Source organism: Rhagoletis zephyria, unplaced genomic scaffold, assembly GCF_001687245.7.
Source record: "Rhagoletis zephyria isolate East Lansing unplaced genomic scaffold, Rhagoletis_zephyria_1.1 Rzeph_scaffold_02552, whole genome shotgun sequence".
NCBI classification, from domain to species: domain Eukaryota; kingdom Metazoa; phylum Arthropoda; class Insecta; order Diptera; family Tephritidae; genus Rhagoletis; species Rhagoletis zephyria.
In genome coordinates this window covers 1-72,089 of record NW_016159636.1, presented here as the reverse complement: position 1 = coordinate 72,089, position 72,089 = coordinate 1, and the positions used below count along the sequence as shown (strand labels likewise).

Here is a 72,089-nt window from a genome sequence, read left to right as displayed (position 1 = left end):
CCACCCTGCAAATGTATGGGACGTCTTAAGTGCAGGAGCGCACTTCTCTAAGCCTTGACTAGACAAAGCCATCAGAAATAAGGAATTTGAATACCATGGCGGATTCTTTAGGGAAGCCGGGGGTGTCTTGGTCATATTGGGTTGTGCACATTCTTTAGAGATACAAAATACCTTTCAGGTCGAAGTGTCTCTTGTTCTGACATATCCGTGCATTTAGCCATCTACAAATCTATCTCTAAGCCTAGACTTCGCTTCCTAGGATGACCGTATTTAGAAGCACCTGACCTAAATAGCGTTTAAATAGCCAAAGGACCACGCGAGGTTCCTTAATGATACGTGGTTTGAATAAGACCTATCCAAATAGAGGTCTTTTAGAAGAGATCTACCGATCCCTACTCTTAATATTAAACTAATGTAATCTAGGGAGCGCATGCCTTCGCTCATCAGAATGCATAGAGTCGGGCGTCTATTCAGGTTAGTTGTGAGTCTGTCAGTCAGTCATATTCCATGCTGAGATCCCTCAAAATAATTTTTAATACTCTGTTTGCCGCGCGAATATCTGAAATAGACGTTGGATTTTATTTCAAAACAACTGCGCTTATGGCTTAAGATCCTTCATGTACTTGATTAAAAGCAGATATTTTTCCGAATTTAAACCGCGTCTGAAGTGAAATTGTAATTGAGCAGTACAAGTTTTCGTAAAAATGGTTATCCACAAATCTGAACTTTATTTTTTTCGAGTGCGTACGAATAACGTACGGAGAGTTATTATTAGATCCTCCCTTATCTTAAGAGCTGCCAAAGAAATTTGTACCAGGGTCTTTGAACCTCGGTTCGTCAATAGCCGCGGCAGATTCCATGTTGCACGCTTCACTCTACATGTATCCAGGTTATTTAACCTGCTATTTGCAGCTTTTGTTCCTCTATTTACAATTTATAAGGGCAGGAAACTTAGTGGAGTTCCTATGCTTTTATTTAAGACTTGTCTTACAAACACATTCAGTTTCTCACTTTCCGAAACAGCAGCCGGAAAAGACTGACGGTGCAATGCTAACGAAACTTGAGGGATTAAGTTTGTCATCGCCGGCATAAGGGTCTGGTTCGATACTTTACTGTCTACCAAGAAGCTAAGTGTTATGGTAGGAAATACAGCAGTCTGGAAGCTTTCTACAATGGAAGTTGCTGGAAGAAGAGGAAACGCGCAGAATCTGTTGCGATGTTCATTTCGGAATCATCCATAAATAGGGGAATCTCTTATCCATTATCCATCTGTCGGGGATGTGAACTTCGAAATTGTGCCAAATGTTGATCTTCGGGATTTGACAGTCACAGCGCCTTTCAATGGCTCTGTCTAAAATGGAGGTATTACCCTTACTTGTCATTCGCAGCCTTTTAGATGCCTTAAGCCTGGGGGCGGGTGCTGTAGCGGACTGCTTTGAGGCGTGTACTTCTACTCCGTAGGACCCGGGTTCGATCACTATATCAAGAAAAGTTTTTACTGCCAGCGGTCGTCCTTCGGCTGGGAATGGGAAACCTCCGAGTGTGTGTGTTTCTGCCTTGAAAAAGCTTATTTTTAAAACCACCTTGCCGTTTGGCGTAAAACGATAGGTCCCTGCCCTTTATGTGACAACATCGAGGCGCACGGCACAGATCGGAAAAGAAGCTCGACCAAACATCTAGCAAAAGTCTAGGCACTAAAATATTATTATTAAAAGAACTTAGTGATAAAAGTATTGCATTTTGTTTACTCTATTTTTTACTTTTCCTCCCCAGAAATCTTCCACGTGCCATTTGGATCGCCATGCCTTTGGTCACCGGCATTTATGTACTTGTGAATTTGGCCTACTTTGTAGTGGTATCAAAAACCGAAATGCTCAGCTCGCTAGCAGTCGCAGTCACATTCGGTAATCGCGTTTTCGGACCACTCGCCTTCATGGTGCCCATATTTGTAGCGCTAAGCACTTTTGGCGGCGTCAATGGTGTACTCTTCACTTCGGCGCGTCTGTTTGCGACCGGCGCACAAGAAGGACATTTACCAAAATTTTTCACGCTATTCCACATTAAACAGCAAACGCCCATACCATCGCTGATATTTTCGGTAAGTTGTACAGGGGACATTTGGAAAACTTGTATCTAATATTCATGAAATTTTTTAACTAAATGAAGACTCTATCTTACTATTTCTAGTGCATCACATCACTGCTGACATTACTCACTGCCGATGTTTACATTCTGATCAACTACTTTAGCGCCATGTTGTGGCTATCAGTGGTGGCCAGCATTGCTGGCATGCTTTGGTTGCGACACTCCAAGTAAAGATTTCCATAATTACTTTTTCTTATATAACTAAAATCAAGTATTCAACTTTTCTATTACCTCTACTTTTCTATAGACCCAACATTCCGCGGCCCATCAAAGTGCACCTGGCACTGCCTCTAATTTTCATAGTATGCTGTCTGACTCTGGTGCTTTTGCCCAGCTTTACAAATCCCATGAATCTCATTGTCGGTATCGGCATAACGGTAGCTGGCATACCCTTCTATTACTTGTGTATAGCGCGAAGAAACAAACCAGCTTGCTATGGTAAACTCTCACGTGGTATGGTGAATTTCTGTAGGGCTATGTTCAATACAGAGATCATTGAGAGTAGTGAAAAAGTTGATAAGTGAAAGGCTCGAAAGCAAAATGTAATCGTAGTTAATGAAACCTAGCGACAAAACCGATATTTTTAAAGGCAATGTATTAAATTTAAGCGCAGGAATAGTATTGTATTTATATCATACGAATATATATATTTTTTTAATTTTTAAGTTTACTTCATGCACTAAATACTTACTTACATAACTCATTAAAACTTAACACAAACATATTTTGAATAGATATATGTACAGTAATGGGCAAAAATGGTCGAATGATGTTTACATTTAAATATTTATTCAAAATGTTTTAAATTTTATTTTTTAATATTTTTTGTCCATACTGTAACCAAAACCACATAAGTGAAAGCTTTAGACTTTATCTAAAATTAAGACAAACCTAGAAAATGTTAAACGAAATTCCATTGTGATTTTTGCTTAAAAATGTCTTGTTAAGAAATGCACTTGTTATACATATACACACATATAAATGTATAAAAAAATCCGCAAAAGCAGTAAAAAGACTTGCTGTTTATTAGATCAAAATTTGATGGATTAGGCATACCCCGAAAACGTCTAAAGATTCAGGTTAAAAAGTTTGAAATTTCGATAAAAATTTGTTGAATTTTCTAAATTTTGTGTAAAGTTTGAAACTTTGATTTACATAGTTATGGTTAAACAGGGACCGTAATCATCAGTTCTATAAAAAATTGATTTTTAATCATTATTTTAAAGTTTTTAAGTTATCGATCAATTCTTATAACAAATTTTTGAGTTTTACTATATTGCCCAGAAAAAAATTACATAACTAATTTGGTCTAAAATAAAACCCATTTTTCAATCTAAAATAATGATTACCTTGTGAATTATTTTTTGATAAATATAAGCATTATTTTATGTCAAGAGTTTAATTTTTTTATCAAAAGTAATGATTATTGCTTAAGTTTTATTTTTTTTTATCGATAATTAGACTCACTTGAGCGTTATTTTATCTTTAAGAAATAAAAATTAATTCTACAGTTTTATTTTTTTTTTGCAGATCGAAAAACTCAAAATGCCACAGAACTTTTGTAAAAAGTGTTTTTTGCTGCACTCTTCAATATATGCACTAAAAAATTTACAACAAATTTATCAACATTATTATTTACTAATAAATACATATATACATATGGATATGTTATGCCTATATATTTCTTGTAATATTTGAGTGCATAGCAGAAAATATTTACTGCTAAGCAGTTATTAGAAAAGCGGGGTGGTGTTTTGAAATGTTCCATCTGCAATAAAGCACAAAAATTATTTATTTAATATTATTTTATAATGCTCAAGAAAACAGTTTTTTTCTCAATCAAAATATTAAGACATAAGAAATATTCATTACTTTTGATGAAAAAATAAAACTTAAAAATAATTGCTTTTTTTTTAAATCAAAAAACCAAAAAAAAAAAAAAATATTAAATAATGCTTACCTACTTTTGATCAAAAATTAACAATTCACAAAATAATTATTATTACAGAGCGAAAAAATAACACTGGAAAATGAGCTTTATATTGGATATAACTCAATATATAATTTTAGTTTCCGATAGTTTAATTGTAAGTATTATTTATAATTTTTATAGATATCGCTCAGAAATTTTTAAATCCTAGCGGATTCATAGAGGAACTAAATAAACATACACATACATATGTATTTATATATACTCGAAACTGTTCTGCGATATTTAGGAGCGTTTAATTTTTTAAATACTTGAAAATAATCATTATTTTCGGTCCCTGTTTTTAATATTCACAACGTTTATTAGGTAAAATTTTAGAAAATTTTTGGAAGTTTTTTAAAATTTTGCATAAAGTTTGAAGCTTTAATTCATATGGTTTTGGTTAGAGCATGAACAATCGTTTTATAGAAAAATAATAAAAAAAAAAATTACTTGAAAAACATTGTGAATATGTACTATTTTTGCCCGTTACTGTATATAAGTGCATAATTATTTATTTAAATGTACCAAATTTAAAAATAATCGTTTAAGTTAAACATAAAACTATATACAGTTGTGTTCATTTAATTGGCAGCGCTGTACATGAAGTCTGAACTCAAACGCTTTTTTCGGCCGTTTTTTTTTTGTTGTTTTGGTTGCGCTGTGCTGGCTGGATACAAAACAAAAACTTGAGAGAATAGTGAATGATCTATGACTCTTCTAGATTAGAGTTTGACGATCGTCGCTTCAATTCTACCAACAAAGAAAATTAAAACTTATTTTGTTGTACATATTTCGATTACCAATGAGCTAATTAGTTACTTAAGTGAATAAATGTAGCATAACAAGAGGCATTGCGGCCTGAAGGATCTTTTGAATGCACAAAGCGAGTTCCTAGCCCAGTGTGCCAAAGATAACTTCGGCTTCCGTGACGAATCTTGAAAGGGCTCTGGAAAGCGAATTCTTTATTGCAAAGAGTTCGCAAATAGGAGCTTTAATCTTTGTCTAGCGCAGGGCGGTCAACCTCAAAGAATTTGCTTCATAGTTTCATCGTCTTCAAGGCAGAGTCGGCATTCTGAATTTGCGATCATATGTACTAGCTACATACTTGTGCGCCAGCATTCGGCAGGGCCTGGGTTCAAGCCCGGTTCCACTCCAACATAAAAAAAAAAATAAAAACACAAACTTTATTTTTCTAATAGCGGTCGCCCCTCGGCAGGCAATGGCAAACCTCTAAGTTTATTTCTGCCATAAAAATGAGCATAAAAATACAATAGCCGTTCGGAGTCGGCGTAAAACAGAGGCTAAAGCCTAATATTAATAAGTTCCTAGACTAGCTTATTTTTTTTTCATTGTTGAACAGATAGAGATATGCCTTACATGCTTTTCTGCTTTTAAGTCAATTGCTAGTATGTAATTTTCTTTAAAGCACTTGAAATAGGTCGTATATAACAGTTATCGTGTTCAGTTAACAGCTATTTAAGTTTTATTTATGAACACAACTGTATTTCTAGTATATATTAGATATATTTTAAGCTAAGTTTTATTTTAAGCTATTTTCATATTTCTTTTTAGACAAAATTTTAGTTATAGAATTCAAATAAAAGTCGAGATTTCGTCGATCTTAAAGTCGGAATAATGCCGTAACTTGCTATATCGAAAATAATACGTTCAGTAGAAAGTATGAAAGTATGTACCAACTACGAGTATTTTGAAAAGCTATGAACGAAATGATTGTGACATTTTAGGGAATAATGCCTTAAATGATATTATTGCAAAAATATATTTTAAGTAAACGTACATGTCTTCATGTGTACATGCTTCAAATTTGTTGCAGACTACATAAATATACATACATAAATTCATTGTGAGCTTTACATGCTAAACTAAATGTTTTATATATGTAAGTAAGCAGAAAAAGTTAAAAAAATAAATGTAAGTTGAAATTTAAATACGTGGAGAAATATCTACTTATTAAATGCCTCATTTTGGATTTTAGATTTTACAGGAGCTGGCACTGGTCTGGAAACCTTCCGTAAGTCGCCTAACTCTCTGAAAAAAATTTCGATCGTCTTCCTGTATCTCTTCTTATTGCTGCAAATACGTCTCACTTCCCTCTTCAGTTCCCTATAACGGTCTCACATGGCTTGCGTTGCGCCCGATCACAGCGTGGCCCTGTAGGCGACATCGTTTTTCTCTGCAGCTACTTGACACTACTCATCGTACCAGTTGTTTTTTCGGGCTCGCTGTAATCCTACTACTTCTTCGGCGTCGGTACTTAATGAGCGAGAAATTTGGTTCCACTGCTCGCGTATGTCGGATTGTTGAAGAGTTGCTCTTATAGAGCAGGTGTGAAAGTCGAGTGGCGAATAAATTGGCCGTCTGTTGTGACTGCAGCTTTTCGACGTTAAGCTTTCCATGCATTGTTGGGCGCACATTTTTCGCTACACAGAGGCGGGTGCATATCTTGGCTGCAACAAAATAATAGTCCGATTGGCTCCAGTAAATCTGGTAGGAAAATCTGTTGAAGGATCGGCGATTTAGCCGCGCCAACCATAAGACTATAACCAAAAGATCGACTACTCTGCGTCTAAACTGCTCAGCGCCTCAAGAGAGGACAGAGAGTCACACTACGAGATTAGGAATATTCCCCCATGAACGTTGCGGAAGTTGCAGAGATGAAGAAAAAACAGTTGAGCACTTCTGCAGCTATCCAGCAGCAAGAAATGGTCAAGAAAATTTTATTGATCAAATGAAAATGAAAAAGCGAGACAGCCGGCTCCAAAAAATAGAAATTTATAGCTTGACCGTTTTCTCAAAAATTCCGTACTTAGCTTTACATATTGAATAAGTACAAAAGACATGATCATTAAAATTAACCTACGAAACCCCGAATAAGCGCGAAATAAGCAATTCCAAAGAAAAGCTTAAAACTTCGGCCCTGGTGATAACCCTTTTGAAATTTTTTTGTATAAAAGAGTTTTTGAATAATTCGTTGTATAATAAGTTGCAAATTTCCTTCTAATAAACCTTTCATTTCAGCCCCTTTTGTCTGGTACTTAATTTAATTTAGTTTTTCGAATACTGAGTTAAAACTGTATTTTTACAATCGAATAAACCGGGGTTCCACCTAATTTTCTTATATACCTGAATATAAAAATTTTATTGAAAATAGAACTACATAGAACATTTGGAATACATTTTTATCTGGATACTGAACAGTTTTCCACTGCAGAAAATTAGTTAAAAAAATTCAAGAAAAACCGGACTAAAATCGTTCACTGTTTTTTTTTTTTTTGTTGTTATAGAGCTTCTTCAAAAGTCTTTTCCATTAAGGTTTCATAAGCCACTTTATTTTGACATCCATATTGTATCATTTTATTTACGTTATCAAATTATTTGAATTAAATTTTTAAACAGTCCTAAAAAATGTCAAATGAATAAATCATTATGAAAAGATAAATAATCAAATTATTTTAATTAAATTTTTTGAACAGGTGGCAGCACTCCTAAACAATATTTTTGGGTAATAGTTTGGTTTTTCAACATCTTTAGTTTGATACCCGTACGGTAATCAAGTGTTATTTATTTTATCAATTTAATTGAAAACAATTTTTGAAACATGTTGAAACCCTATTATTTTTACTTTTATATCCAAATTGTAATAGATTTTTCATTTAACTAATCGGAATTTTTCAAGCAGGTGGCAACTTTCTATTTTTTATAATTGAAATCGTTCGAAGTTTATAGCGAGAAAAATTATTCTTTTTGTTGAGGACATTTAGTTAGAATTTTGTTAGCGTTACAGGGTGATTCAAATTTCAAAAACCTACACCGTGCGAAACCTCTCTCTCCACTCAGAAACATTTGGAATATTTTTTACGTTTTGACGTTTTAGCACCAAGAGGGTTAACTAGTTATTATTAGAGTGGCACTGCCCACTTATGACTTATGTATATCTCAGTAACCGCTCTATCGATTTCTTCAAGACTTAGTTCAATTATTTCGTTAAAATCTCTAATAATGTGCGGGTAGAACTTTACAGAAAAGTAAAAAAAAAATATATATTTAAAAAGTTGCGTTGGGTTATGACTAATGTGACTAACCGTACTTCTTTCGGAAGTACAGGGGTGTTACTCTGTAATGCGATGCGATGCGATAGGCAAATATACCGTAAGTAATACCCTGTGTACTTCCTTTTTCGCTCTTGTACTTCGTACTTCGAAGTACAGTCAAATGTACTACTTTGCGACATTTTGTACTTCAGGTCATGTACTTCTCCGATCCTCTAGACGATCATCATACGGCCTGGGCGATAAATTCGTTAAAACACTTCACGCTGCCGGGGACCAATGGAATCATAGCTGCGCACCATCAAAGGCTCTAGAGGTGTCGTGCAATTGGTTCGCTCCTATTTATGCGAACTGCGTGAGCACTGGGTACATACCCAAGGATTGCAGGGTAGTCAGTGTTGCGCTCATCCCGAAGGCCATGTTTCCCCTAGAGATTTTAGGCCTATCAGTCTGTCTTCGTTTTAGTCAAAAACGCCAGAGAGACTGATAGAACTGTACATAAGAAACGCGGCGATTCCTGGTGACTGCCTTTCAAGAGCTCAACATGCTTATTGCAAGGAAAGGTCTGCCGCCTTGCATACGTTGGTAAAGTGGTTAGACGAATTCTTCACGCATAAAGATTATGCAGTAGGGGCCTTCCTCGATATCGAGGGGCCTTCAGCAAAGTCATTCCACAGGCAATAGTCAAGTATATTCATAATCCGGGGGGTGAAACCAATCTAATAGGGCTTATCTACAGCTTACTTCGTGACAGAACTGTCGCGGCGGAGTGGGGGAACGTCTGCACTCAATGCAGAGTCAAAGAGGAGCACTCCACAAGGTGGTGTTCTTCCTCCCCTGCTCTGGATTGCGGCTGTAAATGACCAGCTAGAGGAACTGGAAAAAGTGCGCTGTCGGGTGATCGCCTATATAGGTGATGAGGAACTTTTGGTTAAGGGACGATTTCTAGACACCCGTTTTGATCTGGCTCAAGGCTATCTGCACCAGGTAACTAGTTGGGCGATTAAGAACTGGTCTTGTTTGGCAGGAAGTACAAGATACCCGTTGTGGCATTTCCCACGAGTGGCATTGTTCGTCTGCGGCTCTCAGACGGAATCAAGTTGTTAGGCTTGATCCTGGATAGTAAGCTGTCGTAGAATCCTAACATTGAGGGAAGGGTCAGAGAGTTCTCGGTTGCCTTTTACTGCTGTAGGAGAGTTATCTGTAAAAGGTGACGTCTCTCGCCTATAATAATTCATTAGCTCTAAGAATCCAGATTCAAACCTATCTTGTCGCAGAATTGCCGCAGCACGAACTGCTAGTAGGTTCAGTGAAAGCGAGTGGTAACAGTCTAGAGTCCTCAAGGGGTTCGACTTCACCCCACACACATAGATAGATTAATGCGGCTCTGAAACAGCTCCCAAAAGCTCCTTCTCTACCTATATTCTCTCAAGAGAGGACAAGGTAGGGTAGGGTTACTCGAAGAAGGAAGCGGACAACTTCTTGACGGATGGATCAAAACTTGGAGAAAGGGTTGGTTGAGGTTTCTTCTGTTGGAAACTCTCCACGTAAACTAGTATATCCAGGCTTCCGGACCTCTGCAGTGTCTTTCAGGTGGAAATAGCTGTCATCAAGGAAGTGGGAGACTCACTGTTAAAGGGTGTGATGGCTCGAAATCGGTAAAGGAATATCTGACCTCTCTATCAATCGCTTCGGAGTTCTCTTAGTAAGGCTAGTTTAGGAGTCGAATCACAGGGAAATCGCGGACAACTGCATGGCTGATGACCTGGCATCGGAAAGGCACCCTAAAAACGTTATCCGCAGATAAGAAGCAAGTAGGAACGCCTCTGTCCTCCTGCGGTACACTCTTGGATGGTCTAGTGTTAGCTCGGCAGGCGCTAGAATAACACGCGATAATGAAATTGCATACTCTACTAAATACCTAATAAAATGGACGAAAGGAAGCGATGCTCTTTTTGTGACATAAGTAAGAAAAAAAAAGACGTTTCTCTGCTGCAGAAAATGTTTTTATAGCGCACTTTAAAATCCTCTTTGCAGCTCAAGACACGAGCGGGGCATCGTTACCTCTTAAGGTGCCGAAAAATACGTTACTTCTCAAGGGCTAGTGATGGGGGTTCCAACAGGCCATTGTGCATGGTATTCACGCGGTAAGACTAGGAATTTCAACTGATGCTTTTGGTATCAGCCGTCAAGTGAAAGGTGAGGTGGAATCCTCTCCACACTTTCTTTTCGACTATCCAACCTTCTTAACTAACACTGTGCTCTCATGGATGGAAATTAGTCGCATTCGAAACTATGTAATCGGCTCGCGGCGTTTCGCCGACTAAATTTAGGGTACCCGTTCAGGTTTTTCTTGGTATCACAAAGGACAATCTCTCAATTGTCTAAGTGTGTCCCTTGCCTGGGGTAACCACTTTAACCTAACTCAACCTAACCTATACTTCTTTGAGCTATGAAAAAGTTGGTCACATTAGTTATGACGTTCTGTTTCGCCCAAACTACGACTTATTTACTTGTTTTATCTTCTCTTCAGAACCAAAAAACGTGGAACTTTTGAACCGGAGGTTGAGACCTAATAGCTCCACATGCGAAACCATTTTTTTGATCCGTTCCGAAATGCTATTATTTTGCCTAATCATGCTGACGCAAAAACGCTAAGATAATAACTTCGTCAAAACGCAGAATTTATTATCATAATTTATTAATACATATATATAATCACATTAAATAATTAATTGCTAAATATTTTTTACGAAAAATTTTATAAAGGTCACACGAATGAACCATAGAGATTAACACAAATTTCGTGTGTGCAAAAATTCTGTTGTCATAAACTAGCACACGCGTAAAAAATTGGGCGCAATGAGCTACATACTTATAAGTAGAGCGTAGCTAGAAAGTGGTTCAATGAATGCAGTTTACTCGAAATCGGTGCTTTTATTGGCATTGTTGGTATTTTCGTAAGCATAGAAGTATTCGAACTAAAAAAAGTAGAACTACACACTAATCTTTTGGGCCTCATGGCTTACAGCTGACTGAAAGCTTGCAAAGTAGTGGACGCCTAAAACGCGATTTGTGGAGTTCTTTCATCTTCGAAAACCATTAACGGAGATCGGTCTATATAATGATGTTGTAGACCACTTTTCGAGGCAAGATGAAAGTATTTAAGTCGATGCTCGGTATTTTCCATTTAAATTCGTTGTGATCACGTGGATTTTTACATAATTGAATAGTTTACTGTCTCACTTTCTTGGCGCCAAGATTAGTCAGTATTGTTTTGCAATAAAAATTGCTAAATATATGTACATATGTACATGCATACATTTTGCAGATTATAAATAGCTACACAGTGAAACAAAATGATGCGAATGAGGTATGGCAATTATGAAAGAGGGAAGAGCTCTAGAATATATATTGTACCACCTGGCGTTTTGTCCTTAAAGTCACGATTTTTTTTTACAGCGTTTTGAAGTTTTCAAAATTTGATCGCAAGTTGATCAAAATTATTTGAAAAATCTCGTATAAAACTGTTTACCATTAGTCTGAAAAGCATGAAATCCGCCATTTTGCGGTAGCGGCCATCTTGGATTTGGAAGTTGTTCACAGTGTATTGTACTAGTCAAGCTCTTTCATTTGATACCCAGAGGGTTGTGAAAAAAATATGTAGTTGGGCATTTTGTGGCGGCGGCCATCTTGGATTTGCAATAATACTGAACCAATCGGGCAGGTTTTGCAATTCACTTCCGAGTGAATTTCAATAAAATTTGCTTTGAATTCAAATTGGCAGGGGTTGAAATTTGTTTTATCTCGTATTTGAAACTAAACTTTATTATAAAGATAAATGTAATAATGAAGAAATAAATCATAAAAACGATTAGGACAAAAAAGTGAATGCAAAATTGAAGATAAGGACGAAAATTAAAACAATGAGCAATACATACATACATAAGAATAAGGGTAATTGAAAGCGTAAGAAAATTTTTTGAAATTTTTCGATACGAATCTACATAAATTCAGTCATAAAAAATTTAGTTATCGAAAGTTATCAAGTTACCGAAATGTAAAGAATGATCGAAAATTATAGTTATCGAATTATTCAAATTGATCAATGTTTATTGAGTTGCCGAAATTTATAGATACAGGAAATTAGTTATTGAAATATACGGATAAATATCGAGCTATAAAAATTTATGGAAACTTTTCATGTAAATGAAATTTTTCAAGCTATCGAAATTTATTGAATTATCATTATTTATAGAGTTAAGGAAATTTATCGAGTTATTGTAATGTATCAAGTCTTTGAACTAATCAATTTATCGATAATTTTGATTTTCTGAAATTTGTCGATTTATCGAATCTAAGTTTTTGGAATTTTATATGGAGTTATCGAAATTTCAAGGTTATATAAGTTTATCAAGTTATCACAGCTTATCAAATTTTATCGTGTTACCGGAGTGTAACGAGTTATCGAAATTTGTCGATAGCTGTAGCAAAATATGGAGCTATCAAAATTAACCGAGTTATCAATATTTATAGAGGTATCCAAAGTTGATCGAGTTATCGATTTATGTCGACATATATATCAATTTTTTAGTTATCGAAATTTATCAAGTCCGTGAAACGCACAGTTATCGAAATTTATCAAAATTTATCAAAATTAGTCGAGTTATCGAATTTTGTTGAGTTATCGGTTTTTTTTTAATTACTTCAATTACCGCTATGCGTCAAATTGTCGACAAACTGGAATGTATCGGGTCAATTACAAGTCCTGCCAAAGTCCTAACCAGAACTTCAAAGATATAAAAATTCGTAGTGACGATTTCGTACCGAAGCAGGAGATTTTCCGATGAGGAATTTTTTACTTTATAAGTTAAACGACGTGCACGTGAACCTTTCCAGGGGTCTTAAAAACTAGAAAAGCGATCGAGTTTTGACAGAAGCGGACACTCTTAGTATACATAATTGCATTGTCATCAGAACTAAAAGTATATAGCAAATTTCAGATGAATAGCTCAACCGGAAAGGTGAACTTTCAACTAGTACTAGACCTGACTTAAACAAAGGCTAAAAGGACCCACACGTTTAAGACATAATGGGTTAAAATGTTCTACACAAATATGAGCCATTAAATTTTACTATACACTCTCAATGACCAGATTAATGATAAATGTATTTTTTTATGACATTTATCAAATAATTTAGAACAACTTGAGACCAAATAAGGAAAACTTCAGTACACTGTGAAAACGAAAATCATGAAAAACCAACAGGATGTTTGAGTACCTTCAAATTTCCACTTATAAATTTTAACATTGAATGGGCCATAAAACTGCCATACTCGATTTTTTGTAAAAAATCTGTTTAAAATGTTTGAAATCTGCTGAGTTTTCCATAATTTTTTATAAAAAATTTACCATCGAAAACCTTCTGAATATCGTAAAAAGAATCAAAGCAAAGCAACACACTTCTGGTAAACACTGTATGTACACGTTGATGAAAAAAAAAATGATCCGTAAAAGTCCTCAATAGGAATACTTAAAAGATTTAAATTTTAGTTAGTTCATTTAAAAAGATAGTGGGAAATTTAGTCAAAGGAATTGTCGATAAGGCACGCACGCTAAACCATACTCGCCTACGATGGCACTTAGCAATTACTACAAAAATTCAACGTGTTTGTGTAATCTATTCATTATCTTGAGCGCATAGGCGCTAGCTCAATTAAATTTGTTTTTAATTATTTATTCACTTAAAATGCAATACAAACATTTATAAAGCATAGATTTCATATTACATATGTACGTATGTACGTATGTATGTATATACAAACATATTAGGAATTTTAAACATCTTAGAATTTGCTTGCCTTATCAATATTTTGTTAGGAAATGAAAAAAATCATTGGCTTTTTTTTATTTTGTTTCATAATAAAATATTTCTAAAATTCTCGTGGCTCACACGAATGCCTCCAGTCAGATGAGATTATGAAATGAGTGTAGAAAGGTTAACACAGCATCGGCAGACAGCTATAAAACCCAGGGACTCTAAGTTTTTCACTGAACTGCAAGCTTTATGTATGTAAATATAGAAAGTTTATTTTTTAAAAAAACAAAATTAAAAGTAATATAAGTAGTTTAAAAAGTAAAATAAGAAAAATAAATACTTAAATACTTATACAATTTTTAATTCTAACCAGAGACCTTATTAAAAGTTATTTTTAAACCACTTCAAAAAAATTAAAAGGCTATCAATTCGACAGAATATATATATTTTTGTATATAACTTTGGAGAACGATAACCGATTTTAATAATCATTTTTTAAGTGAAAGGTGGTACCTCAGAAGTGGTCCCTTATTAATTTGATTTAGATCCGATCATTGGATCTTGAAGAAATTAATGATAATCTTAAATTTTTATAAGGGAATTGAAGTCGCTTTTGTTTTTTGCTTAAAAATTACTTGTAGAATTTTTAAATCAAAAGACCGAGTGAAAAAATTGTTCCACAACTTTTTTAAACATATCATTAGTTTCGTCTCTGATTGTAGTTCCAAGCATCTCGAAAGAGTATCAAAAATTCCCAGAGTGATCCCGATTTGCTCTTAAATCTCGACATCCTCCCAAGAATACCGAAATAATCCCTAGAAATTCGAAACATTCCCGAAAATTTTGAAATAGTTCTAAGAATCAAGAAATTGTCTCAAAAATCCCGAATTAGTCTCGAAAATCCTTAAAATCTTGATGTAGTCTCGAAAATTCGGAAATAGTCCCAAGAATATCGAAATATTCCCAGAAGGCCAATTAGTTCCGAAAATCCATAAAATATCGAATTACTCCCGAAAATCCCGTAATATTCATAAAAATTCTGAGATTGCCGAAATAGTTCCGAAAATTCCGTAATAGGCTCGAAAGTCACAAGGCGTCCCGAAAATCTTGAAGGAGTCCCCGGTATCTCAATACTGTCCCGAGAATCTCGAAGTAGTCCTGAAAATCCCTTAAAAACCCGCTTACATAAAAAAAAAAACTTAACACGAAGTATAATAAAAATTACTAAAAAATTCCAAAAACTAAAACAAGTAGAATACCGAAAAACTTCAAGTCCGAAAAAATATGTTGTTTTTGTCTTAAAAAAATAAAAGGCAGAAATAATTGGTATATATTGCCCAAAATAATTAAAGTCAAAAGTTAACAAAATGTTTTTTTTTTTTGCTTTTATAGTAAAAAAAAAAATAATGGCAACCAGACTTTGCTGAGCGACACGACATTTTAACAAATTTTGCCAATTTTTACTTTTTTATAAAACTATAGCTCATTATCTAACAAAAGCCATATATGTAAATTAATATTTCAAACTTTGTGCAAAAATTATTAAAATTCTGCAAAATTTTATCTAAGTTTTCAACCTTTTAGTCAGGTTTTGCAGAATTTTTTTGAGTATGCAGTTTTATAGCCTATTAAATTTTAGTATAATAAAGTGCAAGTTTGAAGTTCTTAAAAAAATTATATATTTTTTTTATGTATTACGCACTTTTTTCCATACAAAAAAAAAAATTATCGAACATACTTTGTATGAAAGATAATGCATGAAAAAAATTGCCAATAATCAAAGTATGCATGTATACAAGGCGAATTTATATAAGGTGGTGTTACTAGCTCAGCTGATTTTGTGTATGTGTTTCGCCGCACGGCTTCTGATATCAAACTGAAAAATTTTGTTTGAATTTCTACACACACTCTTACAGATTTTGACAGTTTATGCCGCCAAAGCAAAAACAAAATACATGTAAATTTTTGTTTTTGTACTACTGCTATCACCTTATATTAATTCGCCTTGCATGTATATTTTAACTCATCTGGTAAAATTTGAGTATTTCGGAAAAATATTAAGATTTACGTGAGCTATTGAAAATACCTCAAAAAATCTCAATATTGTGTTGATAAAAATTTTAAACATTTTTATGTAGAGCTTTTAAGTTTTAACTCTTCTAAGTATCATCTGAGATGATTTTAAAGAAACGTATTTTCAAATATAAATATTTTTCCGAAATATTTTTATAATATTATAAATTTTGTGCATACATAAAAACTGGTTATTCATAAAAGTAAAATAGATAATGATTGATATATGTAACTTACAAAAGTTTCGCCATAAAAAAATTAGTGGTGACCCCGAATCGTTATAACATGACGGAATCGACGCGCCCTTTTGTCGGATGAAGAGAATATTTCATAGAACCAAATACCAGCTCAAAACCGATATATTAACCTCGAAACTCAACTACTGTCACGTTTTACTGATTAAGCCGATCCACATAGGGGTATTTAGCCGGCCCAAATTATTTTATTATTTTACAACGCTTTTATCAACTTGCAGGAGACTTTCGGAAGCTGAACTCGCAATCGATACGAGATGGCTATCCCGATCCGAAGATATCTTCCAACGGTTTCACGGCAAAACATTGTTGTTGAGAACAATTGATTTGGTGCGTACATACCACCAACTCCCTGTAGCGAAATACGACATAATTAAGACAGCAGTCACGACTCCCTTTGGGTTGTTCGAATTTCTGGGAATCCTTTGGGAAAAACACAAAACCGATGTTTTTTGCCGCATTAATGCTTAAAATTACTAATTTAATTTTCCGCTGTCAACGAATAAGAAAAAAGTAAATGTCAAAGAACTGTTCAGTGATTGCAAATCTTCAGTTTTGGAATAGCGAATGAGGAAGTTTAGTACAGTAAAGTAGTAAAGGCGGTAAAATGTAGTTTTTTCAAGAGGGAAACATCGATTCATGTATCTAAGGGAGCCAAGATGGCGGATTAGAGCGAGAACGCTGTCAATATCCAACACCTTGTATTATTCCACCATGGTTAAAATATTAAGTTGAGCACATTGTTTACTAACAGTTTCTTTGATGTATGTATGTACGTCAAAGTATAACTCTTTATTTATACAATAAGAACCTGCTCATATGAATGGGATAATAAATCTAGAAGTTATGAGGGCTTATTACAAATCTTTGATTTACAATTTTTATAAAGGTTTGAACTACAAAGTAGCAAATATTAATGAAGTCATAAACTTGTGTAATTGTAAATAAATCCTTAGTGGCGTGATGCACAACGTTGCGCTGCAGAAAAAGATTATCAATAGATAAAAAATAATCAGTTTGTAGTTAGTTTCCTTTTTGCGGGATTTCGATAAATACCCTACTTTTAATGAGCTAAGACAAACTAACTTAAAGTGGTTGGTAAACTCGCGCAGACGCAATCGAGATTTTGTTTACTTTAAACAAGTTCCTATTTAAATATCCTCATACAAAAATTACTTTGAATACACTTTTTTCTGAACTTTATAGATGGCTTTTTGAATTTAGGACAAATAAAATTAAGAACGAAATTTTAGAGTAAATATCATGTTGATGCTATGTATGTATGTCTGAGCGAATTCAAATATGGGCCATCTCCAGCGGAATATATAAACAAATATGTTATATAATGATTTTATATAATATAATATTTATTTATATTAAATTATAAACAAAGAAACATATAAAAAAAATATTTGTTGTTAATTTCATTCGATTTTTAGAATAGTATTATTTTTTCTTTTCTTAATAATACTTTCTTTTAATTCTCAGAGTGTATTGTTAAGGCAGTAAAATATTTTTTTTTCTTCAATCTTAGAAACGTATTTTATTTTTTCGTTTATTTCAATTGAGATTGTTTCTTATTGAGTTTAAATTTCTTTCTATTTATATGCTTTATTATATTAAAAAACATTTTTTTTTAATTTCATTGTATTTTTAGGAACATACGTAGGTAGATATTAATTTTTTACTCTAACATAATCTTTTTAATTCAATTTTATTTAAGATTTTGTATTAAAAAAAAAGATATTTTTTAATTTCACTTATGTAATTGATGAGATCTTATTTACCTTTTTTATTTAATTTTTTAATTTAATTTTGTTTTAATTTTCAGATTTTGTATAAAAATAATGTTTTTTTGATTCATTTTTCTTTTAGTTTTTAGATTATAGGTATTGTTATAAAAAGTAAAAATCTTTTCTTTTTTATTTAATTAAATTTTGGAATTTATATTTTTTAATTTCATTTATGTAAGTCTTAAGAAGTTAATTTCCTTATTTGATTTTTTAATTTTCGGATTTTATTGTTTTACACCCATTTTCACGAAAGCAATTTAAGTGAAAAATTAATTAAATTTTTTAATTTTATATGGAAATTGACAGAGAATAAAAAAATCATTTTCCGTTTAAACTGCTGGTGAAATCGACTGTTAAAAACAACCATTTTTAATTTAACTTTCTTTTATTTTATAGATTATATTGAACAAATTTTTTTAAATTTTACGTTTTTATTGTTTTAAAACGAGAAATATATATATTTTTAATTTAATTTAATTTTTAAAAACTTGTTACTTTACTAAAAGACAAACAAACTAAGACCTTCTCGTTAAAAATATTTTTCGAAAAATAGTAAAGAGCAATCAAGATAGTTGCCAGAGTTAACAATTGTATTACGAATGACTTTTGTGTCTCAAAAGACTTTGCTGAGTTGGAAGACGATTGCTAGAATTACCCTGATAGTTGGCTTTCCACAAAGAAAATATAAAGATAACAGTGACCTTTAGTTCCCTAATAATCAACTTCAAGTTGTATTTATTTCCAGCAGGAGGGTAGAGCGCAATATTTTTGTCTTCATATGCGTGCACTAGCAGAGCATTGAAAAAAATACTTTCCCAAAGTAAAATAATTTGTTCGTAGGACTCACACGAACTACTAAATATCTTCCTAAAGCCCAAAATACAATAACGCAGTGACAGTGGCAGCGGTAGTTTTTCGAAATCAGCTGTTTTTTTTTTTTAAAGTGTGGTGTTAAATGAAGCGGCTCACAATACAGCAGTGGCAGCTAGCAGTACTGCTCAGTTTAGCCCAAATTCTAAATTCACTGCCACTGCCTTCATCGCAGCAAACTTCGCATGCTAAATTTGACATAAATGAAACGCAGCCAACATCTTTTGATGTCGCTGAAGCCTAAAATGCAACAACAAAAATGTAAATAAACAAAAGGGAATGTCAAAAAAAAGCAGTCACTGACAACGCCGTATTGTGTTTGCTGCGGCAGTGACTGCCAATATTAGCAGTAACAGCTGATTTTATAAACCGTCACTGTCACTGCCACTGCCACTGCGCTATTGTATTTTGGGCTTAAGGGTTTTTAGTTTTTCCCTTCTTTAATTTTTTAGTGTAGCCAATTTGTACTTACGCTCATCGCTTTTATAAAGTTCATAGTTGAGTTGATTCGCCTCGTACCTAATGCCATTTGATGGTGCTTTGTTTAATAGATTTATATATTTTAAAGCGAATCAAACACTGAGGCTCATAAAAAGGGTTTAAGTAAAAAGTTATATTTCGCACTCTGTGCGAAACGTCCAAATTTGTAAAGTGTATTTTCCTCCGTTTCTAATCAAAAATCATCTGTTCTTTATAGCCGCGTAAATGGTGTTTACACAAGTCTATTTTGCGGAGACAAAAGTAATACATTCAAACTTCTCTCACTGTCTTTGATTTTTCGAAGAAATTTTACTGTTTTATATTTGCCTGGACGCCTACTTTACACAAAATAATTTGACAACTAATACATAATCTCAACTGTTATACAGCTGTCATCATTGCCGGACTTACATGCGTCAAAAGTTGAGAACTGACCAACGTTCGTTGGTTCCGTCAACGTAAGGGTTGCCAATCTGGCGCTCTCCTTGAAAATACACACCTTCTACTCAACTGTCAGTTTCATTCGTGTCCCTTTTACGACGTAGGTTCCAATTCTGATGGCGTGGCACCAAAACTGGTTCACGGCCTGCGTCGCGCCAGTTTATTAGCTGCGCACACACGATTTGTAGATGAGAGCCAAGCAACGGTGCGCATCACCGCCTTATAGCCCGAACACAATGAAAACGACGAGATACGGACCACAGCTGTGAAATTATTTATCCACGGATTCTTATGTAGATAATTATTTTGGCGAGGACAGGGCTAGGCGACGACTGTGGTTGTGGCCAGATTAGATCTATTTCGATTTTTCCAGCGACAGATAAGGTTCTTCCTCTTTTTTTATATCAAACTCATTTAAATTCATAGTGTCGCAGCCGCAATTCGCCATCGACAAAGCGTTTAGATAATGAAGATAACAAATTGGAAGCTGTGACCCGTAGCTCGTCGTTTTCAATGTGTTCAGTCAATTTCTATAGCCATGGCTGTAGCCGTAAAGAAAAATCGCCGACAGCTAGTCCATCAACAATTTCGTGATAATTAGTTTCCGTCCGAGTTGGAAAAACCGCAAAAATTACCAATTAATTTAACGGAATTACTCAATGAAATCGATTGCTAATATACACAAATAAATATTTTGATTTTATTAGTCTTATTCAGAAGATTTTATTGAAAATTTCGTCTTTACTATCTCCATTCATGACTTCACACGTATCCTTATGCAGATTATTACCCTGTAGGAAAACTAGACCACTACCATACTGGAGCGGCTCTAGTGCATTTAGAGCCATAACTGGTTGGCGGTAGTTCGTTTTTTCAGCATTCAGCTCGACATTATACATATTTTCGATTGTGACGTTCACCACTTGACTGTTAAGATCGCAAGGTAAAGAGCCTAGCATTGCTTAAAAATTCTTATCCCAAAACAGGAGAAGGGAACATTTTTTTTTTTTTAATTTGTTTAGATCTAAATAGTTTTTAATGAATTTCTCACAATAACTAAATTCTAAGCACATCACCTCCAAGCCGCAAGCTAAAAGCGTTATTTCGAAGAAAGATGCCACTTATTGCGTGTGGATTGAAATTGTCAAAGTTTTACCAGTTTTGAACCAGAAATTTGTTCCGCTAATTGACCATTTGTATGCATAGTTAAAACTGCTTTCTTTCTTACTAAGTACATGCGTACAAATATTTGAATGGTCACATTTAAGTGCAAGCGTACTTATTTGTGTTTGTAAAATTTGTATGTCCGTCTTCTTATCGGCAAATTTTAATTTTTCCTCTGGTCATCTGTCTCGCCAAGATTATGTATGTATATACATATGTATGTATGTTTGCTGATTCTATCCTCTCTTTGTTGACCAATTGCAATTGCATAAATAATATATTGTATGTTTGTTTGTACCCAGCACGGAAAGAAACTAGAAACGACTAATTGAAGATCTTATTTTCTTCCTTGTAACGGACTGTTTATTTTAGCATGGCGATGTCTTAGGAAGCAGTCAATTATCCGACTCTGCATTTGATTTCAACTACTTTAAAATGCATTTCGCCTAAAGCACTTCAGAGTCAGTATGTTTCGTTTGTATACGCTTTCGTTCTGCACTTCACAGATGCTTTTTCATATTTTCAAAACACAAACAGAATTTTGTATGACTCGAACCCACACCTTCTGAAGGAGGCTGCTAGGTGAATATGTACACATCAATTTTAAGTCAGTTGCTACATAAGCAGAAATAAATAAATTTTTCTTCGGAAATTGGTTGAGCTATGCCGTACTGGGTACATACACACATACATGGATACACATACATATAAGTGAAAGTAATAAATTAATTTTTTAATATTCAGAAAAGTTTAACTTAAATTTATTACGTACAGAGTGTTATAGTCTTGGCAACGTGATTTTTGTCATGCAGACATTCGGACCATCTATTTCCTTTGAACTCACTACAACGTTACTTTTCCGTATCCAGCAAAAAAAAAAAAAAACGACTACCTCAGAAATGAATCGAAAGAAAATAACTTCAACTAGTGAACCCGCATGGCATTAAAACGCCCAAAATTGAATTTCCAAGGCCTACAAAATATTCCAAATGTAAGTCAAAGCTATAAGCGATCCGATTGTAATATTTCATCTAAATCCATCCCGCCGTTTATGAGTGAAAAGGTCTCGCATAGTGTCGGTTTTTGATATCGTCAAATTTCAAATCACCCTGAACTGATATAAAGTCCTAGCTTCGAAAAATAAAACGTTATCGCGCATCTACAGGCAAAGTCTTTACTGGAAAAACGACGCGAATCTAATGACCTCACATATATAACAACATATGTATGTATGTATATAAGTACATAAGTACCTATTAATTCCAATTTTCATACAGGTGGAAATTTTCTTCAAAAGTATTTTTAAACTAAAATCTTCTTAAATCTCTTTCGTCCAACATCTTTATACATATTTCAATTTACTGATGAATTAGGTTGAATTGTATTTTTCAAACACGTGGCAAGCCTCCTGAATAAATTTCAGAAATAAAGCCTTTTCAAACCCATTTCGATTGATAACCATCTTTTCATAATTCATCCAACCTACTAAATAATTTGAAGGTACTTTTTTAAACGCGTGGCAACCATCCTAAATATACAACAGAAATAAAAAATTTACTGCGCTTTTGACGAAAAATATGTAAAAGAAGCAATGCTGCAATAGAAATAAAAAAAAATTCACAATAGCAATCTTTAACTTTATTCGCATAAAATTCTAACTAAAGGAAAATCTTTTGGATAAATATTCCCGAATTCAAAATAAACTATGGTTTCAGGAAAATTCCAATGAAATGTCGCCAGTAGAAATTAAGCAAATTAATAAAATTTAAACAAATCCTTCTAGTCAAAGGAACAACAAAAATTACTAATTTTATAACCGGTTATTCGGTTGAAGATGTTGAACTCGTAATTTTTTAATGTAAAAAATTAAATAATTCATGTAAAATATATCTAAATTAATTCCTCGCTAATTGAACTTTATGGAAATGTTAGTTTTTGAAAGTATAGGGATATAACTGTCATAAGAGAAATTATATCAAGTAAGAAAGTCTAAGTTCGGGTGGAGCCGAACATTAAATACCCGGCGCAAGTATTAAATATATGTTTTTTCACCTTTCCGAAAGCTACCGCTACATGGTAATCCGGGGTGTATCAATTTTGAGTAAATTAGCGTCCCTAAATTTCGAAATATTGCAGTTTCAAGCATTTCTGAAATTTACCGTTATATGAAAAGCGGCCGTAATTTCAGTCCGATTTCAATAATTTTCAANCATCAATTTTGAATAAATTAGCTTCAATATTTACTGATTTATCGAAGATTTTGTATTTCTCTACATTACCGTTATATGGGATGTGGGCGTGGTTACTGTCCGATTGTAAGATTTATAACATTCTTATTTTTCGTCAAAAAATTGTTGTAAGTATCAATTTTGAGTGAATAATCTTCAGTAGTTACTAAAATATCGCAGTTTTCGTATTTCCGAAAATTACCGTTATATGGGAAATGGGCGTGGTTACAGTCCGATTTCGCCCATTTTCAATACCAACCTACCTTGGATTAACGGAAACCTACATACCAAATTTCGTTGAGATATCTCAATTTTTGCTCGAGTTATCGTGTACACGGACGGACGGACAGACGGACAGACGGACGGACAGACAGACATGGCTTAATCGATTTCTTTTTTCATCCTGATCATTTATGTATACATTTGTCTATATCTATCTCGATTCGTTTTGGCTGTTACAAACAACCGTTATGTGAACAAAATTAATATACCCTTGTGCACAAGTGCGCTCGGGTATAAAAAGGTGTTATTTAGCCATTAATACTAAATAATGTATTCAAATATTGGTCATAACTAGGGCTCGGAATTAGAGATGGGCACGGGACTTTTAGTCCCGATCCCGCCTATCCTAAAATTAAATTTTTAGGTCCCGAACCCGCCCATCCCGACGTTTTTCAGAATTGTACCGCGGATCCCGTGGGTCCCGAAATCTATCAGCAAGAAAAATTCACATGTCTTTCAAAGTAATGTTAAATAACAAAAAAACAATGAAAGATCTGGCATTTTCCGATTATTTTGTTTTGTTTTGCTGTTCGTTTTCGTCCCTATAAAACATAAAAAAGTGTATATTTCACACATCGTTTCTGAGGAAGATTTTCCGAATTTGCTGAGGTTGCGGTTTTATCGGGAGTGTCGGGAAAGTATTTTGGTCGCGTCCCGCCCGCAAAATTTCATAGACCTTCCTGATACCGCCCATCCCGGCCAATTTGAAATCAGTACCATGAGTCCTGCTGGCCCCGATATCCCGCGCCCATCTCTACTCGGTATTCCATGCGCATATAATATGCATTCAAAATTCAAAAATATGCGCTATAATAATAATAATCATAATGCGCTATAAACAAATAAAATATGGAATTAAAAATATTTTCCTAATATTCTACTGCCGATACACAAATAAATAACAAATGGATTATTCCAACGAAAACGACACCTCAGGTAAAAAAATAAATTACATAAATTGCGTTTGAATCTACAAAAACTGTAAAGCAGTTAGAACAATTCTTTAGAAATAGATTTTTATCGATTTACTTTTCACTATTTTCCCTGTTTTATTGTTATAAATGCATGTACTAAAAGTGACAATACAAAGAATAATTATTCAAAAAGAAAGAACAATTCATGAACTTTAAAACGGTGGTAAGTTATAAGAAAAATACGTTTATTGAGAGAAGTTATAAGAGTTCAAAGAAATGCTTATTGGATTCCACACCCGCCAGAGCAAAATATATATTTTTTTAACGTAACACACAAATCTTTAAGTTGTCCATTGTTTAAATGAGGTGTTCTTATTAAAATTATAATAAATATTCACATCAAACCAGCAGTGCTCATTTTACTCACGAACTAGTATGTGTCCTCAAAGACGACTCATCCCACCCGTCACAAAATGATGTCCCAACCGTCACAAGCTAAAATAGATTTTTTTTTTATTTTAAAATATAATAATGCCATTAAAGGATAACATGGTACTTAACATTCTACTAACTACACTCGATAAAGCCGCTTTGAATGAAATATTTATAGTTTGTCTAAAATTGGAAAACGAATCCAACAACTCAGAGAAGCGGGTGTCATCGTTGTTGTCCCATCCGTCACGCTTGGAAAATAGACAGTTTACTAAAAGTTTAAGAAACAAAGAGTTAAAATGTCTCACCCGTCACTTTGGAATGTGCACAGCAAGTGTTCGACTGTAAGTTCGTCCGCTGCTTGGTTGCCGTATATGTCTCAATGTCCCGCCACCCATATTTGGGTAATTTCGTATTGATCAGATATACAGGCCATCTCTCTCCTACAGTCCTCCACTAGTTGAAATCTAACAGAGGTATAAGAGAATGCCCTAATGGCCACTTGCCTATCCGAGCAGATATTGAGATGAATATTTTGGAAAATATTAACCTGGACTCATATTGGCGTTCCCTTTTAAGAAGTGAAATATGTTATTTTATAATTTTTTTAACCGACTTCAAAAAAAAAGAAGGAGGTTGTCAGTTCGTCGGAATACCTTTTTTTATTTTTTTATTTTTTTTAATTTTTTTTTTAAGTATGTTACCGCATAACTTTGGACCACGTCAACCGATTTCGATAATTCTTTTTGTATCGGAAAGGTAGTGTCTCAGAGGTGGTCCCATACTATCTGGTTAAGATCCGATCAGTGGATCATGAGATATATATATATATTTTTTTATATATGAGTTGGAGTCGGTTTTTTTTGCTAAAAATTACTTGTGAGCTCATAATAAGGGCAACAGCTCAGAATTATGAGACTTTTCTGACTCTAAAATGAGTCCGAATGTTGATTGGGATAGATTTGGATTTTTATGCGTATTTAAAGTTGGTGACCCTGTATAAAATTCGATCAAATAATGAAATTCTTCTGGAAAATTATTGTATGTTACTGTTTTTTGGGTCGGGGAACTAATTTTTGAAGTTTATGTCTACCTAAAATTTATGCTAGGCGGCGCTGTGCCATGATTTTTGATATTTTTTTTGGTTTTCCATTAAAAAATACGTTTTATTACAGTTTTTAGGGCTGTGTAATATTATTTATGCCTATTTCACTGTAAAAGTTATGCTAGATGGTGTCACAAAGATCATTACATTATTATTGTCAAAAAAAAAGATAGAATTATCGTGAGAAACGGTGCTTATGTGAAATTTTTTATGTTCATGTACCCTTTTTTTGTTAGACTGTGAGAAAAGATCTTTCTGTTACTATACTAAATAAATAAATAAGCGAACACCCTAGTACTGTCCTACTGAAGCGATTCTAACAAACGAATTATGCTCTGTGACATGTAAAGATTATCAGCATTTTTTTGTTCAATCTCCTCTCCTAAACGTCTCCCAAAAATGGTCGCTCAACCTCTTGACAAGTCTAGCCACCTTTTTGTAATTAACAGCCAATTCTATGAATGATAGCCCTTTTGACCCTCCATATGGATGTATGTTTGTATGTGGATGCTCAACAGCAAAACCTAAGATTGTTCAAAATTTTTAATCTGTGCTTGTAATGTAATGAGTCTCATTAAAATCTAGTCGAAGAATATTTAAGAACTCTTCCAATGATAATAACGACAGCTAGATAGACGCGTTAAAGTGAACGGGGGCACAACTTAACAACAAATAGAATATGTATGCGGCATAAGGCTATACATACAAACAACTTATTTATGTACGCGTGTACGTATGTATACGCAGCATAAATATATGAGACATTTGTCGCGCGGCGGAGGTTGGAGATCACCTGATAATGGTACTGTACTAGCAGACAAGTATGTAAATATAAAATGTCTAGGATTCTTGACCTGCACGAAAATAGGCACAACATAGTATTACAAGACCTTATGTCTGCGAGTTTGTGCAATCAAACGTACATAAATGCATAGCGCTTAACCCTCTAAGGCACAGTTTCTATTTGGCTTCAAATAAGATCCCGGATGGCTCAAATGAAAATAAATTTCATCTAGTTTTGAATGCCGCCTAGCGATTAAAAAATGGCATATAAAAATATAAAATCTCCAAATTTTACACAATAATTAATTGTTTCATGTTTTCCGAACAATTTTTGGATTAGACGCATATTTCCGGGGAAAATTTTTTTTTGGTATTCGAAATTTGTATTCTCTAATCCCATTTACCCATTTAAATTTTGTTTGAAATAAGGTCTATTGGATCTCAAATGAAAACATTTGACACTAGATAAACTAAGCTTTGATTTGAGTCATAATTGACCTCATTTACAATTGAACTGGAATAGGCAGCGGGGTTCTCCCGTTGACAGAGATTAATTGTATTACAAAAACAGAGCCCGTGTAGTCCCTATTCCCGGAAAAAATGAAACTTTATAGCAGAAAAAATTCCAGAAATCAAGAAGTTTGCAATATATTGCTAAAACCAAAAATAATCTTATGGCTTTTTGGAGCTCGCATATCAAACCTAGGAAAGCTGCTTCGAATATAATGACATCGGTTTTATACAAAAAAAAAAGGAAGCGAATACACATGAAGCGGCAGAATATGCTTTCACTGAGAATGTTTGCTAAAATTTTGTGACTAAGATGAATCATAACAGCAGTCCAGTTCCCTGTAGTATTTCTAATTCGCCGCTATATTTTGGCTGGGCTCCCTTAATGGCTGAAGACATTGAAAGATTTATTAAATCACCTCCAGTAGTGTTCAACGCAGTTTTCCGTTTTCTGTTCACGCATTGGCCATAAACCTTCTTCACCGTAGCGTGAAATATTCGAACTCTAATAAGAAATTTCACTTAAAAAAATACTTAATTTATCTCTTAACATTCGAATTCGAATTCTGTAAGAAGCCATATCGTATATGACACAATATGCATTATGGGGTTAAGCATTCTGGTATATGTGAACATATACATATACGCACCCATTTTGATGCATTCACTGATATTTAATGACTATGTTTGATATTTTATGCTGTCTCATTTTACGAAGCTGATTATTAAATCGTGTCAATTTTATGCTCTTTAAGTTTTCTTCCAACGAAATGGAGAACAGAATTATTTTCTTGATTTAAAATTAGTTTTAAGGCAATTTGTTTTCATTGAATAGTCTCTTCAGATCCTTCGGTATACATACTCGTATTTATTAGTTTGCCAATGGCTCATGCCTCGTAAAATGTTTGAATGGTCTGATTTATCTGATGGTTTCGGAGATGTTCCTTCCCAAGTAATTTAGCAGAATCTTGGTACTTCGCTTTTAAGCAATAGCTTTGATATATACCCATTCTATTATTAACATAACTACTTTTGGTTAACTTGGAAATACCTAATTCCTTTGTAACATGATAAATTTGCATGGAGTTCAAATAAATTTGTTTCGGCTAGAACCGTTGTTAGGCGGCCACCAACACCTAGCGCCTAAATGCATACTACACCGTCAATCAACCCGCATAAAGAGGGCAGGACAGATACATACTTATGTGCAAAAAATTTCTTTATGCCGTTCAGTATGCTCAGCTTACACTGACGCACAACTCCTCTCGAGCTTTTGGCGGAATCCGAATGACTTAAAAACATAACGATTATAAGAAATAAAACTAAATATTGCTGTATAATTATTACTGAACAACGGAAAAGTTGCTTTCGTCTTGAGACGAAAATCGCTAGACCAACTTCTTCTCCTAATAATTATCTGGGACTTTTCTTTTCGCCTCCCGGAACGTGTATTTTAATATAATAAATAATAATTTTATATAATAATAATTATATAATAATTCCACAAATTTTCATCTAAATCTCAAACTTGAAAATATAAATGTTTTTTTTTTTTTTTGGTTGAAGGTGTTATGTTAAAGTAGATTCGCTAATTTTTTTATGGAAGAAAATGCGCAACACCCTCAACAAAAAAATCTCAAACTCAACATGATTTTTTAGAAACTTGAAATTGAAAGTGCATACTCAGAAAAAGGTATGCACATTGGTTGTATTATAAATTTTTTATAAAATTTTAAAATCGGGTTTAAATGGAAGAACAATGAATGTCTATACTAAGAATTAGCAGAGCGCGCTATTCAAGTGGCCGCCACTGAATAAGTTTTGATAGAATCATGCTCTATTTACAATGTGGGGGATCTAATACTACCTTCGTAAAAGCAATACGATAATCCTTTAACCATATCTTTTTTATTTCAAAACCTAAAAGCTACTTTTTTACAGTCTCTGCAATATTGGTCTCAACATCGCTCGATGGTCTTACCTGAATTCTAAAGGAGATATGTGCGTTGAAAACATTACTTTCTGGTGCAGAAGAGGTCCGAGGAAAAGATGTCACTCAAGGTAAGAAACTGTTTATTAAATTCCCACAAGACCACCTTAGTATAAATCCCCATGTATGGGCAGGCAGTGCCGTGAAAAAGGTCAACAATCAGTGGCGATCACCTAGGCGCTGTCCTTATGCAGGTTCCTCGCATCTACGGGCGCTAAATAGAGGGCAAAAAGTGCTTAAACAAAACAAGGCGTGAATACCATCTGTTCCCGAACTAGTCTCGAGCAGTGTTGCTAGAAAAGCTGTTTAGATTTGTTTTCATTTGCGCTACTTCGGAATTCGTCTCAGAGCAAAGATGTTTCAGATCAAAAAGCTTGCAACTAGAATAGAAAACTATTTCACTAGGAATAATTTTCAACGAACCTATTTTCTTTACTCATTAAATCTAACGCTTCGAAAACCCGACCCCCGACGGCATATAGTTGACCCACCCACCGACTGCCTACCCACATGTTGATGAGTTCGGACCTTGGGGTATTCGATCTCCACTTCTATGGGCTAAATAAGACAATGAATTGTGGATGCAGACAAAGTACTTTTTCCTAGTTTGCGGCTATAATCGACAACGCCAGCTGGCAGAAATTAGAAACACCGAGTAAAGTTACTATATATGTATGTACAAATATAAAGAGACCTTATGTCAAGAAAAAGTACTGGCCATCCAGGAGTTGGCACAGGGTGAAGTTACCTCTGTATACAGCAACGCAGAGGAGTCCTTTCTCGCCCCCACCCTTCTACCTTCATTTGATCTAATTGCTGGAAATGTGCCTATTATTGTATCAGCAAGGTATAAATAAGTTGTATATACATAGATTAAGCGGTCAGGAATAGGAAGACGAGGCTGTAAAGCTACCTGTGAGGGAGCATAGCAAAATGCTCAATAAGCAGTTTTTGGTGGTGGTGGGATGTCACAGACGTAAGCACCCCGACAGCACCCTGCTCGAGGAAGAGCCTCCGCCCAGGCACGTTGGAAGGTATCTTTTCGAATATGTGGACATGGTCCAGACCTTCTTCGAACAACCTTTGGAGGCGACGACGTACCGACGAGTGAACAACGGCATTCATAAAGAGCCGGTCACAACGCTCGACTGCCACGGAAGACTCGTGTTACTTTGGCCCAATTACGATTAGCATCCAGACTTGACTCCGGTATCCCCAGTGAGTGGCCGGTATGTGGGGACTCCCCATAACACCGACAACATCTTCACATGTCAGCTCAATCCGGCGTACACCCCTCTCCTTCTGGTCCAATCTTGTCGAAACAGCTAGTTTGCAGGATCTACCGTTAGTTTGAACTTGACGATAACGATTGATGAACAAACCGAGCTAGCGGGTGCTTAGTAGTGCTGCTACAACAACATAGCATAAGGAGTCGAAGACGACGAATCCGAATATGGTGACGAAAAGGTAAGACGGATGATACGAAAACGAGTACGAAGAGGAATATGGAGGCGAATACGAAGACGGAAGCGATTATGAAATCGAAGAGGAAAAAGAGAAGCAGACGAAGTGGATAAATATGAACACAAACGAAGACGAACCCGAACACGAGTACGAATAAGAAGACGAAGGCGTATGAGAAAAAAAACGCGAACAAGAATGAAAATGCGAGCAGGAATGCGAACTTAAATACGAAGGTAAACATGAATACAACAGCTGCCATTAAAATGATTAACAATTACGAACGCCATTAGCTTTACCATCACCATTACGTTTACCAGTATTTATTATCTAAACTATTATCATTACCTTAACCATTACCAATCCATTACCATTACCATTACTATTCCGAATGCCATTACCATTACCAACTATCTTAACCTTTACCAATGCCATTATCTTTATTTTTATCGTAATCTTTACCTTCATCCTTATCTTTATTCTTGCCCTTATAAATATGTATGTATGTGTGCATTTTCATGACAAAAAAAGTCAAAAATTAAGTTATATTTTCTAAGCAAAAAGTAAGATTTATAAAAAACGATTATTTTCCAAGCAATAAATACTCGTAAAACTCAAAAAATAATTTTGAATTTCGATTTTTTATTTAAAACTGAAAAGATAAAAATCAATGCCGCTGAAGATAGTCCGAGTAACAAGGTTGGTTTACCCCTTATGCGAGCAGCATTTCTCTTTCGGCATGCTTTTTTTAAGTCTTAACTTAAAAAATAAAAATCATTATTTGCGGTGCCTGATATCCTCAGTATGGAAAAGTGCGAGTGTTAATTTTAACAGCGTTCATTTACGTACATTCTACAGTGATTTTAATAGCCATCACAATTCTTAATTTGTCGCTAATCACAGCGTTGAAATGTCTTAATTACCATTTACATTACTATGTGTAGTTGTTGTTGCATTTTTTAAATAATTTTTTTCAATGCACTTCAAAATGCATTCACATAATTGTACAACAACGTATGAATCTACTTATATACATATGTATGTATGTATGTATGTATGCGTTTTGTATTAAACCATCGAATCATAGTATGTCTGTATGTACGCCCCTGCGCATGTATGTACTTGCAATACAATACTTGTATGTAGATTAAATAAATCTTAGCATTAGATTATTATTAAATAAAAAACTGAAAACCGTATCAGACTATATTATTTTGCTAGTCGGCCGACAAACTGATCACACAGTTATTATCAAGCAGCGGACAAGCGCGGATCAAGCCGAGTCAATTGCGAGTTGAGAAACGACGATAGATAGCGAAGGAAAAAAACACCAAACAAAACCAAAACGCACAAATAATCCTCGCCTAAAGCTGGCCAAGCAAAGCAACATTCGAAAATACCTTGATTTTGAAATTGCTTACGTACAAAAGCGTTGTTGAGAAATACACAAAAAAAAATACAAAAAAAATATTTAAAAATAACTACTGCAAAATTTGAAAAAAATAGCGTTGAAACTTAATTTGTGTAAATTGTAAGTTCAACAAAGTCGTATGATATTAATACATAAATAAGTACATACAATTAACCCATTAATTACATTAAATATGTAAGCGACATTTACAAGGAAAACTCAATACGAGATTGCAATTGAAAAACATTGGTGTTGCATGCGTCGAAACAAAAAAAAACTTTACATGTGACGATAATCTGAGAAACAAACAACAACAAAAAAAAACACAAGTGACATAAGAATCTGTTTATCTGTGGAATTTGGTCCCGAAAGTGTTTTTGTGCCTAGGCATTGTTGTTGTCAAGTGTGGATAAATATTGCATCGAACAAAAAAATGCGAATTTATTTTGTTTATACGAACTAAAGTAAATTAAAAAGTGCGTGCTGTCTTCCGTTATCAGAGGCAGCCAGTAGCCGGCACGCTTCATTGCGCATGTTTGCAGGCGGCGCAGGCATTGCCCTGAACGGCATTGCTTTGTGCGCCACAATTGGCGTTTTTTTTTTTGTGCGTTACACACTTGCAGGAAAAACTAGCCATGTTATTTGAAAGGATTTGATTTCCGAATATGTAATGGCGTTTTCTTTTCTAGCAAAAAATGTTGCCTTCTCAGTGCCCTCTACGCACAAATACTAAGGAGAGGGCAATGAAAAGGCACAATTTTATTGTAGAAAAGGAAACGTCATAAAAAAAAAATGTTTGAATATTCTTATTATATATTTGCAATTGTATAATACTTAGTAGCTGGAATTATAATTTGAGAATCATAATCAGCAAATATTTTGCTATCTCATTGTGACTAATCGCAATTAAGGTTTATACTAGTGTTTCGTAAAAAGTTATGTGAAAGCAAAAAACCGGAAATTATTTACATGCTTTCGCTTTAAAACCTTATCATTTGATTATTGAAACACGCAATTTTTTTAATGTTTAACCCTAGATGATACATCGACAAAAGGAGTCTTATTTTAGGTTTTAGTTTTTTTTTCTAGTTATACATTAACTTGAACGTTTGCGGTGAATTTTTTAGACATGCATGTGTGTGTATTATGATGAATCACTCTCCATACAAAAAAAAATATGTATGTATTGTTGTTCTCCCGTCGGACTTACGCCAAAAAATTTCGGAAAAATATTATTCGGGCCCGTTGTAGAACCACACAGCATCTTTGCATCCCCTCCTATTTATCTCTTTTGCGACATATGTGCCCGATCTACTGCTAAGGTCCCCAAAGGTTCCAACACCCATGAACTTCAGTGTCCTCCTCCTCAATACGGGACATTCACGAAGTAAAAGTGCCTTACTAAAAGTCAGGCTCCTCCTCTTTTTCTCAGCAGCTACTGCAGAAGTCAAATAAATCATCCCGATTTTAGCTGCGTGCCTCCCTAAAATGATGTGACCTACCTCAGGTCCATGGCCAAGAATATTTTTTATTTGCTCAGGTATCTTTTTCATCTCGTATGTTGAGCGTCATGCCCAACCTCTTCCAAGGCGGTGATAATGTAAGGGAAGTGCATTTTCTAGCTAACTCGTCTGCCATATCGTTCCCAGGTACATATAACTCTGTATCCCGTCACCCATTCGAGGTGAAGAGCAAACTAGTTTGCCATCATGTCAAGTTATCTGCGGCAATATAGTTGCTACAGTTTTCGAATTACTTTGACAGATTTAAGAAATTTTTAACCAGCCTGACTGTCTGAGGAAATATAGATATTATTGTATCCTATCCCTATGCCCTTAAACACTCTATAGCCGCGAGTTCGGCTTGGTAGACGCTGCAGTAGTCTGATAGGTGGCGCAAACTTTGTACTCCTGGTTGTTTCCCCCTCCGACCTTGTTTTTCATTTTAGATTCGTCAGTAAATGTCTGCAGAACTTATTGGAGTCGGTTGGTCCTGGACCGTTCAGGGTCCGTTGCCCTGATTGTGGTTGGCACGGAAGAGTCCGTTATTGTCCGCAGGCGAATGGCATTCAGAACTGTGGTGTAGTGACAGTTTTACGCTAACCAGCTAGAAAATGCATTTTGCTACTCCGTCTATGTTTAGCAGCACATTCATCGTTGTGCATAGATCTCCGCGGACCCTCTGTTTAACCGTCCTTTACAATGTCAGATTGGCTGATTTCTTCCTTAAAATAGGCTACCAGACCACTCTACATAAAAGTATAGGTCTTACCATATTAGTACACAGCCAATGTACTAGATATTTCGCTGATTCACAAATTTTAAGATTAGTTGGCGCCATGTGAGAACTCGTGCTGTTATAGCACACAGCCATTTTGTGCTACATTCAATTGATTGCTGCAGTTGAAGTTGTGTAAGCCCGTCTAATCCTGCTCATTTGTATGGCTATAAGGTTTCTATAACAAAGAAGTTCTTCACTTTTGGAATAATCTATTTGATAATAGGTTTAAGTATCCCACGTGTACGTTACCACTCTATTTTGTAGAAACTCAGGTTTACTAGTGTTCGGAGGTAGATCCAGTATTTCTTCCTCCATCTTTGTTCACGTACCATTTGATCTCTGCATGCATCCTATGGATGTTTGGGATGCCCCCGCGGACTACCCGATTCCACGCTGCCGAAGAAGTACCTCTAGAATGTACTCTTTGCTTTGTTTAGGAGACTTTTGCATTTCTCGCAGATTCTGTGGTTATGCTCACAGTGTTGCTCACATGCGGATGCCGTGGCATTGAAGGCTCCTCTACATCGCTCATATGTTTATATTCCCAGTTTATTCAGTTGATAGTTCGGCCTATAAGGACTCTCAGGATTATTCCTAATTAATTAGTGGATAACTTCATGCTTTACTTAAAACATTTTATGTAGTTTATACGATCCTTAAGGCACCTGAGAAAGCCTTGAATTTGGTCGATTGTACCGGTAGGGATTGCTCTGTAGCGGAGGTTTCTCCCGTTCCTATGCCGTAGAAGATCTCTGGCCCCATGTAAGCGGTTGATGCTCCTTTCTACACAAGTACATTTCTTTTAGAACCAATACGTCCCGCAACCTTGAAAATGTAGTTATCTTCCACCATTTTTTTTCTTGAGTTTTGATATGAATACGGCTGCATTCTAAACCAGGCCAAGAATATAGCGTCAAAAACTGCTGCCACGCTTTGTGCTGCGGCTCAGTTTGTGTACATGTCTTACGGTCACAATAGTATAGCGTCAACTTTACTTGGACGGATTGCCTATGTCATTTGCACTTTGGAACGAACTTCGAAGCCACCATAGAGGTCGAAGGCTGGCGTGACTGCATGAGGAGTCCTGGCTCGGTGAATGTCTATACAGACGGATCGAAGATGGAGAAGGTCGTTGGGGCGGCAGTCGTATGCGCGGAGCTCGGGCCTCAACAAAACAGCGATTCAACGTGAACTCGGCCTGTCCATGTTCCAGAAGGCGCAGAAAGCGTGGAACAAAACGCACGGCTGCAAGGTGTCTAGAGTTATATATATATAGAGCGTATGACATGAAGCTTACAAGGTTTCTCCTTTCCCTCAAGCGGGAGGACGCTAAGCTACTAGTGGTACTAATGGTCCCCACGATGACCCCAATCGATGAATAAGCGATGGTTCTTTCAGTTAGCTTAGATCGTTCTATAGTACGCACATACTATACTCGTATATATCACTTAACTCATAAGAATGTAAACCTTATATCAATTATTTCCACAAAAAATCGGTCTTTATTTTGTGTAAAAATAAAATGCGTCATCTAGGGTTAAATTTAAAATCAGAAATGGTTTCTATCTTTTAATTCTACATATTTATATTAATTATAAATACAGTACACACAAATAAATGGCAAATACCAATACTCAAAAAACGAAATAAATACGTTGCGGAAAGACTTGAGACTTTAATTTTCAAGGGCTGATTTTTTACGATTTTTTGGCCTAAGGGTTATCTCTCAAATAATAGGCGTAAAAGGCGGAAAAATTACAGTGATGTATGGTACATAAATAGGCATATATTCATACAGATCTACATACATATGTACAGCAATTAAAGCCACATGTGTCACATTCGTGAGAATCACAATAATTTATAAAAAGATCATAAATGTGTATGTATGTAAGTAAGTAGCTGATAGCTTTTCAGGATAGTTAGAGGGAAGAATACTTGTATAGAATACCGTACTGCTTCGACCACAGACATTCAAAATACCTTCAAATGTGGGCTGTTTAGGCGAGATTTAACACCTAGAGCCTAAATGCATACCACTTATACATACTCGATATAACAAGACAATATATTCCGTCTCTTCAAGAAAACGGTCAAGAAAAAAATTGCTATTATTTCGTGTGTACAAGGAATTTTGACATCTGATACTTCACCAGCCTGTTGCCGCACTCTTTCCTCAAGAAATAATGGAACGGGCATATATTTCTGTTGCAAACATGGGTTGCCGTGTGCACTTTTTTCACAAAAAAAAAACTGCGTACTGCCTCAAGAAAATTTTACACAAGAAAATTTATTAGCCATTTCTTGTACGTCATTTTATATGGAGTTTTTGCTTTTCTTGAGTGCTGCATATTGGCCTTGAGGGTGAAAAGTTGCCAAGTAAATTTTTTTGAAATTATTCAGGAGAGACGAAAACTCGATGCAGTTTCTTATTACCTGCCATTCTGCATCAAAAACTAAATTTTGAAAAAAATAGACTTCGCACCTTTTCACCTTTAAATAGCGTTATAAATTTCTCAACTTGTTTATTGCATCACTCCACAAACTCATTCGGAGTTTACTAAACAGTAAAAGCCAATTCTTACAAGACGTCGGCACTCTGTTTGACTTCAAGATGTGCAATATAGTTCTAATTTTTTATGAATTATTTCGTATGTGTATCAATCGAAATGGGTTTAAAAAATCTTTAATTTAAGTGCATGTAAGACTGGCGATTTTTGGCTATTTTTCCCCTTCAAATAATTTTTTTCCAATTATAAAACTTAACAATATTTATTTTTCCACGATAATTTTACAGAAGAGGCTAATAAATTGCGTGATAAACGTGACTTAAGCAGATTAAAAGACTGTCAAAAATGTTTAATCACCCTAATCGAAGAACTTTTGAAACGATTACCTAGTCAATTAAATACTTTTAAAAAAGCTTTGATTTTGTCACCAGAAAAGTGTGTGAATCAAAAGAGGGCGAGTTTCAGGGACCTGCCAATTCACTATTTGACTTTGAAGGAAAGAAAAGCAGCGGAAACTGAATATTTAAATATTTTAACTTTCTTATGGAATAACTTTTCTCAGAACCATTCCATACGACTCTGAAGAATTTTGGATAATTACTTACAGAGTGAAAACCGCAACAGGCAATAAAATGTTTGGAAATACAAGTAAATTCACATTTCCTCTTTTCTTTTCAGAAAGTGCGTTTTTTTTTAACAATCTGGACCCCCTGGTTAGTCGAGATAAATCCCTCCCGTTCAGTTTGATTAGAAATGCAATGTGTTTTGCGCAGTAGGCCACAGACTCCTGCAGACACTACAGGATTATAGGCTTTTCTGCCTACTATTAAATACTGCAATCGAATAGACTCTCCGATTTGATGGTCAGTTGAACAAATTCCCGTTGAGTTTCCCGTAGAAATAGATACTTGGAAGCGTTCATTAAAAATAGGTTTATTCCACACGTTTCTTTGTGGTAACATCTTGCCGAAGTTTTTCCTGAACAGAAGCGAAGGACAGATGTAGTCAGATTTTTGGCGAATGCTTGGGTCGTTGTGGTGTAGTGGTAAGCAGTGCGCGCTTCCACTCCACAATGCCTGGGTTCAAACCCTGGTCAAAGCAACATCGCAAAAATATAGAAAAAAGGTTTTTTCTTAACAGCGGTCGTCCCTCGGCAGGCAATGGCAAACCTCCGAGTGTATTTCTGCCATGAAAAACAGCTTCTCATAAAAATACAATCGCCGTTCGGAGTCGGCGTAAAACTGTAGGTCCCTCCGCTTTGTGTGACAACATCAAGGCGCACGCCACAAATCGGAGGAGAAGCTCGGCCAAACACTAACATATGTGTAAGCGCCAATCTATTATTATTATTATTATTGGGTCGTTGAAAGAGTGTAGGATACGTCCATGCCCGTACGTACGTTCTTTCTACAGTCTGAGTTCTCTCAACCTAAGGGCACTCTGTAAAGTGCTTTCCTTAATAAAGAGATCAGTCGGTGGCAAATAACCTGATCGCCCCCGTAATCGCAATCCAGGCTTAGTCTCTACGGCTTTTCACCAAACCAATTTTGGAAATTTGAATAGCCTCGATAAGGCAGGAAAACTAGATTTTATAGTTAGTTATTTAGCGAAGGTTGTATACATATCATTAGTAGAAGAAACGGAAATATCAAAGGTTGGTTACTAACATACATTCATACATACATATATAGGTATGTATGTACGTATGCGTTTAGGTAAGCCTCAATTATTGCATGACTCAATTTCCTATTGTATAACTCTGTGCTTTATCAATCGTAGATATGTAAGTTTAACTTTAGACGCAATTGCGAAATTTAACCACCAATTAGTTGTCATCAATAATTTGATACATATCTACGCCCACCTCTCCTCTGCTCCACCGCTCCTCCTCTACTCCTAGTCCATGTATGCACGTGTGTGCTTACTTTCTATATTTAATCCAGCTGTAAATTTTTGTTTACAACCGGCAAGTGTTGTTTAACTGTAATATTTATAATCAGTTATTTAGTCAGTGGCGGCGAGTGATTCGATTTTGGGACCAAAGAGTTTTTCGACATGGCGTTCAATTCAACGCTTCCTTATCGCGGAGGCCAAGCTGACTTGTTTACTTAAAAAATACTCATACCTATAAACTTTGCGCAATACTGTACGTACATTAGGCTGGGTCAATTTTGTATGGGGGAAAATAAAAGCCATTTGACCGCATTGTAATAGTAATATTATGATGTTTTAGGTCTCAGCCAATTGTTATTGGCCACGAAAGATTAATTTAAAACTTATCCTTAGCCCGCGCAATTGAATCAAATTGTATGAATTTTGAAAACGAAACTTTGGCTTGTAATATCTATGGAATGCGTTATTGTTATAAACAGGACAATATATCAAATTAAGGGCTATTAAATTTAGTACCTCACGTTCATTTATCATTTTTCATTAAGTCTACACGTTTTTAAGATATTAAGATAGATTAGTTCAGCAACCAAGTGAAAAATGCAAAAAGGTGAGACGAGATTTTTTTTTAGAAAAAAACTGGAAATCCACTTTTTCGATATAACTTTGGTAAATGTTACTCGATCGGTGCGTAATAATTAACAAATTGAAGGCGAGACTTAATGTTACTGATTTTTGATAATAATATGACTAAAATAGTTCAGATTATAAACAAATTATTTTAAAATAAAAAAAATGTTCAACAAAATTTTTTATCATTTTCTTATATTTGCAATTTTTATATTGTATGCATAAACATAAGTAAACCAATTAGTGTGTCTAGAAGTTGTGCCTGTTCAGTGTTTCCATACTAATTTGCATAAACAAAATTTTTCCGCGATGATGAAAAATAATGGATATTCTATTAGAGCTCCCGAAATTGTTCCTAAATTTGCAAAAGATCGCAAACTATAGCTAATATTATAAAAGGATTAGAATATTTGGAACTAGCGATCTAAATGCACGCCAGCAATATTAATGTTGTTCTTTACATCTTTTGACTATAGGCTAGTGCAATTATCAGGAGAACAATTAAACTTTTCTTGAAAATAGATGAGTTTGAGATTAGCGATAAGATAAAGGGCTGCGCGAAATGATACTTGACTTCATCTTTTGCGTTAAAGGATTCATTATCTAATAATATGCACCAAAATTTTTGGCTAAACCCAGAATTTTTAACAAGAATTGGTCTTATTCGACTAGTGTGCTGTGGGTCACTTGGCGGTCGATGCGCGGGCTCTTACAATTAAAATGAAAGACTAATATTTCGCAGGCTTGTTGTTGACTTCATGATATAATATATTTTCACTATTACCAAGGGATTTGAGAAAAATTAGATTTTCGACCCGCCCTAACGTACATACATATTTATGTATGTATGTATTTCTTTTATATGGATCGGGTGATCGGTTGTCTTCAGTAAACTATTTACTTAAACATAAACAAGATTATTATTGCACATCGATTAAGATACCTACAATGTGTGAGTGTACTTACATTTGTGTGTGTAAGTTTATATTTGTATTTATGTTGAGATTATCCCGGATTATTTTCGAGTTTAATTCCTAATCTGTAATTAAGAGTGCAGATTATCCATATAAAGTTGCCCCCTCGTTAATCTGTAATAATAATCTCAGATTTAACCGATAACACAGGCCTGCTATGATTTCCCACTTAAAAAGGCCGAATAGCCATTTGGGTAGGTTTTAGATAGTATTTAAGCTAAGAAAATAATAATGGAACAAATTGCATCACGTAAATTTTCCGACAAAATTGCTTTTTTTGTTTTCTTGTAGTCTTACCACGTATTATTAGCGTTAGCTTCGAAATTAAATAAGTCTTTTTGATTTAGTTAGTTTTTTTCGGTGTATTTTTAGATACACTGTTGGTTTTTAAATAAAAAATTAGTTTAATTTAATTCATTTTTGGATTTTCATACAAAGATGTATTTTAATTTAACATAACATAACAATTTAACATAATTAAAAAAAATATATTTTAATTATTGGAAGTGCGGAAATAGGTTAAAACCCGCAGGTCTGTGTAACCTCTTGGTCGCCAACCTAATTTTATCAATTACTTTTGTGAAAAATCGGAGAAATTTGAAATGTAAAAGAAAACAAAAATGGACGCTACCAAGGCAAAGAGGTTTGTAAAGGTATTTTTTTAATAAAATACAAAGTCAAAAATGTTTAAATTGTTGAATTCAGCAGAAGCAGGTAAGGGTAGAGCTGTCTTCGGCTATATCGAAGGCTTCAAACTACAGCTCGAAGATAATTATTAACCAATTCAAGTGCTCGCATAATAACACTTATCCAAGGAGAAGTTAAGTAGCATTCGGAAATTAACCGAAACCTTTTCAACAAGGCTTTATTGGTTGCTCTCAGAGGGAAAGCTTTACCGATGCGAAATGAAAATTCTTCTCAGTCAAGGAGGAATATAAATGAGAATTAAAAATAAATCTCCTTCGGTTGTATAAGTGCATTACATAAATATGTAAGTACAACTTAACTTGGACTTGATTCTTGATCTATTATTCGGACAGGTTGTGCAATTCACTACCCGCATCAAAATTACCCCTATCCGGATACCCGAATAAACGAAACCTCTTACACGGGTACCTGGATAAAAGTAACCCGCTACCAAGTATATTAGTTACCCGAATAAATATTACCCTTTAAGCCACTACCCAGATACCCGGATATATATACATATATTAACCTCTACCCGGCTGCCCGAAAAACACACACTCGCTATCCAAGTATAAGGATAAAATTTAAACATACCCGGGAACTCGGATAAAAATAACCCCCTATCCGGGTACACGGATAAAGAAACCCCTTACCCGAGGAATCTGGCAAATATAACCCACTATCAGGTTTCCGGATAAGGATAACCTCCTATCAGGGTGCTCGGATAAAGTTACGCGGTAAAAATGTATCTTATATCCGGAAACCCGTGTAACTATAACCCACTACCGTGGTGCCGACAAATATAACCCCCTATCCGGATAACCGCCTACCCGGGTACTCGGATAAAAATAACCCTATATCCGGGTACACAGATAAAGATAGCCTACTAACTGGGTATCCGGACAAATAAAACCCGCTACAAAAGTACTCGGATAAAGATAACATTCTATGCGGGTGCCGGATAAAGATAACTAAAAAATAAGAGCCGGATTCGGATACCCGATCGGATATCCGGTAGACTGCTGCCTTTAATAAATTTCACAAAATTGTGGTACTCGATTTTTTTGTTTAGCGCCATACACAGTTATGGCCAGATTTTTCGAGCTGAACTAACCAATGCGTAATTAAGAATACAAAATTTCTCATCCGAAAACCAAGTTATAAAATAATCTTTTATTAAAAAGATACAACCCGGATTTATCGATTATTTTTGGTAAAGGGAGGAGAAACGTCAAAGAAACAAGTAATGTTTAGCAAAAAAAAAGATAAAAAAAATATATATATATATATATATATATATCTCATGATCGGATCTAAACCAGATTAGTATGGGACCACATCTGAGACACTACCATTCCGATGCAAAAAGAATTATCGAAATCGGTGGTCCAAGATTATGCGGTAACATACATAAAAAAATATATATTCCGACGAACTGATAACCTCCTCCTTTTTTGGAAGTCGGATAAAAAATAAACAACAATGAACGCAGCTAAGAAAATACGCATGGTTGACTTATTTTTATTTTAAAATGTAATGAAAATGCAGCTATTATCAGCGTTGGGTAAATTGCACTAAATCGAAATTTTCACTACCACTAGGGCTTTAGGTTAGTGGTAGTGCATTTCAAGTTTCACTGTCACTATGTGGTTAGTGGTAGCGCATTTCAAATTTCAATAACAGTACATAGTGATAGTGAAATGAAATTTTCAGTATCACTATCTCGTTTGCGGTAAAGGAACGAAAATTTTACTATAATTGACTAATTACACTAGTTTACAAATTTAGGAAAATTTGGAGATCTTTGATTTTAATACCCATTTCCTTACAACAGGTTTGCTAAAAAATTTATGGCTACTAACTATATAGGGGTAGTGAAATGCATTTCCACTTAGCGCTAATGCATTTCAAATTTCACTACCATTAGTTGCTCAATTTTTTAGTGAAAAAAAAAATCCCTACCACCGTGCACTTAGAAAAGAGTGTTTAGGGCCATGGGTACCATTTATACTCAAAATAGAAATAGGTTGTTGACCGGAAATGCCGATATCCTTATTTACATAATGCAAAATATATAAATCTTTAACTCTAAATTTTATAAAAAAAGTGAACTAGATTTTTAATTGAATCTTCTATAATAGAAATCCGGGAATCCGGCCGGACTTTAGCCAGTATCCGGTCGGATAGTCGGATAACAGAAAAACGGCCGGATAGGCCGGAATCCGGATATCTACCGGATACCCGACACATCCCTACAAATAAGTTTCCTAGGTAAATCTGAGTGAAAGAGATCTATTTCTTGAAATTAAATATAAATCTCAGTGAAGGAGATTTATTTCTTGAAATTAATTATAAATCGCAGAGGGCGACCAAAATAATGCGTACATTTGTTTATCTCTCCGAGAAAAACCTATATGTGACTGCGAAATATGATAAGTATCCGAGAGTTGGTTCTATAAACGGGGTGATAAACAAAAGAACCTTGATTAAGATTATATTTATATGTAAACGTTCTTATATGTATGCCGAATAAGTATCGATAATATGTATGTATATACATACATAAGTATACCCCTTATGTTTATGTGTTTGTGTGAACCGAATAGTATTTTAAGCAACGAAAACGATAAGACACCGCCAAGCCAAGAAGGGCTATCCTGAAGCGACAAGTACCTACATAGTCATACGCTTTCATGCATACGCACATATTGATACCGAATTCTTATAAAAGGTCAATGATAAAAATATTGTTTTTTCTTCAATAATTTTATGTTCTGATAAGCCAGTTGAATGCAGCATACATTTTTTTTTGGCTGCCTGCAACTTTAGTGTGGTTTTAAATCGGTCGCGTTGAGGGTTTAGTCAGAATTTCCGCGTTGGCGAAGTAGTTGGTTTAAATAAAATGCAGTGAAATTATTGAAAGAAAATCATCAATTAGTTAGTTAACTTAATGGCAAAGTGTAGCAGCAAAGTTATTGGTTTGTTTTTTTGTTTATTTCTAGTTTTTTTTTTTTGTGGAGTGCATGTGCATGAATTAATAGATATTTATGGAGCAAATTAGTAAAATTAATATTATAGACATACGCGTGTTTGCATGACTAATTATAAGAATTTGACAAATTGCTATGTGCAATTGAATTTATTCAAATAAATGAACTCATAATTTATAGTAATAAAACTATTCCGTGAATTGAAATAGGAATATTTTTTTTATTATATTAGATTCAGTTTAAGTCAGTGATGACCATACTTAAATACACTCAGAAAAAACATTCCTTTATGCTAGGAATAAAGTATATTATTCTAAGGAAATATTATCTTGAAATGGCTCCAATGACATGGCTGCCTTAATATAAGTAAACGATTTGACTCAGTTTAAGGAAAACGCACTTCCTTAATTTTTAGGAAAAATTTACTTATAAGTACGTCATTTTGCTCGCGGCGCTCAAACAGTGGCAGGTGGCCGACAAAGCAAAGTTCTGGAGTGCTAGTCGAGAGATGCAAGGTTCGAGTCTCAGAGCAGGATTTTTTTTTGTTTATTTTTTAATTGTAATTTTTTAAATTGTATTTAAAAAACAAATTTATCTAATTTATTTTTTATGTTATTTGCGTATTTAGATTTTTCCATATATGAAATTAATTTTACAATTTGTAATTTTTATTTAAATTGAAATAATTGAATTACCTTACTCTAACCACCTCCAACCGGATTCGAACCTACGGTCTCAGAACCTAAAGCAGTAGTCTTCACGCGACGCCACAGCCGACATTTGCCAGGAAAGCCATTAACTTTGTCTTAACAGCACTGACAAAATTCAAAATTATTTAAGGAAATTATTACTTATATTAAGAAAATTATTACTTATATTGAGTAAATTTACTTCTTAAAATTAATGACGCCCTATTTTTAAATTAAGGAAAAATTTCTGAAATTCAGTAAATTTTTCGTAATATTAAAGAAAAAACAGTAACTCGAGAATAGGGATACTGCTTTCTTGATTTAAGGAAATGCTTTTTTCTGAGTGTACTTTTGTGCTTAAAGTACCTGACTGGATCTCAAATACAAGTACTAAGTAATGTTTTAATATATTATAGTAAAAAACTAGGTATTTAGGATTTGCTAGATCCTAAATACTGAATTACTTAAGGTGCTAAATGCTAAAGTAACAAGGTATTTAGGAGATTTTTAAATACTTTTATGAATCAGCAAAAGAATGAATAATAGATATATTTGTGGATTGATTTTAGGGATATAATAAAATGCTTTAAGATTTTCGGAATTTTCGGAAACTTTTAAATAAATTCACCGAATTTTTTTGCGCGTCTTTTCGCTTTATTATTCGGGATTATTTAAGAACTTTGGGAATTTATTTGTGACTTTTCTTAATTTTGGCAGAGCCTTTTGGTATTTTTCATGTATTTATTTATTTATTTTATTTTATAAAAGGCTTACATAACAATAACAATTATTTTCTATATAAACCATTAAACACAGCGCTAGCAGCATATGCTTTTTCGCTTCATGTGTTACTTTTAAGGATTTTTTAGTATTCTTCGTATTTCTTATATTTTTCATAATTGTTTTTGGGACTTTTAGGGGTTTTAAGATTATCTTGAGATTACGACATTTTTCGGGACTACTTTTGTATTCATTATTTTTCTTGATTCTTCTTATTTTATTACTCGGGGTTTTTTTAAGATCACTGAGGGCTTTTTTCGGGGCTTTTACATATTTATTCAGAAAGTTTCGGTTCTTTATTTTAGACTCTTCGGTCTTTTTCTGGACTTTTCGGGGGTTTGAGATTATCTTGAGATTTTTGGAACTTTTCGGCACTACTTTTCTATTCAGGCTTTTCGGCATTCTTCGTACTTTACTACTGACTTTTCGGTGTTTTCAAATTATTCTTTTAAGGGACTTTTCGCGACTAGTGGAATTCGCGCTTCTGCGTATTCGCTGTATCCTGCGTAAGTGTAACTGGTCGAGCGTGTGGTTGTTGTTGTATGTGTATTTGATGTACCGCTAGCAACAACAAATCACACGCCCATGCAGTTACACAACATACAACGAATACACAGAAGAGTGAATTCCCCTCATGTTCTTTCAGAAGTTCGTAAATACCAACATATTTGTGTACTTAGTTAGTACTTTGTATTTAGGGAATTCAGTTTAACCATCATTGTTTTACGTATCTTTATTTGGGCGGATCAATTTATATGGGCGCTTTTTTTGACCATGCGGGTATGGTATAGGAGTATTTCGTAAGATAATTGTCAATTCTGGCAACTACCTTGAGAGCTTTCTCGATCTTTCGAAAACTAAATGAATAAAAAAATGGTTTCTTTTTAAAACAGTAAAGACTAAAAATTTAAGTAAAGTTGAAAAAATTTCCATAAAAAAAATGAAAAGAAATTATGTATATTAAAAAAAAACATAAAATTAAGTCCCGAAAATTAAATGAAATTAAAAAAATAAAAAATATTTTTCTTAAAATAATAAAATCTAAAAATTAAAACAAAATTTAATTAAAAGAAAACCCGAATTAAAGGAGAAAAAATATGTCTCTAAAAATTCAATGAATTTAAAAAAATATTTATATAAATAAGTTTCTAAAAATTAAATTAAATTAAAACATATATATTCATATGCATATGTAAATACATTAGACTGGGTAAAATAAAATAAATGTTTTTTTTTTCTTGGGTCCCATAAGAGAATTTCGCTGTCGGTTACAAGAAAATAGTTGTGGCAAAATTTGTCTCCCACTTTTTTAATAAACATTAAAATATGATAAATAAAAACAAACAGCATTGTAGCCTAAGCAATTATTATGTGACAAGTGCAAGTTTGAATTTTGGCAATATTTTCTGTCTACGGTGTCAGTCATTTTCTTTCCCACAAAATGGGTTCGAGAACTTGTTTAAATGGAAAAAAATGAACGAAACCTTCAACAAAAAAAAAAATTGCCAAAAATCAACGGTATATCCTAGCTACTTCAAACCTGCACTATTTATACTGAAATTGAATGGCCTACAAGGTGGTTTGTTTTTATTTGTTATATTTAATTATTTATTAAAAAAAAGGTAGCGGAAAAGTTTTGTCATTAAATTTTTTTTTTTGCGAGCACCAACCGAAAAATTAAGATACTGGAATCACTAGACACACTGCTCGAGGGTGTGCGTCGAGTGTAAAGTACCAGGGCGCGATACCGACTAATCAATTTAGTTGCATTTGGCGCTGAACCCATTACAGAAAGTGTTTCTTTTTCAACTGTAATTAATTATCTAAATATCGTAGAATATTCAGGTGAAGGTACTTATCATTTATTTGGTATTTTCCTACTTTCTTACCAACAAATTTACTTTGAAATGCAGATGCTAAAGATTATTAGTAAAAAAAAGTACTCACACTTCCGCAGGTCTTGAAATTAGACTAATATTTTAGAGAATTTTACGTAGTTTTCGAATATATAATTTGATCTTTGCGCACGACTTTGCAAATATATGTAATTTTTAATTTTCTTAAGTTTTGATTTTCAGATTCTTTTTGCATAATTTAGCGAAAAGAATTTTTCGAACAATGAAAAAATCCCACCAGATATTGAAAAAAGCGAGTATTGTCACCTAAGTCATTTTATTGTATAACCTTTGTTTTCTGAGAGGGGAAAGCAAGAAACAAAAATTACCGAAAATTCCATCATATTTAATGACTGGGCCCACATTTTTTGTGAGTTTTGAACGTTATAGTAATCCAATCTTCCCCATATTTTATATTTAGGTTCTAATAAAATAAAGACTACAAACTAAATTTCATCGAAATCGGATGAGATTTAATGTTTCCGCCCACAAGAGTAGAGGGCGTGGCAATTATTCCATCTTTACAAAATTTCATAATTCTCTATTTCTTAGTAAAACTAGAGCACATGTCAAGTTTCAGTGAAATCGGTGCAGGTGTACTATTATTTCCACCTGCCTCCATATAGTCGAAACACTGTGCGTCGCCTGGGTAAAAGATTGTCGTAAGCGTCATACGTACGTCCGTAACATATCTTTTACCCAGGCGACGATAAGGTTTTCTTTTTATTGAAACGAAAAGTCTGTGCTGCATCCGATATAGTTAATTAATACAAAAACGCAAAAATATGAAATATTTTCAAACTTTATTTAAAAAATTTCTTACGTACTATGACGCAATTCCAGCAAATCAGCGTTATGTTAATTTCCCCTGTTGGTTGATTTCAACAGTGCATTATACGATTACTGACGTATCGTGTCTTGGTAACAAAATTCATATATAGAAATTATAAGAAATTTGTTTGACGTGACACTTGACCTAAAGCGTCAAAACGTATTTGACATATCTGATTAGAAGTTCTGTTATTAATGAGCTACAGACATAATGAAAAATACACAATTTCTAGAGACGTTAGAAACTTACGGAAAATACATAAGCGGGCATGTCTATGAAAAAAAAATACAAATAAAAAATATATTTAATAAATTCAACAACACGTCAAAGTAAGTGAATTCCGGGTGTTTGATGGATCTGCGTACAAGCATACACATAATCTACACTAATTATATAACAGTTGGTCCGATTTTCATGAAATTTTGTATACACAGTCAGTCAATAAAGTTTAGGTACTGCGAATTTTTTACAGTACGGGCAACTTTTTTTTAAATATTTTATTTTTCGCTAATTTTTTATAAAATATGGTTAGTTCTACAACAAAACCCTCAAAAATCAGAGTTCCAAACCCTGTGCAAAATTAAAGAAAATTCTGTAAAATTTCATTCAAATATTGCACTTTTTATTTACGCTCTTTAGAAAAAAGTTGAGTATGCAGTTTTTTGCCCATTCAATATTATAATAAGGTGAAGGATGAGGAAGCTAGGACCTACTATTGATTTTCGGAAAATTTGTTTGTGTAAGGTATCGCACATTTTTTCCATATAAAAAATTATCAAACATTATTTTATATAGAGCCAATGAGCGAAACCTTCAACAAAAAAAATTGCTAAAAATCAATGGTAAGTCCTAGCTACCTCAAACATACACTTTGTTATTCTAAAATTGAATGGGATAAAAAACTACGTACTCAACTTTTTTCTAAAGCGTGTAAATAAAAAGTGCAGTGTTTGAATGAAGAATTTTCTTTACTTTTGCATAAGGTTTGAAACTCTGATTTTTGGGCTTTTTGTTGTAGAATTAACCATATTTTTATAAAAAATTTGTGAAAAATTAAATATTTTATAAATAGTTGCCGGTATTGTATACATATAAACGCATTGTGAGTAGTAAAAAATTAATTTCCCGGTATTTTCAGAGGGGTCACGCTTGGTCTATAGATGTGAAGTCAAGTCAAGAGCTCAATCCGAGAAATAGTTGCAGCCAGAAATATATATATTCCTGTTGGAGCCTCTAACAGTTTTAGAATCAGCTGATGTACATCCTACGTAGATGATCCTTGAAATTTCGGCATGGGGCACCCTATATTATGTTCAACGTACAATATAAAGACTTCTACGGAAATTTTTAAATTTAAAGAAAAATTTTAGGGGCTTGAAAAAAAAGTTTTTTTATCGCGAAAAAAATTCAAAATTTTTGATTTTCGCCAGCTATATATCAGCTAGTTTAAGAATTTATATGAATAAGTTTTAATACGCTGAGTTATAGCCCGTCTAAGTCCAAATTTTCTCGAATTTTCCCTTAAAAAAGAAAAATTTTCGATAAAAAAAAATATATGCAGGCATGTTCTGAAATTCGAATCTTTGAAATCGACTCGATTTGCCAAATATTTTTTAATTACATCTGATGGAAAGATTGAATATTCTAATAGAAAAATGCAAAAAACTGTTTTTGGCTTAAAAACCATCAAAAAAATTAACGAAATCCAATCGATTTAAAATTTTCGAATTCAGAATTTCAGAACATGCCTGATAGATTTTTGCAATTTATAAAGAATCAAAAAAATTTGAATCGCGAAAAATTTACAATATTTGTATTTTGACCAGCTATAAAAATACGCGGCGTTATACCTGATCAAAATCCAAATTTTCTCGCTTATGCAATAAAAAGTTGTAAATTATATCGATTTCTATAACTTGAGATTCGACAAGGGCACGACCTTCATCCATCTGTTTAATGGATGAAATCTATTTGGCATGAGATTTCACGTGTTAATAAATATTTAGATCGTGCCCTTGTCGGATTTTAGACTATGTGGTTTTAACATTTTTTTTTTTTCAAATTTGAGGTGCACTGTCAAATATATCCGGCAAGCGATAGCGTTTGAACGATAAACTTTCCAAAAAAAAATATTTTTCTCATCTTCAGGGGGTTGACTTTTTCTGCTATACAAAACTTTAGATATTTAGCTTACCGTAAAATTGTTTCAACACGGAAAAGGTTATACCACTTTAGCTTGATACTTCTATTGTAATATATCACTTATTTTATCAATTTAATGATTGAATAAAATTGTTCAAATAGGTAGCTACACTCCTAAAAAATATTTTTGGCAGTAAACTTTCCTAAAACCTCTTTAGTTTAAAACACATATTGCAATGTTTAAATTACCTTATCAATTAAATCAAATAAAAAAATTTTGAACAGGTGGCAACCTCCCACAAAAATGTATCCAGCTCATAACCTTCTTAAAAGTCTTTCGTTTGACAGCCATATAGCAATATTTACTTTATCTTAACAATTTACTTAAACTGCAATTTTCAAAGAGGAGGCAACTCTCAAATTTATTTTCTTCTATATTTTAAGTGCCGCAATTTGATTATACGTATAGATAAGAAGAATAAGAAGACAATTTCGGTTATTTTAATTTGTTTCTTTTTATATTACAGTTTCGGCGAAGTTTGCCGTAGCTATGCTGCCGGGAAAGATTCGCCGCTACATTTTCAATATTGTTGGCTGTTGCCTAATTTTACTGGGTCTTCTACATGGACTATTTAGTGAGGCAATTTTCAACCAAGTAATGGAACAGGTGAGAATTGAAGAAATTTAAATTTTGTTCATTCAAATTAATAACTCTATAATTCGGATTCGGAGAAACTTGCACAAATTCTTCAAGTTTTGCTATTCGGATTTCGCCTCTGTTTCGAAAATCAACTTTTCCATAACCCTAACCTAAGACTATAATTTACTAGTAATTAGTTTTTTCAAATTTTTTTTTAACCATTTTATTTTTCAGGAGATGATTCTACGCCCTAATTCGAAAATTTTCGACCTTTGGAGAACGCCGCCATTGAAGTTGACATTAAACTTTTACATATTCAATTGGACCAATCCGGAAGATTTTCAAAATCTCGACATAAAACCTAAATTCGAAGAATTGGGTCCATATCGGTTTACGGAAGTGCCAAATAAGGTTGATATTAAATGGCATGCCGAAAATGCTTCAATGACCTATAAGAAGCAAAGCAAATACTATTTTGATGCCGAGGGTAGCAAAGGACGATTGGACGATGAAATTGTTACCGTTAATTCGCTAGCAGTGGTAAGTAAAATGTGTAGATAAAAAAAACTTCCCTACCAGAAAAGTTTATCGCCTACTCCAATACTCTGACTTAGAAAATTTACAGATACTCATTCCCACGTCAGAGAGAACAAATTAAAACGTAGTTTTACTATATTTGGCCCATGGTTTCGCGAATAAATAAAATTTTTTGTGTGTAAAAATTACTGTCGCACGGTGTAGTAAATAAGAAAGCAACAGTTTTTTTTTTTTCAGTGTACTGGAGGAAGCAGCCAATTCTATAAAACAGCAGACGAAATCCTGCGTACCTTGCCCAGCTCCTAAAAGTTTAACAATTTCAGCGATTTTTTTTTTAGCTGGCAACCCTATTATATTTTTTTTAGTAAGGCTTAATTTGGCTTTCAGGTCGCATAACCGGGACATCCCAAAGTAAAATTTTTGGAAAATAAGTACTTTCGACATTCAAAATTACATTCGCAATAAAGCTTTCTTAAGTTTCTTTCTAGGCCCTCATACATTAATACATATTTCATTAAACTTACTAAATTGAATTCGACTTTTAAACAGGTGGCCAGCCCCTTTAAAAATGAATATATATAAATATTTTTTACATCTTGTTCGTTTGCCATCAAAGTTGAAAAATTTTGTTGAGCTTTTAGTCCAAATTTAGTTTAAATACTTAAACAGGTGGCAACCCTTTTTAAAATGGTTTCCGAAAAGAGCCATTTATAAATCTCATTCGTATAAAATTCAAATCGTTATATGTATTTCATTTAACTTATTGATTACATTTAATTTCATTTTTAAACAGCTGGCAGCACTTTTCACGCATATTTTCGAAATAAAGCTTTTTTAAATCTCGTTCGTTTGTGATACAAATTGTAAAATTTCGTTAAACTTATAATTTAAATGGAATTTAAATTTTGAAACAGGTGGCAACCCTTATCAAACACGTTTTCGAAATAAAGTTTTTCCAAACATGCTCACCAACTTTCAGATTTAATTAATTTCCATATTTTGATAGATGGTAACCATCATTTAATATTTATTCGCTTTTTATTCGCATTTTATTTCATTTGTGCATTTAATATAATTTTTTCTCATTAATATTCCAGTCTCTGTCCTCTAAAGCCAAGCGCTGGAGCTCTTTGCGTCGCCGTGTAATCGATATTGCTTTGAAGGTCTACCACGATGACATAACAATCAAGAAATCAGTGGATGAGTTGCTCTTTGGTGGCTATGAGGATGTACTTTTGAATGTGGCCAACTATCTGCCTTCATCGTTGATCGATGTGAAGGTGCCATTCGATAAATTTGGCTATTGTTATCCGGTAGGTCGCCGTTAAGGGTCAGCCAAAAAAAAACTTTATGCAAACTAATTGAAAAATTTTCCAAATTTTAACTACTCTTCAGCGCAATCTAAGTGCTGATGTTACTGGCACTTACAACATTTACACCGGCGCTGATGATATACGAAAATTTGGACAAATCCATACGTGGAACTATCGTGAAACGACACGGGAGTATGCGCCTGAATGTGGTAAAGTCTATGGCTCGCCAGGCGAATTTCAGTCACTCTACTTACAACCAGAAAAGCCAGTAAATTTCTTTTTGTCGGATGTCTGTCGAACGGTTGCAATGGATTATGTGCAGCCCGAGGTGGTGGAGGGTGTGAAAGGATTTCGCTATGAGGGCGGCAAGCGGATGGTAGACAATGGTGAGTAAAGTGAAATGGTCTATATGTGATTTGGATACGGGAATATGTTAATGCTTGAAAAGATTTTGAATGTATGTATGTACTATAGAAAAGTAATGACTATGGACTATATAGTTAACACAATTAAAAAATTTAAAAAAATCTCAACTTCTATTTGAAAAGCGCATATTCAGTAAGACAAGTAATTTTTGGCAAAAAAAAAACCGGCTTAAAAGAATTTATATACATATATATATATATTTCATGATAATGCTCGGATCTAAACCAGATTAGTATGGGACCACCTCTGAGAAACTACCTCTCCGATGCAAAAAGAATTATCGAAATCAGTTGACGTGGTCTAAAGTTATGCGGTAACATACATAAAAAAATAAAAAATAAAAATAAAATATTCCGACGAACTGATAACCTCCTCCTTTTTCGGAAGTCAGTTAAAAATTTAAATCACTTTTTAGGTTGAAGGTAGGACAATTGAAAGACGATAGGCAAGATAGATAGAAGGATTTACAGGGCGAATCTGGCAACTGCCTTTCAGCAACAAGACAAAGTCTTTCGTAAGACAACTGTCAATTCTGGCAACTATCTTGAATGCTCTTTACTGTTGTTGGAAAGACTAACTGTAAGACCTGCTAACGAGGAGGTCTTTACGTTATGCTGTTTGCCTTTTAGCAAAAAGTTTTGTAAAAATTAAATTGATTCAAAAAATATATATATATTTTTTTTAAATAAAAACTAATAAATAAAAGGAAAATAAATTGAAAAAATAACATACAAATTAATTGATAATAAAGCAAAACTAAAAGAAAAAAATTAAATTAAATTAAAAAAGTATGTTTTTTCCTTTTTTAAACTATAAATTCCAAAAATTTAATTAGAGGAAGACAAAAAATAAACTTAAAATAAAAAAAAACCTAAAAATTAAATTAATTGAAAAAATATTTTTTTTTTTATATTTCAAACAATAAAATGCTAAAATTAAAATAAAATGAAATTAACAAAAGAAAACCAAATTAAACAGAAAAAAGAAAAGCTAAATAAAATAGGTTTGTGAAATTTACATGAAAAATGAAAAAATATATTCCTTATTTAATTAAAAATAGATTCTTATTTTTAAAATAATAACATCAAAAAATTACAAGAAAATTTATTTAATTAAGAAAAATAAATGAATTAAAAAAGAAAAGATTAGAAAGAAGGAAATTAAATAAAAAAAATATGTTTTTTTTTTCTTTTTAAAACAAAAAAATCTAAAGTTTAAAACGAAATAAAAAAAATTATGTATTGAATAAAGAAAAAATTCCGTTGCCGAAGGACTCGAACTCGGATCTCTCGAGTGGCACACTTTAATTTGCTTACTCGGCCAATGCGACTGCTGGAGCGAAAGACGTTTTACTATCTTAGCCTGTTTGTTTACTTTGTCATTTGCAGGGAACGGATTTTATGGAAATTGCCTTTTTTTCTGCTAAAGAGATACGAGTATATTCGATTAAGAATATCCACGATTTAGCTTTCCCTGATTCCAACATACACATTTGATGTTGCCTTTTTTTTCCTTTTTTAAGATATTTGCATTTTTTTTGCCTTTTCTACCTTTAAAAAAGTGATTATAGCATTTACATTTTTTTTTTTAAGATTAAAAAATATACACATGCCCATGCGGCTTATAGAAGCGCAGGGACCTCTTGCCAAATTGGTGTTGGAAAAATCAAAGCCGTTTTCTTAGCTAACGTAGGCTTGGAGACAATAAGGGGTGTGGATAAAATTGTAAAGGGCGAGGGAAACGCCCTTATTCCTGATAATATGAACGTTCCAAACGTTCCTTATTGAAATTGGGCNATAAAATTGTAAAGGGCGAGGAAAACGCCCTTATTCCTGATAATATGAACGTTTCAAACGTTCCATATTTAAATTGGGCTCCACTTGTATCAACTTACGTCGAGCGCACATTTAGTACATTCAAGGCTTTTCTTCGCGAAAATCGAATGAAAATGCTGCCAGAAAACTTCAAAATGCATCTTGTGGTTAAATTTTACTACAACTATAGAGATTAAAGTTTTGTGAGTTAAAAACTCGAATGGAGAAAATAGTCAAAGATTCAAAGTACTAATTTTCCATATAATGAAACTAGTTCATAGTTTTTCTATTTTTACTTGTAATATAAACATTTCTAAAATAAATGTATTTTTTGATTGTTCTTCGTATTTTCTGTGTTTTTTTAGTGCCTTATTTTGCTTTTTTTGCAATACCTAGTGCCTTTTCCTGCCTTTTTAGCTACTTTGTTTTGCCTTTTTTGCAACAACTAGTGCCTTTTCCTGCCTTTTTCGGTATTTTATTTTGCCTTTTCCAGCCTATTTCGTTTTTTTATTTTGCCTTTTGTATAGGGTTTTAGGTCCTAAAAATCCGTTCCCTGGTCATTTGTCATTTATTCTGGCACGAAAGTTCTACAAGAAAAGGTCCCTTGTCACTTCCACGGCTCGAATCCCCGAGCATTATTTTTCTTTTCCAAATTAAATTTTTGGATTTTATTCTTTTAAAAAGAAAAATATTTTTTTAATTTCATTTAGTTTATATAAACTTACTTTATTTTGTATTTTGGAACAAATTTTCGCCGTCCCTTGTGAAATTTATTTATTTTTTTATTTTTATTTCGTTTAATTGACGGCCGCTGTGGTGTAGTGGTAAGCAGTGCGCGCTTCCACTCCACAATGCCTGGGTTCAAACCCTGGTCAAAGCAACATCGCAAAAATATAGAAAAAAGGTTTTTTCTTAACAGCGGTCGTCCCTCGGCAGGCAATGGCAAACCTCCGAGTGTATTTCTGCCATGAAAAACAGCTTCTCATAAAAATACAATCGCCGTTCGGAGTCGGCGTAAAACTGTAGGTCCCTCCGCTTTGTGTGACAACATCAAGGCGCACGCCACAAATCGGAGGAGAAGCTCGGCCAAACACTAACATATGTGTAAGCGCCAATCTATTATTATTATTATAATTAATAGAAAATTACTTTAGTATTTTTTTACTTTTGATTTATAGTTTTTATTGTTAAAAAAAAATATTTTTTTTTCTTACTTTATTAAAATTTTTAGAAAAATTTCTTTAATTTGTTTATTTGATTTTCAATTTTATTATCTTTTAATTTGTATAGGAAAAAAACTGTTTTTTTTTTAATTTCATTTAAATAATACAAACTTACTTTGATCATTTTTTGTTTTTTAATTTAATTATCTTTGCTTCATTCAATCTTCTTTTAATTTTTAGTTCTTATTGGCTATTTAAATGTACATGTATATATATATATATATTTCAATCTTCCCACTTGAAATCTAATAATAATATATCCTTTAATTTCAGGCACCTTATATCCCGAAAATGTTTGCCATTGCAATGGCCAATGTGTGCCATCGGGTTTAATGAACATCTCATCCTGCTGGTATGGCTCGCCGATATTTCTTTCGTATCCACACTTTCATGAAGCGGATCCTTATTATCTCGCCGAAGTGGATGGTTTGAAACCTGAAAAAGAGAAACATGAACTCTATTTGGTGTTGGAGCCGAGAACGGGGTTAATGTTGGAGATGACAGCGCGTCTGCAATCCAATATTCTAGTCGAACCCATATCGGATTTTAGGTAAGCGTCACAACTTTTTCATAAAACTTTATTTTTTTAAATAATGCTCTCGAATTTCGCCACATACTCGCACACAGCATGTTCCGCAACAAACGTCGCGTCTTCTTTCCGCTCTTTTGGTTCGAAGCAAAGACACGCATTTCATCAGAGTTGGCTAAAGATTTCCAATTGTTGCCGCGACTCATCATTTTTAGTCAAGTTTTTGGTGGCCTTTGCGCATTAGTGGGCGTGGCATTGTTGGCTTGGTATCCGATTAAACGGCATTTGCAGAATCGCCTGATACAACAAATAAAAATCAATAATTTAGATAATGGCACACCACATCGGGTGGTGGGCAAAACCATTTCGTTGCAGCCGGAAGTCGCACCATTGCTGGTGGCAGCAGTGCAAGATACGTCCAAAATTCTGGAGCGGGCCGATACTACGCTGTCGGAATTGAGTACGGGCGCAAGTACGAGCTCCACCGATCGCAGTTCAATGCAATCGGCTACGAGTTCAACGTGATTAGCTTTAGATTTTAGATAGTTCCTTAATAGTTGTAAGCGAGTACATAGATAGTGTGGAAAGAGATTATTGTAGTTTTAGTTTTAGTAATGGCCAATTATTAACTTAGATTCTAAATGTAAAATGTAAAAATTTATTTACATAGGTGTTTGGTTTTTTTTTTTTTGGTACTTTGTTACAAGCAGAAAGCAATTTTACACATTCATAAGTGAATACTCTCATTGTCGCACACATTTTTATTGCACACACAACGTTTTTACTCACAAAACATTTGAAAAAGTAATATATATCAAATGCATATCTTCATCATTGCTAATAAATTTTGTTTTGGAATATTTTTAAGTGGAAAGCAAAGAAATTATTGATTCCATAATTTTGTATGGTCTTTTTAAGCAAACTACCTGTAGAAATATTGGCTCATGATTAGACGTGCATATGTTTGTATGTACGTAGACAAAATTTTTTAATTTTGTTTTTTGTCTAGATATAGTTATACATAAAATTGAATGTATAGAATTCCCAATATGCAGTTTGTTAAATTTGATTGTTATTTTTTATACTACTTGAAATGTAAAATATGTTACATTTTTCTATTTTCAGAATACCATGAATTAAATAAAAAATACAAAATAATTTAAATCAAATTGTTTTCACTAAAAGATTTCCTTGGTAAGTTTCATATGATTTTTTTGATTTAGTCGGCACCAGTGCAAAAATAGCACTAAGGCTACACACCGTCCATTGTACTGTTTTCATATCCTTTTTAAAATGTTTTAAATCTGCAAGATTGTTGTGTATCAAAGAGCTCAGGTGTTCGTTTCTCAACACAACGCGGCCAAATGCTTCATACCTATTTTTTGCAAAGGCGGCATAGAAGCGCAAAAAGTGTTCCACCGTCTCATCCTATTCCAGGCAGGATGGGCAAATGGAGTTGTCATGTACGCTTATCACAGTCAGCTGTTTGTGCCACGTGACCAGTCAGCAGTCCAAAAAGTTGTCTGGCAACACTAGTTTTGCCCACCTGCAGCCCCTCGATGCCTCCTGAGATCATCCGACCTTTAAAGCAGACTGATGTTTCACCTGCTTTTTCGTCTAAGATTTCTTTGTTGATGATTTCGTTGCAAATTTGGAAAAACTTGCTTAATAAGCTCATTTTCGTCCAGTAGCTTTCGCTTGAAAGCATAACAAATATACGCGGGCAATTTGAAAAGTCAGTGACTTTTTGAATAAAATATATATTTTTGGATCGATACATTAGGTGTAGTCGAGGTTTTTCCCATTTTTTTTATTCCTTCTAAATAATATCGTCACTACACACGGCGAAAAAAGGCGCGTAAAAAAATTTTGCGAAAAAGATGCTTAAGAAAAAACTTCGGCGAAGTATGTTAAGCGTTTTTGACGCTAAAGTTTTTTTATGCGTCTTTTTTTGCCGTCAACTTTTGAGCTCGCGCCTTTATTCGTGTCTAGTGACGATATGTTTTTCTTGGTCCTCAAAATAAGTGTTTGTTTCAGTGATGACCTCTTCATTCGACCCAAATCTCTTATCGCCTAGCCATTAGAGGAACAGGAAATAGTCGCTGGGAGGCTATTAAGGTGAATATGGTCGATGGGGAAGGAGTTCGTAGCCTAATTGTGGGATTTTTTCTTTAGTGTCTTGATGGAACAACACTTTTTCTTAACCAAACGTGTTCAAAATCTGTGATTAATATTCGCCAGTGATCGTTGAAGCGGTTACACGGTTGCGTTTATGGTCGTGAGTGAGTATGCGCCGCACTCATGGCACGTATAACTTCTTCATATCCAAATATTCATGTAAAATGTGATGTACCTACACAGTTGAGATGCCTATAGCTTAAGCCACCTCACACGCTATCATTCTTTTTTCTTCGTACAATATCATTCCATGGATTTTATCGACGATTTCTGGCGTGACGACTTCTTTTCGGGCGACCTGAAGTTCCGGAGTCACTTTTGCTGGTACGACCATAACGGAACTTAGCAAACCACTTTTTAACCATTCAAATTTATGGTGCAGAACCCCCATAATATTTATCAAGCCTTTTCTTGGTTTCGGTAGTGGATTTTTAACGCGAAAATTAATTATGCTTAATCAGCGCACAAAAATCACTTTTTTCCGCTTTCGTTAAAATTCACGAGGTTGGCTGACTCAATGGCTGTCAAACACAACAAAATGACGCAGCTTGCTCAAAATTTTTCACTATCCTATTAATGGATGGCGCGAAATGCAAAAACTGACTGACTTTTCAAATTGCCCTCGTACATCCGAACTTTCACATTTACATTAGTAGGAAGTAGGATGTTATATAGAAATAATGACTCGAATACAAGCATACATACATACATATACACATACATAATTACATATGATAACGCGCACGATCTAGCGTATTTGCGCTGCCCATTAGGGCTTCCGTGCTATTATGGATATTTGTTATGCAAATAATGTTTAGTCATTCGCGCTAGTTTTCAAATTTATGTTTCCCATTCCACCTCTAACAAAGTTGCGGCTAAAGTCTATGACATATGTACACTTAAATGACAATTAAGGTGTTGTTGTTTGGTTTTTATAGCTGGTTTTGATGTACGCTATGACTTTTAACTTTCCGACAAACATACATATGTATACATTAGCGCACACAAGGNCCCCCCTAAAGCTAATAACCTCAAATACAATCTGTATCTTAAAGCTAAGAATCCAGCTCTCAAGGAAATTATAAGAAATATTTATTATAATTTCTGTTGCTTGAAAAAGCGCTTTGCTTTTGCTGTAAATTTTCATGAGGGAATAAATATTCGAGCATTTTTTTTCTTGAGAGCTACAAACTGATTTAAGTAAATTTCTTTTGCATTTCTCGTCCGTCGTTTTATAAGAATTTTTCGTTTTTCTGGAGAGTTCAGTTAATTTTTTCGGTATTTGAAATATTAAAAAAATTTAGCAATCGTGAAAAATCACCATCTCTATCGAAAACCAGAAATCGAAAAAATGAACATAGAAGTGCAAAATATCATGGAATCAATAAATTTGTTTTTACTGACTCTTTTTTAAAATTTTTTGTTAGGTACTTTTGAAAGTTGAGCGCATCTTGAGTCTATAGAACTTTTTATTAAACAAGTAGTTTTTAAGGAAAGAACACAACCGACTTCAATTCTCATATTCAAATTTAGGGGTACCGTTAATTTCTTCATGATCCAATCATCGGATCTCTAAAACAAATTACGGGACGAACCTTGAGGTACTATCTTTCTAATAAAAAAAGGATTATTGAAAATGGTTCACGTGGTCCAAAGTTATGTATTCCGGCGAGATGATAACATCCCTTTTTTTTTAAGTCGGTTAAAAGCGTTTGAGTTCTGTTAATCTGTAAATAAAGTGCTGTTTATGAATTTTAAAACATTTATTTATTTATTACATACTGTACATAAAACTTGCATAAATGTATATTAAAGAGGGTATTATCTGAAGCAAATTTTCAGTATTTTCCGGTGATATATCTTCAGAAATATATAACCCCCTCTAAAATATATTCCTGGGTGCGCCACTGTATGTATATATGTACAAGCACACATGTATGTAATACAATAATAATTATATTAATTAATATTTAAGCAGGGCTCCCTATACTTCAAGACATCTTTATTCTAAGCAGATATCTTTTGCTAAAGCTTTCAACAATCATTTTTAACAACTCAATTTTTTCCTCTCATTTGGCAATAAGTACAACCAACTATCGTTTAGGAAGATACGAAAAACATTAGCTGCGTCAGTTATTCAGTCCAACTGTATCCAGGCCCTTCTGCCCCTGCACTTTCCATTTTATTTTGGAGCGCTTTTGCTTTCGTTGTCTCCGCATGGATACATAATCGAAGGATATTTTCCTCGAGGCGTTGTCATATATGTCCCTGCCATTATAAAACCCTCATTGTTCGTCATTCCAACTTCTTCGGTATACATCGCTCACGCGAAAAGGAGGCCATAGACCTTAGATGCCGAATTGCATAATTCTTCCACAGCCATCTTATCTTTGACCGACATCCTGCCATATACATATACTAGCGGGCCACGGATGTATGCATATGTATGTACATTTACGTATTTGGAAAAAGAAATCATATGTCGTCATGTACTTCGTTTATTATATATTTAAACAATTTTTTCTAAACCCGTTCCGTAGCGTGGTAAAAATATCTCGCCTTTCCTTTATGCTATGTATAGAAGATAGTAATTTTAAGAAGGTGGTAACCCTAGTAAAAAATATTTAAGTTTTAGTACATGCGAAGGCCATGCACTTTCATTTGGAATCTAATTTTTTTATCCACCGAACGCTGAAGATATTATAGTTTTTAAACAGGTGGCAACACTACTCAGAAAAATAATACATTGTTACACACCTAGAGGCTAAGCCTTTTCATTTTACAGTGACGGCGCAAAACTGACGCTTACGCTTATTAGGATTGAAAATCGTAATTTTCCTAAGAAATGGCAACCCTATTCAAGAAGTAAGTCATTTGTGATTTTCTGGAGACCAATCGCTTTCGTTTGACACCTCATTATTTGTAATCCAACGAACGGTGCGGATCTTATGCGGTGCGGATGTATAGAAGATAGTACTTTTAAAAAGGTGGTAACCCTAGTAAAAAAATTAATGTTTTAGTACATGCGAAGGCCATGCACTTTCATTTGGAATCTAATTTTTTTATCCAACGAACGCTGAAGATATTATAGTTTTTAAACAGGTGGCAACACTACTCAGCAAAAATAATACATTATTACACACCTAGAGGCTAAGTATTTTCATTTGACAGTGACGGTGCAAAATTGTCGCCTACGCTTATTAGGATTGAATATAGTAATTTTCTTAACAGATGGCAACCCTATTCAAGAAGTAAGTCATTTGTGATTTTCTGGAGACCAATCGCTTTCATTGCGGATCTTAATAGTTTTTTACACAGGTGGCAACTCTATTAAAATTCTAAATAAAAAAGGTCACTCTCCTATCGATACAGAATATATTAGAGAAAATCTCTACGAGATTACCGCGTACAAAGAATCTCGACTTTCCTTTATACTATGTATAGAAGAACGGACATGATGAGAGATTTGCAGAGCGTAATTTTTGTTTGCCTAGAGAGGGCCGCACTAGTTGATTTCCACAGAGTTTATACGATGGTTGCAATAGAAAATTTTATATAGTCGCCCGTATGCCAGAAACATAAATGTGTAAAAATTAAAATTTTGGGAAACCAAGTTTGAAAGATTTTATGTACGTGACTTAACTCCAAATTTATGAAATTGGAATTGTAACCTTTCCCTAAGGTGTATCATATGTCATTCATGATATGTGGGCAATCACAATGAATTTGTTCTGGACTTTCTTCCACCAGCCCACAAAACCTGCACTACACTACACTACACACTACAGAAAGCCCAATTTTATTCAAAATGGTACCTTAACTTGCAGTGTTCTGGCAGGTAGCCAGTAAGAGTTCTGATACCCTCAAGGTTAAATTCAAGGAGTCTTTCGGAGTTCCTCCTAGAAGCCGTTATGAATCTCTTCGATTGTCTCATTCCCTTTGACTTCCGCCAGTGGGATTCTTTACAGCTCCTGCAGTGTATCCTCTAGATGTACCGCAGAAAGGCTCGGTACCATGCGAGGTAGTCAGCACTTTCTTTGTCTTCAAACGCTTCATTTATCGGCTCACAGATAATTTAAAAGAGTTTCACCGCTGTCCATAAGCCTTGATGTACATAATTTTGAAAGAGTCTAAGGTATTTAACGCTGCCTGAGTACCGGAAATAATACTTATTCTGGCCCCATTTGTCATTCAATTGCCATTCTGAATTATGATCGGGTATGTGCCCACTCTCAGACTTTTCTGAAATCTTGGTACAAGTACGTCTGCCCCAGTACTCTCGTCGTCCATCTTCGGACCGTATCATAGTTATTATCGCTTCACAGCAGTGACTTTCAGGAATTCTGACCATGTAGGGTTTGTAGAAGGATAACTTCGGTAGCATGATGTTCGTGAGTTTGATAGCGGGATTATCCAGAAATGGCTTGAGTACTTCCAAATGATCCCGAAGATTTCCGCTTTTCTTGCAGCCGTAGAAAGCTCAAGCAGACCTCTTTTTCAATCAGAATTAGTAAAGTAGGAATGCCTGCAATGACACCAAGGGCATCCGTTGGACAAGTGCGCATAGCTTCTGTCATGACCGCGCAGCCAGTGCAGCTTGTTCAAGGTGGTACCCGCGTTTACCTGCTTAGCTTTTGGCCACAAAGCTAATATGGCATATTTAACAACGGCTTTGACTACCGTAATGAAGGACCAATATTTAAGGACGTTAGTCTTACCATGAAGTATCTGACAGGCCTTGTTGGTAACATTTGAGAGATGTGATTTCCAATTGCGTCTTTTGCCCAGAGTTACCCCTACTTGCCCTCTTCTGAGAACGCAATTTCTGTCCCTGCCAAGGTGGGTCTAGTCAATCTGATTTTCCTTTTGTCAAATGGGGCAAATAGTGTCCTCATGCCAGCCAACAACGTAGATGACTAGGACATACATATGTATACATATATTTGTTTGTACAAAAGGAGAGAAAAACATAGGGTGAAAAATGAGAGGTTCAACAGCACGCCAAAAAGAAAGGAGCTAATGAAAAATCAAAAAAAAAAAGTCGAGGGGTGTGTAATTTTTAAGAGAAAAAGGTTGTCCAAGAGATACTTTTCTCAAAAAACTGCTTGTTCTTTTGAGCCAAGTATGGATGTACATACCATATACCAGATTTGGAATCGCTGAGGAAAAAGTGATAGAACCAATATGATGCTATGGTATGCTAGGAATGCAGTAGAACAGCTGCTCGGCAAACGTAAAATGAGAATTTCAGCTGCTAGGCAGATATAAAAAATGTTGGGAGACGAATGTTAAGATATTCCTTAAACCATTTTAATTTAAAATTTAAAAATTTGCTAATTAAAAACGTGATTTGCCAGCAAAGTCATGTCAGGCAAGTTTTGAACGCAAAAAGCAAAGGCATTCCAGCTGAAAATAAAAAATCTAAATGAAGTGCAATGAAGTGAAGACTGAGCAGCCAGCACTGGAGAAACGAATCCACAAACAATGTAGATTCTCTGGCAAGAGAGGGACACAATTGAAAGAGTATACCTTGAAAGCAGACAACAGTAAATATACATACATATGTATATACATAAATATATGTAAGTATATATGTATATATAACAGCAGACATTTGCGCCCATCACAGAAGTCAAACCGGTGGTGCGGCAACAGCCCAAGCAACCAAGTAATCTTCGAGTATCCGCTCTTGACTCTTTAGTGCTCACCAATGGCGCTACTCGACGTGATCGATCGAGTGTGTTAGTTAAGAGTAGTATTTGTCTGCTTACTCTGCCTTAAATATAAAATACAAAAAATTGTTAATAATAAAATAGTCGAAATACTACAGTCGCGAGCGTAGGAATAACGTCGCAACGCGCTTGCTCAAAAAACAACAACAACAACAACAACAAGGTGGAGAAACTATAAACGCAAACAAACGAGATTGGACGGACGGACGGACCGCGCCTAACAGTGCTGTACCGCAGCTCCTCGACCTAGCTGCATAGAGGGTCGGCCGTTGGAGGCAGTACGAATCACAAATTGTCTGTGTACGGCATATAAAATAAGCATGTGGGAAAATACGCTTGCGTTTACGCAGCAAAGCGCATAGCGCAACGTTCCGTACAGTGGTGGCGAAAGTGAATGCCAAAGTGTATATTTTGCGACAAATAGTGAGGAGAAGAAAGAAAGCAAAAGAATTTGGCGTTACTTCCGCGTGTAAATCATAGAAAATATTTAGCGAAAAAAAAAAGAAAATAATAATTAAACGGAAATTAAGTGAATTGTATATCCAAATTGCGTGCAATCAAAGCAGCTGCTAGATTTTTTTGTTAACGAAAAGTGTAATTAAAAAATTAGTGCGAGAAGGAGAAAAATTTTTTGGACGCCTGACATTTTGTGGAAAAAGTGGCGAATCCACGAAAGCAGAAATACACAAAAAGGTGGCGTACTCACGTATGGCTACTAAGTAGCAGGAAAAAGCAAAGCCAATAAAATAAAGTAAGATATTTATTTACTACGATTTCCTACTTTTAAGGATAAGGATTATGCAAAAGTAATGCAATTAAAATCGTTTAGTTACTATGTATTAAACTGACCTTGAGTCACATTATTTACGTAGTACTTGTGGAATACATACATTACTTATGTAAAATGAGAAGTCGAACAAAAAAAAAACATTCCCCAAGTTTCTCCACCCACCCATAGAATTGATAAAGTCTATAAATTGCTTTGCGATTAGTACCTAAAACATAAAAATAAAGAAACTTAACTAAAACCGTTCGAGCTAAATTTAACCAGCTGGCTTAACTATTTAAAATACGGTGGAAATTTTTGGTTACGACTACATCAAACTGTTAAGCGAAGAGTCTTATCTCAAACAAATAAAGTCGGAAAGCAGCTAATAGAAAAATAATTGCAAAAAATACTAATACTACTTAAGTAATGTATGTATGCGCCGCAGTAATGTTCGTTTTGTTGCTAAAGTAATGCAGGTGTTAACTTATTTAAATTGTATACTTTTAGCGAGTGTAAACTCAACCGAAATTATACATTTATACATGCCAGGGATGTTGCGAATATTTGCATTCGCATTCGATATGCGAATGATTCGCATCATTTTACACATTCGACATTCGACATTCGCATTTGCATCAAATGATACGAACGTTTTGCGAGTGCGAATGTGAAATGGCTCTAAGTCTGTCTAACCAGGATGCGGACAATAACCGGCTTTTAGCTTCAGGTGCTAAACGGTTGAGTAGTAGTAGTAGTAGTAGTAGTAAGCAACACTGATGGGCCTACAACCAGTACTGCTAAAAGTCTTATAAGCAACCTAGAAATAATGTTTGATTCCTCCAGTGAAAGCGAAGGCACGGATGTAAAATCTGGAGACATTAAAATATGTGAAATTAAAGCTCAATTGAAGGAATATCTTAAAGAAAAACGAGCTCATCTCGGTGAAAATCTTCTCGATTGGTAGAAAACTAAACTAAAATACGACAAATTGACAGATCTGACCCGGAAATATTTGAGCGCTCCATCCGCCAGCGTTCCAAGTGAGCAATTGTTCAGTGCAGCCCCGGCCTTATATATGAGCCTCTATGAAATCGCCTTATGGGAGAAAGGGCACCGAAATTACTTTTTTCAATAATATTTTAAGTAATAAAAACCATAATTTAAGTTGATTATAGCTTTTTTAATATTATTCCTAACATTCGCATTCCGAAAATTCGCATTCGTAAAAAAATATGACATTCGAAACATCCCTAATACGTACATTGGAAGCGTCATATTATTGAACTTGTTTATTTCTTATTGACGCCGCAAAAGAACAACAACATTAGCTCATTTAAAATATGTACAGTGGCTGACAAAATAACGTTTTCAACATGACATGACATTTTCTGTGCGAACTCAATTGGGTTTCAAAGTCACACTAGGGTAAGGCTTCCTCAAATTGGCCCCAAATTTACCAAGATTAATATTTTTCAATGCTATTCAGGCAGCGCCGGGTTTTGTAGTCGAAAAGTACACTGTGTAAATTTTGTTACAAAATTCCAAATGGTTTTTTTAAATCAACAATTGAAAATTGTTGCACTGTTTTGGAAATTTTTATTTTTCTTTGAAAGTGAGCGTCCGAATGAAAAAAATTTTTTGGGTGTAGATTTAAAAAACATTGAACTATACAATGAACTTATTTGCGTTACAAAACTATTTTTTGATTTTCAATATTTTTTTAATGAAAAATTGAACATTTAAGCAATTTCTGCGTCTCGAAGAGGAAAATTTTTAACAACAACTTATGTAATAAATAATAAATGTAATATGAAAAAAATGCGTGCATTTCGATATAGTTTGGTCGGAATGAATTTGTATTTGCCAGCGTGCGCGCCCGACTCCCGCGGGCATGCGAAATTCGAGTATGAGAAATAAATGTGGAACGATTGAAAAGTGCATTTCTTTCTTGCACCAGAAGTCAACGCGGTTTGCGCGCGATCCAGCCACCCGAAAAAATGTTTTCATTCGGACACTTACTTTCAATTGATGATTAAAAAAAAAAACTATTTGGAATTTTGCTACAAAATTTACACAGGGTACTTTTCGGCTACAAATCTCGGCGCTGCCTGACTATGCTTGAAAAATATTAATCTTGGTAAATTCGGGGCCCACTTGAGGAAGCCTTACCCACTATTTAAAAGAAAAACCTTAATAGTGCGCTCCAGGTGCTCACGATATTCACGATTTGCAGGTTTCTTTTGCAGGAAAGCGTTCCAGGTGCCAAAAAGCGTGTAAATGGGCTAACTCACCAAATCCCTACATTATCTAACCCACGGGTACCGAGTCACACACAGCCCTAACCCCTAGAAACCACCCCTACCATACCGTAGGGGTTTGGTGAGTTAGCACATTTATGGTGTGAGACAAAATATTAAGAAAAATGAGACTCAATTCGAGAAAATTAGTAATCGACTATATCATGTCTATGTTATCTCAATCGATTTTCAGGTGTAGGAAAATTTAGAAACATGAAAATTTCAAAATGCGATATCTCAGCGAAAAAAATGATATTTTAGCAAACAAAACGCCATTTGAAAGAAGAAGACTTGTACTTAAAGATGCCAGCCTATTATTTTGGTGAAAGAAAACATCTGCAAGGCTACATAACCTCAAATATGGGCAAAAACGGTGTTTGTTGCACTTTTAGGTTAGGATATCTCGAAAACCAGAGCGGATAGAGCAAATCTGAGGCCAGACTTGGATTCAGCGCATCATAAACCTTCGGAAATATATAGTCTGGTTTCTGGGTCTCAATGTTGGTTAAATTTTGTCGGCCTGTGTAATGCTCAATCAAACGTAAAACAATTTCTTTCTCTAGTTCCGCGCATTTGCTCACCACGACGATCAGAAGGCAAGTGAGCTTGTTTTTTGTCAGGCATAACGCGGCCCGGTTGATAAAGGCGCTTTAAATGAAAAAATAAATAAAAAAATGGAAGTAGTTACAGGAAAAGTGGTTTTTCGCGTTCCAGGTGACTTTTACTGTTTCGCTCCTCCGTTCAAGAAAGTAATTTTGTTGTTTGACATTTCTTCAGGTTTTTACACGAAGTTACCTGGAACGCCACTAATAATAGCGTAAAGGATACTAACTCTTGTAAATGAACCCTTAGGCGTGAAATATAGCTATAACTTCGGAACCGTAAAACACATTACTTTGAAATTTGGAGTGAAAATCAATGGTAAATGCATAGAAGTGAGTTTACGACAGATAGCGCTAGAGTTGAGATATTTAGAGAGTTCCTCTTTATCGTACGACCGGGTATTAAACGGGCAGTACTGCGTCTGCAAAAAATTTACCCAAAACATAGATGTCGCTGGAAACTAGGCCTTTAGATACTCACTAAGAATTTGCTTTTACATAACTTTATTATGGATGGGGTTAGGTATCCAAACAAAGAAGCGTCACAGATGCACTAGCAGGCTTAAAATGCAGAAATAAAATCTCATAGCATCGAAAGAGATTACAACATATACCATATGATATGTCAGCGCTATTATCCTTGGCCTAAAGGTACGGATTGTCCTGCTCTTCAGTCGGTTCAACCTAAACTAATAATTTTTACTTCACAAACCGTTTTTTCTTTTCAACACCATTTTTGCATTAATCGACGCAAAAGCCCTTATCAACCGTCGCGAAGCAATTCCTGGTTATAAATAATGTTAAAATAACTTCAACAATTTATTGAGCTTGAGGCCATTTCTAAGGAAAAACCACAATGATTTACACAGGGTTGAGTTATAGTTGCTACTACGGAGATCACCAAATCTCGTCATCAGACGTCTTCATCGAGTTCGCTAAGACTTGAACCAACAAAAAATATTTTTCCTTCTAAAACAAATTTAAAAAATTAAAGAAACTTTAATTGAAAATAAAACATTTTAGTTCGTAAATTTATACGAAAATAAAAAAAAATATATAGGTATGTACATAAATACATATACATGTGTATGTATGAAAATTTTTTTAAACTTAATCTGAAAAAAAAGTAAATGAGAAAAAAATTCAAAAAAGCTTATAAAAATTTATTGATATAAAGCAATATTTTTTTAACACAACAAAATCTAAAAATTAAAAGAGATTTTTATTAAAAAAGAAAAAAAATAAAATAAAATAAGAGAAACAAACAAATACATTTAAAGATATACATATGTACACATATTCTTCTTCTTAAAACATTAGATATAAGAATTAAAAGAAAAAAAGAAATAAGTAGATAAAAGAAATAAGTTTCTAAAAACTAAATGTTAAATAAGAAAAAAAAATTATTTTTTAAACAAGAAAAGTTAACAATTAGAAAAAAATTAAGTTAAAAAAGAAATCAAATTTAAAAAAAATACATAAAACGTTTCTAAAAATTAAAGGGAATTAAAAAATTATATTTCTTTTAAGACAATAAAATCTAAAAATTACAATAAACTTAAACTAAAATAACAATCAAAGTTATATTAAATTAATTAATTAATTAGTTAAAGTGTCGATTAAACGAATGACTCCAACATTTTTCAATTCAGCTAAATACATATAACCCATCGAGTGGGATAGTTTTTTATAGTTATAGCTTGATAAGAACTTTTTTAACTCTCCAAGTCTTTCTTAAAAACAGAAACCATGGCAACTTTATTTTGACACCCACTGTATCTCTTTTAACAATTGTTATTGTGTTATGTATGCACGTCAGTATGTATGTATTTGAGCACATATTTGTGTACATTTATGTACATGAATATATCCGCTCGAATAAATACAAAAAGGGAACCTTATTAACGCTATTAATTTATTGAAAACATAATAAATAATTGTAAGTTAAAAAGAATATTTGAACATACATATGTATGTATGTACATTAGGGTGGTCCATAAATGTCCTCATTATGTGGGAAGCAAATTTTTACATACGATTTTCTAAGTCACAACTCCTACGTCAATGCTACTATAGTCGAAGATATCACATATAAATTTTGGTCCCGATTGGAGACGGTTAAGCCGTGTCGCACAGGGGGCAAAGCTTAGATTCCTCTATGAAGACGTCGTAACCGTCTCCAATCGGGACCAAAATTTGTATGTAATATCTTCGACTATAGTAGTATCGATTTTGGCTATTAGATGAAATGATTTTAATTTTTTGAGTTCCTATAGAGGAATCTGAACTTCGGCCCCTGTGCGATCCATATGCGATATCTATGACCGCAGTATTACCGATTAACTGAAAAAAATCGTTTACTTGATTTTTTAAGGGCCACCCTAATGTACATACATTGTATGTGTTTATATATCTCTTTGTACAAAATGTATGCGTAGAATAAGGAAGAAAACAATATGAGAAGTCAGTCCTAAATAATGCGTGACAGCTGGTACCGGTTAGTTGTTTTCTCAAAGCAGCAAAAACTCGAAAACAAAAGGCAGTTCTACAGTTTTAACATGCGGTGCCAGAAAATGCATACATATTTTGAAATTGCCCGAAGTGTTGGACTAATCAAACATTCCAACGATCGCTTACCGATTGCTTTTATCTACAATTGTTAATCGAAACTTAAATTTCAAATACGAAGTTTCTTTGCTTTGGTATTTCTGAAAATTCAATCGACGAGATAGGTGGGGTGTTCTAGTCCTAGTGTTAAAGGACGATTGATGTCCGACCACCTAAAGTGCCTACTGCCGGCTTTTGGGAGCTTAAGGTTTAAGTAGCTTGTATTTTACTTCTTTCTTATTCCCCCAATGATCTTTCAGAGACGAAGTGTTTTTCTTGTAAAAACCCTTATGTGCCACCGCTCAATTACCTTCCACCAAACTTCTCTTCGATTGCATAGAAAGGCCATTCAGTACTGGGAATATTGTTAGAAATATCGGAAGCCCTGCANCATAGAAAGGCCATTCAGTACTGGGAATATTGTTAGAAATATCGGAAGCCGTGCAGGGCTTGGTCTCTACGAAGACGTTGTTCGAGAAGCTTGACTCAACCAGAGTACGACATGTCACCGCATATCACTGGATTGGCAGTGTATTAAATGATTGGACTGTGAAAATTTATTACAAATGAGAAGTGAGTATCCGAAGCTGACATCATCAGCAGACGATGAGGGACATTTTTATGTCATAAATTTTAATTTCGACTGGGTATCTTGCCAAATTGGAAAATGCCACACTTCCGCTTAAAGTGTCCATAGAATGTCTCGAAGACCTATATTTTATGTTCTGTACTGTCTTAGCATGTCAGTAAGCTAGTAATTTAGTGGTTAAATATAACTCTTTGTGTGTTTCCAAAGAAAAGAAGGTATGAAGATTACAAACTGATCTGGCTAAAAGGCAACCTTATTTATTTGATGTAAGAGCCAATTTAAACAAAATAAATCATATTACATTTACATTGGACCAAAATGCGTGATTTGAAATCA

At 34.3% G+C, this 72,089-nt stretch overlaps 2 protein-coding genes and 1 long non-coding RNA gene across 5 annotated transcripts in view; all 3 read left to right on the top strand.

Annotated features, from left to right (window-relative positions):
* JhI-21 (Juvenile hormone Inducible-21) overlaps positions 1 to 3,152 on the top strand; it is a gene marked incomplete at its 5' end in the record, with an annotated part of 7,945 nt that extends 4,793 nt beyond the window's left edge. Inside the window, 3 exons of the mRNA XM_017621693.1 lie at positions 1,774 to 2,098; positions 2,188 to 2,312; positions 2,393 to 3,152. Coding sequence (XP_017477182.1) covers positions 1,774 to 2,098; positions 2,188 to 2,312; positions 2,393 to 2,669 — 727 coding nt within the window. The remainder of the gene's footprint in view (positions 1 to 1,773; positions 2,099 to 2,187; positions 2,313 to 2,392) is intronic.
* A 28,700-nt stretch (positions 3,153 to 31,852) lies between these two features.
* LOC108367125 (protein croquemort-like) lies at positions 31,853 to 58,136 on the top strand. 3 transcript variants are annotated; one of them, XM_017621692.1, is made up of 7 exons: positions 31,853 to 32,318; positions 51,025 to 51,164; positions 51,372 to 51,677; positions 52,772 to 52,987; positions 53,070 to 53,373; positions 56,724 to 57,000; positions 57,078 to 58,135. In XM_017621692.1, exons 2-7 carry the CDS (start codon positions 51,048 to 51,050, stop codon positions 57,502 to 57,504), a joined length of 1,647 nt encoding a protein of 548 aa, XP_017477181.1. In that variant the 5' UTR covers positions 31,853 to 32,318; positions 51,025 to 51,047; the 3' UTR covers positions 57,505 to 58,135. The 3 variants fall into 3 exon arrangements, with proteins under 3 accessions (XP_017477181.1, XP_017477178.1, XP_017477180.1); XM_017621689.1 differs by lacking the exon at positions 31,853 to 32,318 and adding an exon at positions 40,439 to 40,460 and having other exon boundaries at positions 57,078 to 58,136; XM_017621691.1 differs by lacking the exon at positions 31,853 to 32,318 and adding an exon at positions 43,995 to 44,147 and having other exon boundaries at positions 57,078 to 57,504.
* Positions 58,137 to 64,789: 6,653 nt separating this feature from the next.
* On the top strand, positions 64,790 to 68,108 carry LOC108367127 (uncharacterized). Its single transcript, XR_001848207.1, has 3 exons — positions 64,790 to 65,640; positions 66,319 to 66,325; positions 68,098 to 68,108. It is a non-coding gene; the product is annotated as an uncharacterized LOC108367127 (long non-coding RNA).
* The last annotated feature ends 3,981 nt before the right edge of the window (positions 68,109 to 72,089 follow it).

Coding starts and splice junctions, on each gene's coding strand:
- LOC108367125 (XM_017621691.1), top strand. CDS start 44,120: ATGGCAAAGTGTAGCAGCAAAGTTATTG. Junction 51,678..52,771: donor CCGTTAATTCGCTAGCAGTG/GTAAGTAAAATG, acceptor TTAATATTCCAG/TCTCTGTCCTCTAAAGCCAA. Junction 57,001..57,077: donor GAACCCATATCGGATTTTAG/GTAAGCGTCACA, acceptor ACTCGCACACAG/CATGTTCCGCAACAAACGTC.